This window comes from Stigmatopora argus, chromosome 17, assembly GCF_051989625.1.
Source record: "Stigmatopora argus isolate UIUO_Sarg chromosome 17, RoL_Sarg_1.0, whole genome shotgun sequence".
NCBI lineage: Eukaryota > Metazoa > Chordata > Actinopteri > Syngnathiformes > Syngnathidae > Stigmatopora > Stigmatopora argus.
This window is the reverse complement of record NC_135403.1, coordinates 7,968,095-8,040,183: the sequence shown is the minus strand read 5'-3', so window position 1 is coordinate 8,040,183 and position 72,089 is coordinate 7,968,095. Positions and strand designations below refer to the sequence as shown.

The following is a 72,089-nucleotide window of genomic DNA, read 5'->3' as shown; positions in this document are numbered from 1 at the left end:
AGATCTACACCTGACGCAGAACAGCTGAAAACCTCTACATCCTCCATTCGGCTCAGTGCTAAATCCGCTGAAGAAGTTTTCCTGGTAGGGTCATCAACAGGATGGCAGCACCAGAGGGCTTTGTTTGACAGGAACAGCAAAATAGGAGATGTATGAACGGATTTTGTCACCTGCGCTATGCCGAATAGTAGTGTATAGTTGAATCGTCTCGGTAAATTATTTTAGTCTGTTCTCATGATTTTTTTACACACTAATTGAATCATTGAGTCTTGTTAAACATTTTTTTTTAAAATTCCGCTCCATAACCATTGAAATTGTGCAGAAAAATGTTTAAAGGGAGACTTCTGCATTATTGAAACCAATGACATATCAAAAACCAATAATTGCGACAGAGGGCATATAATTGAACGGAAAACAGTAGTCAAGACTCATTGAATTGACGAGTTGGAATACGAAATTGAAAGTGGGTCAGAGGAGGAAGTACGTCTCGGAATATCCTGAGGAGATTTTACCATTAAAGTTAAAACAGGAGGCAGAATGACCATAACATGGTGTGAGTGATTGAAAGAGTGACAGTGCCTAGCAAGGAAAATATCTAAAATAAAATAATAGTAATAATAATAATAATAATAATAATTAAATGCTGGCTGGCCAAGCATGGGAAAAAACACACCTTTAATTACATCACTTCCATTACCGACCGACTCTGTCTTCCTGTCAAAAATCCAAACAGGATTAAAACAGTGTTTTTCACAATTTCGGTTGATGTTTACAAACAAAAGGACTATGAGTTGTGGTTCAGTGAAGTCCAATCGATGGAATTCAGTATAATCCCCCCTGAGGTGACAGTAGGACTTTAATTCCCACAAAAATGCTACTTAAAATTCATTTCATGTGTCATATACTCTTTATCAGTATACGCCAGTGCTTTGCTGACTATCCCTGTAACGAAACTGCTCCACTTCATTATTTGCCATTGTCCCTGAATTGATCCACCAATCCATGCCAAGAAAAGAGGCCCAATCACCAATTAGTTCCCAGGAACGCCACCAGCTGCACACGTTATCACCATTTTCCAAAAGGACTCTTTTGCCTTACAGTGGGTTGGCAGGGATTTCATGAGAGCAATCAGTCCTGATAATGCTTTTGCATATTGTACTTCTGTCTTTGTATTGAACAGTGGACTAGATAACAATACTCTAATTGCCTTTGTCTAGCACTAGCAGGCAGCTGGTAGTCGTAGGAGCATTTAGTCTTGAGTGAGGTATATTGTTGGCCTGTGGCATTTCTGGGTCACTTATGTATTCAATTTATTTGCAAACTGTCTCACTGCCAGACTTGATCTGTAGTCCTTTCATGATATGTTGTACGTAGACACTATTACTGTGTTGGATGGTAGAACAGTGTTCGGTGGTTTTCTATATCACAGCTGCCTCTTAATACAAGTGCTATTTCAATATAAGTGGATTTCCCAGATTTACCAGTTAAGGTTGCAGGTTGGCTTACCAAAACTGTCTTTGGATTGCAGGATGAACGGTAGTTTGTTAAATCCAGTGTCTTCTGTTACCAACTTGTCCTACCAGACCTACTAACTATTTGATTCCCCATTGAAGGGAAACCCTTCCCTTTGTATTTTTAGTTTCAACTTTGGTCTTGGCTACAGTAGAGTTTCAATTGTGGGCATCCGTGTGTGTGTACTCTGTGTAAATACGCAAGAAACCAATGATCCTTGATCTATAACTGATTGCTTGGGCTTTATTGCAGTGACAAAGGGTGACAGTAGCTGTCGTGGTTGTCAGATGGCTCAGGCTGCAGCATATCAAACTGCAGTTTACAGCACGACTTATGACATGCTCAATCGGCCATTAAAGAAAAATCACTGTCAATGCTACATTGTGTTTGACAATCAGTCATCAGAGGGTGGTGCATCATTTATCCTGTTGAACCACAGTTTAGGAAAACCAAATGAAACAAAGATGCTCGGATGTTTTCACCTACATATTGTATTGCACACACAGATGTTCTTCAATTTTCAGATCCATATTGCATTATATACGTACATGTTCGCCCATCTTATTGTCATCCCTGCATTACATTTGGGTGTGGCTTCTTTTTGTCCTTTCACAAATCCACCTGCAATTGAACCTGCCTGGCCCACTTGGTTTTACATATGTATTTTTCTGGTCAAATATTTGTTGTTATACTCTAGCATTACAGTAATTAACAGCTGGATAGATTCACAAATAAAGACATGTTTTGTTGAGACATTATTATCAGGAGAGGATGATACAAAACTAAAGTAGAGCATAGAGAATTCAAATTAAATTATGTCATCAACCTTTGTGCCTGGACAATAGCAGGATAACATCTTCCTTGGGAAGATTTTTTTAATTGGGTGCTGCCAGTGTGAAACACTGTCCCATCCTTACCAATGGGAAAGGATATTTCCAATAATTTGGAGATCGCCTAACAGCTATACAAGTGAGATGGAAGTTTCAGGTCTCAACTTTGAGAGCTGAAAGACTAGGCACTGCCTGATATTCTTGAGATGAACAAAGAATGATTAAGTTTAAAATAATTATTTTTGTTGTTGTGTATCTGTGACAATATCACACACCAACAAAAAATATGATTACATGTCAAATTTATATTATATTCAAGGGCTCCTGTTTGGGAGAGTTTGCATGCAGGGCATAAAAAATAATAAAACACTAGTAGCAATAATAGAATGAAGGTCATGCAAAATTCCAAACCATGAATAAAGCTGATGTAAGAGGCTGAAACAACCCTGAAAGGAATACATTCAAATGTCAGTATCTAGGTTGGGAGATTGAGTTGTGCTCTGTCTACACTGGAAGATTAAAGTTATCATGTAGCATTGCACACAGGGCCTTGCTCCTCATAAAACATCTATTGGAGTTTTCCAAATGACCCTGGCTTTCAGAGCGGGTCAAGTATATGTATATATCAGCAGAAGTAGGCCTTTGAAATTTGTGTGTATACTGTTACAATCCAGGAAACATACTACAGACAATAAGGGGTAATGAAGACTCATTTAATCTTGTATAGTTACAAAATGAAAGAGGGTCAATTATGGGGATAAAACTAAAAGTCTTCCCTGTCACTCATATTGTAAACCTCATAAAAGCTAATTACAGGGTCAACAACTATCTGGTGGAGGAAGTACAATGAGCTAAGGTGAATGACAAGGGCTGCTGGAACACAGTGGAAAAGAGACTACTCTTAATCCCTAAAATTTCCCCATGAAGCCAGCGTTTTTTTTTTAATTCTGGATTTATCCTTTTCCTGGGGAGAGGGATGTTATCAGCTGATGCTTTCTTCTCCTTCAACCCCCTTTTCCTCTCCCCTCTCTGCGATACATCTGCCAGGTGTGATAAGGCAGACAAACTTTACCTTTTACAAGGCTATTAAAACCATTTTCCCCTGCAGTTTTGAAATGATTATCGCCTTAGGACCACAGTTCCAGGTTAGCTGATAGCTCACCTCCATCTGGCAATATCTTTGTGACTCTTTGAGGTTGTAGTCTGGCTGGGTGGTTGAAGATTATACACGTTTACTAAACAGCTTGAATATTGGGGGAAAACAGCAAGAGATGGGATGTGGAGAAGAAAAGGGAGGAATAACTGAAAAGTGCTGGACATCCACAATGCTGTGGTGGATGATAAGGATACAGTGATAGCTCATCCGGTTGTTGTCTGAGGCTTGAAATGACTTAATATGGGCACATTGATAGCTAAAGGCCAATTGCATTTCCTCTTATAGCTTTTATCCTTCCTTTTTATGTGTTATGCACGACAATAGCATTTCCATCTTGAATCCAAAACCTGTTATTCCTTCGGAAGAAAAAACTAAGCGTTATATTATTTCCTGATCTAATCTAATAAACGAGTTTATATTCTTTAGTACACAAACCAAATTAATTGTTACACATTTGAAGTAGTTATCTTGCTGAAAGCTTAAAATTTTGATTATTGTCCCAAATCTCAACCAAAGTACAATCATTTCCGGTATTAAAGCATTCATTCATCTACGATACCGCATATCTTTGTAAGGGTTGCGAGGGCTGCTGGAGCCCATCCCAGTTGACTTCAGGCGAAATGCAGAATACATCCTAGACTGGTCGCCATGCTTCCGGTATTAAATCTTTGTACTATTGTTGCCTTCCACGGAAAGTTTGAGTGTTCGGGCATATTTTGCGATGTCACTATGCCCTTCACACAAAAGCTGCTTTTAATTTGGCATTCAGTCATATGACCCAAAGTCTTAATTCTGCATCATTTTATCGTGCTAATAGTCTCATACAAATGATACTTCAATTGATGACTAGTATTATTATGCTCCACACTCCCATTCTTTTAACATTACTGGCAATAACAAAAAAATGTTGGATCATACTTGTCAAGATTAACCAAAGCTTAAGTTTTTACATCTCATTTTCCTCTTGAGTCAGTTAAAATCATTGTTGTTTTACCTCTTCCAAATATACTTCCTGCATGGTATGGATTGACTGCAATGGCTTCAGCGCTTTTAGTGATAGAACCAACTGTTGCTTTGACAGCACTAGCCTTTGGATTATCTGAGGGGGCTGAAAAAAGAGCCACACTGACAAAATGCTTAGTACTTCAGGGCTCAGGGGCGCATGAATTCAGTAAAAGAGCAAAGAGACAACTTTCGCTTCTACTAGAAATATGACAGCTCTAGCCGTTATTTCAATATACATATATAGAAATATCAACATTCCCTTAATTGCTCTTAGGGAATCGCGTCTTGATCTGACCTCTGCTTCCTTACAGCATAATTACAGACTATGTCAGATAGACACATGCTGTAAGGTCAGTGACCTTGCAATCTCCATAAAGAATTGAACAGATGATAAAGCAGGGTTTACTACATCCTAATGATGAATTATCAGTCCAATGGAACCTGCAAATTAATTTTTAATGTAAACCTTTACAACAAGTCCATGTGGGAAGAAATGAATATGCGGTTAATAAGACCAATTGGGAGGCATAAAGGTTACTACAGAGAGAGGAAAAAAAACATCTGTTGCAAATTCGTAGAGTTGAAGCTGCAATGAATTACAATGTTATATGAGATACACCATGAGAGACAATAATTTTAAGTCATGGATTGATACATTTATGATCAATATTTGTAAAAGAAAAGAGCATCCTAAAAATCCTTTAAACTAACTTGATTAACATATTCTGTAAAAAATGATTTCATACTCAGGATGTTCAAGGCTGTTTCATCCTGACCTTGTAGCAGCACATCTTTGTTATTCTAGACGACAACATCGCAAAACACCTTTGACTCTTGCAGCTTCTTTAACGAAAGCATGTTGACAGAAGTGATTGCAACTACTTGGGCGTGTTGTCAAGTGCCTGCACAATGTTGTTTATTAAGATATATTTAGGTCTGTTCTAAACTCAACCTTGGCTCTTTTTTGTAGGTTCCATACACCCTCGAGTCATTTAGGATTTCTATTCCCATATACACACTGGTTGTGATTATGAAAAAGAATAGGAATGAACATTGTTGATTATTTATTTTTAGTTCACCACTAAGATTTTGGTTAATTAATGTGATGTTTTTTTAACTGTTTTAAGAAGCACTTAAGTCAAACAATCTGACATATTTTAAACAAATTAGGATTTCTTCGCTTTCTTGATTAATTAAAAAAAATGTCAATCCTTAAATAATACAGAACAAATCTTGGCATCCAATCTATAAAAATGAGGGGTTTATTTTTGCTATAAAGTCTAGATGTTTTTTTTACCACATACCATTTGTTGTATTAAGACAAAAGCTCCCCAGGGAGATGAAAGGTTTTCTTTTTTTTATGAGCAAAACCTTTCAATAATGGAGTTCACTATTAATCATCCGCCTGTCCCGGCTTCACAGTTATTTCCTATTTCATTTAGTTTCCATTCAATATTGCCTGAGAATCTTCCATACACGCACACACCACCACATCTCAAATAGCTCTCCTCCTTCCTTTCTTGTAATACAACATTATTGGCAAATGTTTCTCAACCCGGACTTTGAATGCCTCAAATGCATGAAGTCCATCAACAATTAAACACCAATGTGACACAAAACTGCTTCGTTGGCAAGCGCTGATGGTTGCGTTGATACAATTATTTAATTTTGAGAACCAGATGCAATTGGATTTGTAGCACAGCCCTCATGAAAATTGCAGAAATGAATGGAACGGCCTTTGTTGGCCGAGTTTTCCAATGACTCATTTACTCTCTATTACCAAAGGCAGGACATAAAACATTGTAAATTTGATGTAATATAGATTTTTTATTAGCACATATATAAAGTTTAGATGTCCACAGACAAAAAAACTGTCTAAATGTTAGAACAAATATAGTGAATTCAATTATTTAAAATCTCTTCCTACCGTTAATGTAACATGTATAATGTAATGAGAAATATTTTTTCAATGAGGTACAATAACCTAAAACCCTAAATATGCACCGTCTAGAGTGTTTTGAAGCATCTTTGTCTGTCTTCGCTTTTGTTTTGTCATTGCCACCTGTTCTCATCAGCCCTTCTTTTGTGTTAAACAATGAACTTGCTTTAGGCACTAGTCCAGGTTTTCTTCGTCACATGACTTGTTTTGTATTAGTTCCCTACTTTTTATTTTATTTTCTTGAGATTTATTGTTTCCCCATTTGGGTCCATCCTCCATCACACAATCTACACAATATTTTTTCAGTTTGTTTTTTCTTAAACTATGAACCCTCCATGTAATGCTGCACAATATTTTCTGCAGTACTAAATGAAACTGATTTTCTACCTTTAGTTTAGTAATTTGGGATGTTGACAGGACCAATGGAACAAAGTAGGCTGAACAAAAAAATGGATGAAAATGAGACATACAGTTAAATGGCAAATTTGCAATACTAAATATAATGAAACTCAACATCATTCCAACACTATAATGCACCTTATGCTCACAATAAAAGTAGGAATACATAAATTTACTTTGTTTATGATTTTGCCAATGATTTTAACCAATGATGTTTCTACTAAAACTAGCAGTAACTGACTGCAATACCCTGGCAAAACACCACATTGGTTCAAAGTTGTCATCTTGTATGGTTGGAATAAAATCCTGTACCCACTGCGGGCATTTGTCGGATAGTTTAGAGACCCCTAATTTAGAGAAATTGGTCGCTGGAGGTTTATTTCATTTTAAGTATTCTACTACCCTCAGTTGAATTTGAATCAATTCTGGGGAAGACTACAAAATAAATAAACTGTTGAGGAGTGGCTATTTTTATGAGTTAGTCCCTACAGTATAACTCAGTTTGGAGGATTTGAGGCAAAGTCAACAAAATAACCATGATCGAGATGACCAGTGCTAAAATCCCACAATTACAGTACATGGTGGCAGTCGTCGTAACTTGGCTGCGCTTTAGCTGAATGTGTGTCAACAAGTCTTGGTCATGACTTATTTATGGTGTTTACTCTAGCTCGTCCCCAAACAAGGCAAACCAAGGGATCCACAAGAAAAAAAATGAAGGGGAGGGTTGACTCAGAGACCCAAACCTCAACGGAGCCCCTTGAACAAACCATTATTTTATATATTTATGGAGCCAGAGGTGTTGCTGCAATGTTGTCGCCCTAGAACATGAGTCATGCTGTGGTCATTTTTCAATTGCATCTGCTGTTAGATCATTTACATTGTGTTGCTGTCAACATTTTCTTTTTCAGTCACCCTAACTTAATTAAAATTTAAAGATGCCGTTTTGATCGAACGGTACTGTGCTCTCAAATTTAGGCTACCACCCCAGACTCATCAATTACACTTTTTTCCTGACGTACATTGTTAATAATTCCCTGTGATTTTGCTGTTTGATGCTCAGAATGCAGAAATAAAGCTTAGAATGACAGATGAATATAAATATATATATATAGTTTGTTTTTGAGTGCTTATAATGCAACAGATTTATGATTAAAAATCCATTTTTCCAATTATCCTGATGTCCACACCCTATTTTGGACACTGCTACTGAGTCTTTTAAAATGTACATGCATGCTGGTTAATGTTCAGCTACAAGCTATTTTCGCTCTTGTTGCCGTGGTGAGTCAACTCCCGTTGAGAGAAAAAAAGCACAATACATTATCAGTTCATCTGGCTTTAAAAGCCTTCAGCACCATACCGATCTCAATGGGTTTCCATTTAGAAAACTGCTGCCTTTGGTAGGACCTTGGTGGGGGGGGTTTCACTTTATGAAATTATACCCAAACGAGGTGGGGCCGCCTTTCCATCTGTGGAAGATGGCACATGTCTTTCATGCCAATTAAAAGGCAAGTAAAAATAACATAGACGGTAAGACCCCAGGCTGGTTTTGCATTTTTATGGAGAGAAACCATCACTTTTGACAGTTTTTTTTTTACTTGCGTAACCTCTGTTTTGCTTCATTTGTCAGTGTTCTTGCATTGGAGCAAAACAATTTGGACTGCATTGCATTGGACTATACGTATATGTATGCTGCGTGCATCTACATTATGCATATTCTATTACCTATGATAATATTGATTCTGGTAAAATGATGTGCAAGTAAACATACTAGGTATTCAAATTGTCTGCATTATTTTAATGTAGTCTATGTATGTACATTATGCATTAGAATTCAAATGTTTTAGGACCGTAGGCACCATTAGCATTTTGATTGCATTCAGAGTTGTAATGAGAGCAGTGCATCTCTCATTGTCTTGAGCTCTTGGATCAACAGAATAGTCTATAATAACAAACTGGTTTGGAAACATCTGCTAGGTTAGTACTGGAATTGTTGCTATTCCAAGTTGTGTGCAGTGCTTGTGCAAATTGACGAAAAATAGGCCTTAATAATGCATTCATTCATTTGTGGAACTGCTTAACTTCGCAAAGGTTGCGGGGTGGGTGCTGGAGCCTATACCAGCTAACTGTGGGCACTAGTTGGGGGGGCACCCTGATTCGGTGGTCAGCCAATCACAGGGCACAAGGAGACGGACAATCATTCACACAATTTAGAGTGTCCAACCAGTCTATCTGGCATGTTTTGGGGATGTGGAGAAAACCCATGCAAGGCTAGGGAGAACATGCAAACTCAACAGAGTGAGGACCTTCCTGGGATCGAGCCCTTGACCATTGTGAGGCAGACGCGCTAACCATTCGTCCACCTAAATTGTGCTTTTATTTATTAACCACGATTACTGCTCTCGTTTTTTGAAATTATGGATATCTAACTAATAAAATATGAAGCAAATGAAAGAGAATGTACACTTAAAAAAGAATCCCATGATGATGACGAAAGCCAACTGAATTTCTATGCAATTGCCAGCCGTGTTTAAGTGTGTCTTGTAGAGATAACCAACATATGGTAGACATATGGAAGAACAGCGCAAAAGCTCTCCTGGCTTGTTTTACAAACCTTTTGAGAGATGAGCAAATACTTTTTAATTTGGGTAGGATCAAACCAGTCTGATCTGCTACATTGCCAGACCTTTGGAATTCTTGGTTTGGCGGCAATTTAGTTGCAGCTCAGTGGTTGTTGCAAGCGTATTACCACGCACATAACATAAAAGTGACATCATTGCACATCCTGCTGCAAGCTGCGTGGCTGATTACAGGGACTCACCTAATTATGAGCACCCATCTTATGGTTTCATGAACAAACATGAGGAACCATCTTTTACTCCAGGGGAATCAAGTTGACAGCCGTCTTGGTGACTCCTAGAAATGAAATGCTCGTTTCGAGACCCCCTCTTTTCTTTTTTTAAATCACAACAGAGGCTCAAGTTAAGCTCTTTATTCCAGAAGAGGCAGCATTGGAAATAGCTGGCGGTTCTCATCACCACATTTCCAGTTCGGCAATCAGTTTATTTTATCCTCTATAATGCCTTCCTTTGTTTGGTTTACGTTTGAGTTTTCTACAGTAAATTGAAAGTCCTACGGTTAATTCATTTACTGCCTAAGACGTCCATTGATGTCTTTTCAAAAAGTAAAAGGTTGACTCTTAGGCAGCGGACCAGTGGACACATGTTTAGCATGTGTGCCTCACAGTTCTGGGATCGAGGGTTCGATCCCAGTTCGGTCTCTGTGTGATGTTCGTATGCTCTCCCCAGGCTTGTGTGGGTTTTCTCCATGTACTCCGGATTCCTTCCACAGCCCCAAAACACACATTGTAGGCTGGTTGAACACTCTAAATTGCCCCTAGGTGTGAGTATGAGCGTGTATGGTTGTTTGTCTCCTGGCTGTTCAATTCAGCGGGTTCAAAGTTGATGTAGTCGTAAAATGTAACAATAATAGATCTTATTTTGACATCAATAATAATTCAGTATTGGTTGTAATAGTATCTAATATTAGCATCAAAGTGCAAATTCTCCTCACAATGTATCTTTTCAAACAAAGCTAATTTTCAGTTTTTTACCCTAAGATTGTAATTTTCGTGAAGTGTTCTAGCTGATCACTAAAGAACAGAAAAAAAGCATGAGAAATTGAATGAGAAATAATATGACTGTGAAATCATACCGCCTTTACTAATGTTTAAATTCAAGACACCATTTACTTAATGTTCAATTCAGCACAACACGATTAGCTACATTACATGTTCCCCTACAAAACAATTATACTATTAACAATTAGTTTTGGGTATCAATCGGATGCATATCACTTGGGTGAAACTTCATTATGAGAATGACCTATCCGCTGGCCTGCTGGGAGCAATTCAATTGGCTGTTTTTTTATCCTCTTTTTTTCTTCTTTTGTTTTGCTCGGGGGAATAATGTGAGTAGATAAAAGTGCAAACACACAGCAAAATCGCAAGAGACCGCACTGTGATGTTAAAAAGTCAATAAAAGCAGCAGCATGGAAGGAAAAAGTGATTAGCAGTAAAACTAATAGATTGTGGAATATTGTTCTAAAATGCAGTTGCAATTGTTTCCTTTTCGGTTGGAGATAAGAAGTTTTAAGACTAGTTCTATTGTTAATGTATTTTGGCATAAAACCCAAATTCATCAAGGATGTTTTTTAAGGCCCCCTGCGTTGTTGACTGCTGTTATACGTTCCATTTTTACAGATTGTGCTGTATTGTTCTTTTCCAAGGCGCTCCAGTGAGGGAATATTTTCTTTCTGAGTTATAACCAACACAAATATGAAAATGGATTCAGGATTTCTCTTCCAGAAGGTTATCTATTTTCAATGAACTGCTGATTTTATCAGAGTCCACACTTCAAACGCAGATCTCATTGAGTCACCCTGTGATTGCCTTCTTTCTCCTTATCTCACAGCTCTTTTCTCTTTGGGAAGATGCACAAGAAACGGTGATAACAGAAAAAGTAATGGAAAGAGACGAGTTTACCTTCAATTTATTATGCCTGCATGAGGGCAGTGCAATTGATGTATTGGCTGATACTGGAAATGGTGGGCATATGGGACACCCTTCTCTGCAATGCAATATTCAAAGGGAGCTTACATAATTCATTTATTATCCGCAGTTTTTTGGGAGAATCAGCCTCAAAGTGACAGTGGCAGGCCCTTTTTAATTTGACAAGTCTGTGAAGATGGCAGACAAAATCTTGATGGCTTGACTTCTCAACTTTCTCACGGGACGGGTTGATATTGGGATGATAATGAGCCACTAGTTTCAAAAGAATAGATGAATTAATAACCAGTCATCTGTCTGGAAGGAATAGTTCAAAGGGCATCATAATGCCCTGCCTCATGTGGTCTCCATCTAAACGAGAGTTACCATGATTCATTCACGGCATACCTAGCGGTTAATAAATAAACATGCTTTTGATGTTTGAATACAAATAGTCAACACTCTTTTTGAAATGCTTAGAAGTTCAAATGGAAGTCAACAGTAGAAGCGCATAACAAGGTCAATTGCTACTGTCAGCGAGGCTGTTCCATAGACAATGACACTACAAAGTTTAAACTAATCCCCTCCTCCCCAAAGACGGAACTTTTGTCCCTAGAGTTGAAAATAATGTTGATAAAAAAGGTTTCTCCTGAACTATTTTTTGTCCCAGTAAACTTTAAATTGGCTGTGGGTTTCCTGTACAGATTAAAATCCAGAAATGTCCTTAAATTATTGTCCTAACCCAGGGGTGTCAGACTCGGGTTGGTTCGCGGGCCGCTTTAACGTCAACTTGATTTCACGTAGGCCGGACCATTTTAGATATAATATTTAGATTTTTTTTATAAATGGATTAAAAGAACTGGATTAAAAACCCTGAATATTCAGTTTTTTATAGATCTAAAACAATGTTTATTTTAGCTTTTTTTAAATATATTTTTAGATTTTACAAAATGATTTTTGAACTAAAAACACAGAAAAAATGATTTAAAAAATACAATTATTGATTTAAAAAGGGGAAAATCAGGAAATTTAATATACATCTATGCTCTTCATTTTAATTTGATCCTAAAACAGAAAGTCGGCACTCATGATTTACCTTCCCGGGCCACACAAAATGATGCGGCGGGCCAGATTTGGCCCCCGGGCCACCACTTAGACACGTGTCCTAACCCAAATATAGTCATTGTTTACATTTTCCATTTAGATTGGAAGTATGTAGACGCCTTTTGCGCAATTCAAAACCTAAACAATAGCCAATATAATCTATAAATGCACATTGCTGCGTAGACTCAAAAATGCACAGTTTTATTTCTGGGGCAGCTCTCTGCTTTATGGTGAATTTCATCCTGGTGTACGCAGCATACCGTTTGTTCTTCAGTTGTTTGCCAGTGAGCCCCATTGTCCTACTCGAGTCAATCCACGCCGCGTAGCGTAAGAATTGTGTTGGCCATGATACTTATAATGATGTTTTGCTGATTTTCTATTCCTTTTGATTATCTTTTTACTAGCTCGTGCGTGCCGTTCCAGTTATCATTTTCATTCCAAACTACCCACCCCCCAACTCCCAAAACACACACACACACGTCCATGTTTTCTAGGTCACATTGCAATAAATCACTTGCAACTGGAGCACATGCAATTCACCAGACTTTTCAATCATTCATCTCTCTTTAGACCCTCAAAAAATAAATAAATAAAATTAAACCCTGTTTGTTAAACAACAACCAGCTGGAAGCCGTTGACTTCTCCCGTGGTCCAAAATGAACTGGTGAGGGCCAAAGAGAGTATACTGTATGAAAAGAATATGTGGTTGAAATTCCAGCCAGGGATTTTGCTCACCCTGTATTTACTTTAGCACCCCAAGACAGCTGGGTTTCTTGCAGCTGGACATGAGATGCCATTAGGGAATGATCAACAACTTCTCTCCCTTTTGATATACGGTATATTTATGAGGCCAACTTTCCACCAGTTAATTTTCATGTTGGCTCAATTCTCCTAAAATGGTCTGGAACAGTAGACTGGTTTGGTTTGTGGCACGACAAAGGCTGTTTCAACCACCGAGAGGATATGCAAGCCAAAAAAATTCAATCAATAGAAAAATGTATTTTGAATCTTTTAAGTAGACTTAAAATGTTGTGTACAGTCGATTGGTCGCCGGTCTTTTGGTCGCCGGTCTTTTGGTCGCCGGTCTTTTGGTCGCCCCGACCGCGACAACGGGCGACCAAAAGACCGACGACCAAAAGACCGGCGACAAAACAAGGTAATCGACCGTAAAGAATGAATGACATGTTTACCTGAGTGAAAGTTTCTGTCACAGAAGCTAAATTAGCAGTACAGGAAAGGAGCTAGACTAGACTTGTCTTGAGTTATGGTAACATAATATGAGGGATTGAAATCTTTTCATTTTTTTGTTACAGAAATTACATACACACTAATCAGGGAGTGAAATACAATCCAGACATATGCCACTTTTGTCGCTCTGCTCTTGTGCCAGCAACCGCTCATGTGAGGACAGATTTTTTTTTTTTATTGTTGCGTGTTCCCCTTCTCTTCTCTCCGCAAGAGAAGAGTGGCTTAGAACATGAATAATTAGTGACTGTGATAAATTGCAGTGAGCCCGATCCCAAGAGGCCAGTGTAGAAGTCTTACTCAAAGACGACAGCCTACTCTACTGTCTCTAAATGAGATATTTTTAATATCTCAGTCAACAGGCAATTGGGGATTTCACTGAAGTCTGCTTCGACTTTGGATTTTTTTTTCTCATAATTACTCTGTGCTACATTTCTGGACAAATTAAAATATGTCCAATTTACGCACACAAAAAGTCAGATGCCATATAGTGGGTAATGGAGTCTGCTAAATGAAAGGATGAATATTATTTTTAGAATGTCAGGGATTCTTCTTGGTTTTTATGTATTAAAAAATGTATAGTAATAATAAGTAATATAAAGCCAAATAGTAAATACCTAGGTTTAATTAGGTTATGGTCGCTGGCAGTTTAGAAATGAGGCGGAGCAAAAGGTAAATTTAGTCCTCCTTTAAAATCAATTAAATATAATGAAATAAATAAATAGATAACTATATCTATGTCAAAGTTATGAAGGTTAAAAGGTAACAAGTTAATAAGTTGTTGTGTAGCTTTTTCCTCTCTTACAAAAACATTAGATTCAGATGTTGGAGATAACTGTTTGGTCTTAGGTTAACATTTAGTGAGAGTGAACAAATGGCATGTTTCTAAAATAACTGAAAAATGGCTTTGAAAACTAATGCCACGACTGTGTATGATATCCCGCTAATTTGACATGACAACATGCTGATATTTCTGCACAAGTATTGGGATTAGGAAATGTGTATGCATTAGGAAATGAATAGGACCACACTCTGATGGTCTGATGATCATGATGGAAAATGGCATGGACCCCCATTTGGATGAATACCAATGTTAGGCTGAACTCAAACAACTCAAGCAGATGTTTGGCCACATGCAAAATGTTTGCCTGATTCGAACAGATTCTATTTTGTTTTACCTATAAACAAAAAGTATAACAGCTATTTTTTTGAATTATTGGAAGAAATTTCCTTTTTTTTTTTTAAAGCTAAGCTAACTTTTTTGAAAACTTTTTTTTTTCCTATTCAGAAAACCATAGACTTGAATACAGAGAATTTCTCAGATAAATATGGAGTTGGCAAAAGCAATGAAAGCATTTTTCTCGTCACTATGCCTACATGTAATAATTAGTATAATCCACTGGAACATAGTGTGACTACAGACAACTTCCCAGTACTATTATTTTTTACCTTTTCGATCACAGCAATTGAGGAGTTGATACTGCTCAATCCATTTTTTTCCATTAAAAGAAGGAAGATTGGCTAAAATTACGTGCATTCAATATTCAAGACAGGGTTATAAATCAATCAGGGTATTCCTGGAGAAACATTAATGTGTTAATGAACCATAACAGTACATTGTAGCTGTCCGGTGCTGATCATTTGTAGTACAAACCTGGGTGTTTCTTTTTTTTCTGCATGACAACTTTAACATAAAAAGAGAAAACTAATCTGGCAATGTGTATTTATGTAAATGTCAAAGAAAGTAAAATGTCAGGTTACTGCAGCAGTGGCTCTGGGCTTTGTTTTGATTAACACAATTAATTCTAGCCTTTTTTTAGTTGTTTTTTAATGTTCCTGTCTTGTTTTTCCTCTTGGCTTTCAATCAACCCTGAATCAGCCAGGATTTTCTGAATGACTCATTAATCACATAAGGACTTAGAGTTTATGTGCATTACAGCATGTCCAGGTTGTATTACACCACATAATTGCATGCAAAAACATGTTTTACCATGCATTTATTGTAAGAATGCCCAACAAGTCATTTGTTTATCAACACAATTCACAGAGGAGCAGCACAAAAGAGATAAATCAGTTCAATCCTATTCACACCTGGGCAACGGAAGAAAAAAAAGACAGAGTGCAGCATGGTGCCACCTGACTGATGAATACACTCATGCATGTGGACACTTTGCTGGCGTACAGAGAATAACAGGGAGGGAATCTGGCACTTCATCAAGTAGACCCAGTAGTGGGAAATCGTTGTGCAGGAGCGATCAGGATGATGCGTTTATCCAGCTTCCTCTTTGATACATAAATGGCTCAGGTTGCCTCTTCCTCTATTGAATTTCTAATCAAACACTATTCTGTTCATGCCACCTGTTGCGTTGTGACTATTGGAGTGATGGTTAAAAAAAAAACTTTGGAAATACAGTATTTAGTTAAGCCTGTTACTAGCTGGTAAAAAGTACAAGGTGTCCCCATTGCCAAAGTCAGGGAATCCAGTGATTGATGGATGCAAATACCCAATGTTCATGTTGTGTATTTTTTACACTGATATTGTAAATTAACAGATTAGAATTTGTACACTAAATGTTAGGCTTTGCAAAAAAAAATTGGCCTGGCTTAAATGTTTACTATAAAATTTAAATTAATATTAGTACATCATTGCTTTTGTCCTTTAAAGTATGAGTGTTTTTTTATGTAGTATTTGTCCCAAACTAATATGTTAACGCAACCTGATTGTGTAGCTGTTCGCTCGCCTGACTTATGTGTGGGAAAGTGCGGGATCGATTCCCGCTCGATAGCTGTATGATTGTGAATGTGAAGGGTTCTCTTTCTCTGTTTGTGGCTTATGGCTGACTGGCGACCAGTTTGAGGTGTAGTCTGCCTTTTGACCGAAGTCAGCTGGGATAGGCTCCAGCAACCCCTGCGAGGAGGAAAATGTGTTTTTGCAAAACATGTTGAAACTAATTTGAAGACACACATCAATGAGGCTTGTATGCGCTGATCTGTAATGAGATTACAGCTGAAGGCAAATGGAAAGACATTTGTGCAAGTGAGTTAATTGGCAGCTGAAGGACCTAAAGATGCGATGCTGTGCAAGGCCCAGTAACACAACAGCAAGTCAGATCCAAGGCATGACTAATTATTCCAGGCTGTTTGCCAAATTCACAATATTGCAGCTTCACAAAAGCGTTTGATGCATGACTTGCTCTGTGTTACATTATATGGCAGATAAGGTTTATTCATCTTTCACAATAAACACCCAAGAAGGCCATCAGTACATCATATGAACGGCTCCAAAAAATACTTTTTTTTACCTGTATACGTTTCTTTTGGAGCACAATCTTTAGAGTAGTAATATTTAAAAATATATATATATTTATATATTCCAAGCAATGATTGGTAGAAGACTACTTGCATACATCACATTGTTTTTCAAGCACAGATACATCAATTTCTCTTTGACAGTCACTGAATTTGGAACATTTATTTTGGTAGAAATATTAGATCTATTATTTAGAAATACACAACTGGGTAAACAGAAAATAGGAGTGAGAAAAGAAATCATGGAAACGGTATTGTGGGAAAAAAAGGGGGTGGATAGGAATTTGCTATGAAAAAATGCCGCAAGGTAAATAAGATTTTCTTCCATTTCTGCTGGTATCTGTCAAAACACTGGCAGTCGCGGCTTAAGATAAGATGGAAAGTCAGCATGTGTTTGTGTTGAGGTGATTATCTATAGGGTGGGGTTGTGGAGGATTCATTTTTGGAGGATGAGTGAGAAGGGAAAAGAGGGTCTAACCATGGCTACACCACCCATTCTCACCCCACCTTATTCTCCACCCCAATTTACGATACTGTATAAAATAATAGTGATGTGATGTGTTTGGACAGCCTTTGATCAGCGGTCTCCTGTGACATCAATCAGCCATTAATGTTGAGCCAAAAAAGATGAAGCAAAGGCACTAATTGTGATCATGCGTAATAGTGATTTAAGCTTGTTTAGCTGCATACTATTTTTGTAAATGTTATGAACTCGTTCTCAAGGTTTTGCAGGATTATATTAAAAAAAACTACTATAGAAAAGAGACAACTTGAAAATTTGTAGCACAATACATAGGTGGCAGGATAGTTTCTCATGGCGGAAAGATTGAGTAACGATAGCCTGAATTAAACAATTTTAAAAGCGTATTTTATGCAGTTTGGACTCTTTCATGTAGTCCAAAATACTTTATCTTTATTGAATTTTACTTAGAAATTCTATTTGAAAATGATGCAATGAAAATTACATTATATTCTATATATTTTATATTTATTTTTTATTGTATTTTCTTTTTTTCTTTTTCACTGCAACCTCTGAAAATGATTCAATGAAAATTACATTATATTCTATATATTTTATTTTTTATTTTATTTTATTTTTTCTTTTTCACTGCAACCTCTGACTTTCCTTACTCATTTAGGCATTGTCATGAGACATCTGGCACTGGCCAGATATTCCTTAGCCAATGACCAATGTCTTCAATAACAAGGACGTATGGCTCCATTAGCCACCTTGTGATTATTTAATCATTTCTTAGATGGCTTTAATTGAAATGGTATGATGGATCATCAAGAGGTTGGCTCACTACAGAGAGGTTTAATTGGGGTCCCTTCCTTAGTGTCCCACCATGCTGTCACCCAACGCTAATATTAGTCATGGACCAAGGTAGGAATGGATGTGAATTAGATGAAAGGTAGAGGTAGACAAAGTTGCCTGATTCTTATTTCTGCTTTATTGATACATAATCCCAGTAAACATGACATAATTAAGGCTGACACAAATCTGAACTTGGATATGAATAGACAAGCGAAACAATTTTATTTTACATTTGCACTAGTTAATTATTCAATTCGCAAAAACAACTCATGCTCTATCCATCCATTTAAGATAGATACTGCTCATTAAAATTCCGGAAGAGGTAGGAAAGGGTCAAATTCCACTGAAAAAGAATTTTGCGTGCACCAATCTCATTGAATCATTGTCCTTAGATTGTTGCCTGACATAAAGAAAAGAAAAACATGGCATTCAAAACAAAGTTCAAAATGGAAAAACGCAAAACAGAACACGTGTCACTTTACAATTATTCAAATTTATTTAAATCAGGACAAAGCGAAATCTGGTAAAACATGAGAATGTCATCTTATGAACACCGTTTTATTCAGTATTGTTAAATGCCCGCAGAACAGTAAAGTTGGAAAGCTTCAGTTACTGACGTGCAAATTTCTGTTGATTGCAATCACTAATATGCTTGCCTGCTTGGAAAGGTAAAACGTAAATTTACCATCATAGATCATAGATTGATCATGTACATGCATTAATTTTCTTAAACACTTATCCACATTACACTTACCGGTAACCTGGTGCCAATTAGAGGTGTCTTTTGCTTTGACCCATTAATCGCACAACCCACTCATAACAACCATTTAAATTTATATCACATGCTAACCACGACACCACTCTGTCATAGTTCTCAGGTGCCTTAGATTAGAAGGCTTTCCTCCACGGCCCTTGTGAGATGTCATGCATGTCACCAGATAATCTCTGAACTCTTTTTGGAACTATTTTGCAATCCTTAAGGATTGAAAGTTAAATACAGTTTCCGCTCAGAATAAAGTCATGTCACCAATGACTTTGCCTTGCATGTATTTCTACCCGCAAAGATTATTTAGGGCCCTGATGTATTGAACCCATGGGAATGTTCTCTCTAAGTCTCTCAACTGGCTTTGACTTAAAGCATCATCAAAGGCAGAGGCAATGTGCCTGCTGAGCTGTTTACGTCAATACATGTACTTCACGCTTACCCTCTTCAGTTGTCACAAATTGAATAATTATATTACAAAACACCAACAAAGAATGGAAACGATATTTTAAAATCACTAAATGATTTTGAGGCTTTCCAAAACTCTATTTTTCTCAATTTCATTCCACCACGAATGACACATAGCATCCCTACCTAAAGTATGTTGTCTTTGATTTTAATGTTATTCATAACCCATCAAGACAATTCACCAATATATGTTTTGAGTTAATCACTAAACAATGCCATGACACTTATCCTACACTTGTTTCTTTGCTCCCTCTGTTTGACTCTTATCTGGTATTATTGCAGCGATGTTATGCTAATAAGAGAATTAAGTTGCTTGATGATGTACTCTGCTGATAGGTTGACTGACTGTAATCTTGACCAATTTCACAACCTTGAAAAGTACGTAGCTCATCCCCATCCTCCTCAACCATCGTATTATAAAGTTAAATGAGCTCATTCCGAATTGAACAAATGATGACATTAAAAACTTTAAAATTACAGTGGCGGTCCGTGCATTTTCTCGTAGCGCCTTCAACGAATCAATCCAACCCCCAAAAACTATTTTATGGCTATAAAACCTCGACTGCAGCTCCAGCTGCGACACATAAAAAATAATCAATACATCAATGCACAAAAATGGGGTAAAATCCACTTCGTAGCAGCATTTATTGATTAAAACACAAATACTGGAGCTTTTCAGACATTACAACCGGGCCAGGGGGGGGTGATTTTCCCAGGAAAAGACAGCGATGAATGTCAATGGCGTACCGGCAAAAATTGCACTAAAATCGGGTAAAATCCACTTCCTAGCAGCATTTAGTGATTAAGTACAAACACTGGAGCATTTCAGATATCAGAACCGGGACCACAATTGAATATTATTTAGGAATATAGCCATATTTTACTCCCCAAAAATCATTTTTAACTGTACACAATATCCATCCTCCTTTCTTTCTTTCTTCTTTTCTATCGCCATCAAAGCTAATGCTGAAAGTCGAGCCTGTCCTGCCACTGTAAAATTATATCATGTCGCTAAGCCATACTTTAAATATATATACATTAGATGTACGCATTATGCCTTGACTGTCAACACTCATCACCCTGTATCACTTGGAGATTTGATCTAATTTTACATATACATTAACTGTATGTATTATAGAGCAATTGCAGAGATGAATCATTTCACATTACTTGGAGAAGCTGCATGGTCGAATCTCATCTTGAATCTCACACTTGTCCTGCTTAAACTGTATTCGAGGTCAAACAAAATACCTTCAATGTCGAGCCGGAATTAAACAATGATCATCAGTTGAGATACATTGTCCCTTCTAACACACTAATCTCAAAGCAAACCTTGTGTTGTTTGCACGCAACTTTGTGGACAGATCACTCCATATTGTTATTTTAGTGGATTAGACTTTATAAGTCATTTGTAAGCATGATTGACGGCGCTTAACTCATATGAAGTAAATCAGTTTGAAGGAAGTACTGAGTGTGTTATTACTGCAAGTTAGGTAGAAGGAAAAAAGATAGGGATCGGGTTATGGATAGATTTTCTAACTGATATTTTAATATGATTGTGGTCTTTTGTGTGATTATGCCCGTGTGCGGTCGATTGGTCGCCGGTCTTTTGGTCGCGGTCTTTTGGTCGCCCCGACCGCGACAACGGGCGACCAAATGACCAGCGACCAAAAGACCGGCGACCAAAAGACCGGCGACAAAACAAGGTAAAACAACACGGTCTACTCATCAATAAAAGCCAACAATGGCCATGAGCAGTTTCACTGAGCCGACGTGTGAGTGTAGAAGAGTTTGTATGTACATGAGTTGTCCGGTGAGGAAGGGACGTCAGTCAGGGTCTTAACAAGTTCTCCAACAAAAAACAATAAAAGTCCGGGAAATTTGGAGCTTTTCTTTAGCCTAATAATTACTAGGACATTAAGTATGACTAAATAGTAATTTGCAGTTTGTATTTAGCGAATTTGAGCAACAATTTAAATGGTAATTGTCACTTACCTTCCGGGCGACCAAAAGACCGGCAACCAAAAGACCGGCGACCAATCGACCGTGTACCGATTATGCCAACCATAATTGTTTGGGGATATTAACGTATGGGTATAAAAACTGTTGTCAGAAATGGGTGGTATGTTAAAGTTTGTTTGGTGATTGTAACAGGAATATTTTTGGATGCTGACACACGTTAAGGTAAGAGACTCATAGATTGTGACAGTAATTTTCCCAAAACATAGGCAAACAGAGAAGAATCTCATTTGGATTCAAACTAGTCTCAAAGATATAACATAAAGGCATTTCTGTGATACAAGTTGTTTCAAAGCTGTTACTATGGTGACACTTCATTATGGTTGCTTTGCATAAAAGAGTCAGGGTAAATTAGAAATCCAATTTGTATTGTTTGCTATGCTCGGAATAGATTACCAATGTATCAGGCCGGTGATGCTAATTCGGTTGGCAGTCAGCGTTGTTGTGATGAGAAAAGAGAGAAGTGAGGGGGCGGCATTTGTAAAATGTGTTGTGTTGTTTGTCATCATTTTTATTTATCTTGCAGCCACTCCACAGGCATCAGGCATATGGTTTATGATAATTATAGTCCGTATCAGGTCTCTCTCACCCTGAGTCATTCTCACATCATTCGTGATTTACCGTGCCCCTTTATATACTTTCAGCTTGCACTTTCAAATTCAATACAAGTTTGAACACTCACATTAGCATACCGCCCAAAGGTGGGGAGGGGGAGAGATCCAGTCTTTTCTTTAGTTTCGCTTGTTTTGCCCGCAACTCCACCAAGATGAGTTGCTGCGAGAGGTGTTGTTGATGCACTGTAATGTTAATTTTATCCCCCAGTGGAATCTGATACAGCAGTTTCAGGCCTCGCTACTTCAAGGACTCGTACAACTTAACTGAGAAAGAGAGCGATAATTATACGGTTACCAATGTTGACTATCAATTTACCTCTGGCGACAGGAGATGTGAACAGGCAATAAATTTAAATGTCTTTGCTTGTTTTCTTATTTCTACTGTTGTTCAAAACAAGAAAGACCGGAACAGAAATTGATAATGTCACTTTGATGTGCTAATTTTTATAGTTATTGGATAATGTACATATTTTAACTGACCATTCATTTCTTGGACATTGTGTTTCTTCATTAACCAAGTCGTAAAATCTATTTTAATCAGTGGAGTAGCTCAGGTTCCAAAATCAACATTGGGGCCAAACTGGAAACAGTTGTTAAATTCAGAAAAATCCATTAAGTGTTGGCATACGGCATCCTTAATGGAAAACAGCACTACTTCTGCTGTTGACTGTGTCCTGCTAAAATATTGAGATTTATAATTTTCCTCCAGTGAACTTTCTTTTGCCTCGCACAGTGGAAACACATTACAACATTACAGTAAAATTCTCCTACTTGTTGGGCATAAGTAGTTCGTTATTTATTTTTTTACTAAGTGTTGTGATCGTTGTCATGTTTAACTTTAAATATCCAACATTAAAAAGGTTCAGATCATACTAAATTAAGCATGTATTTAATATGTCAAATTATAACCAAAGTACAATTTAAATTTTTTTACACTATATATACTAAATTAAATATTTTATCATTCAGTGCTTTCGATGCAAGAGTTTTAAAAACATCTCAACCAATCCAAAGGGTTAAAAAAAAGTACAACCAGATGACATTGATACCTTGTATTCAAAATCCACTGAAGCATGCCAGCGGCTGTCACTTTTGAAGGGTGCAGGTGGTTTAAAGTGTTAGAGGGCTAACAATGTACTTGTTTGTCACCTCATGCAGGTGCCCAGGCAGATTTAGCAACACATTGGCTAGGATATGTATGTCATGTACCAACTTGCTAACCTCAGCAAGGTGAAACATTGAATGTGTGAACTCAAGCCATCAATCCAAAAAGCTTCCTGCATTTGCAAAATTGTGAAGAGTAACAATGTGGTGTGTGCTTGACACTATTAAATCCCATTTGAGATAAAACATTCTGGGGCATATGTGGCGCTTGTATTAATTCTTCAGTTCTGAAAACAGTTGACTTGTTACACTCGTCTCTGTCCTCTGTCAATTCCCTGTTTCCTCAAAGGGATTTCTAGAGGAGTTGACACATAAAATGAAAAGGGAATATCAGTGAAACAGCTCACTAATAAAGACAGAAGACGAGGGATAGCAAAAAACAATGTTCCAGTATTAAATGTTCCTGTATACATTTAAAAGTGGACTTCAGATTTACCAGCTAAATAGAGCTTTAGATGTCTCTTTATATGAATTTTCAAATTCCATACTTTACTCCAAAATTCAAATTCTTGTAGAAGAGCTCTATACGGCATGGCATAATTACCTCAAACTTACACAGGTCAGTGGAAGTGTCGATATGATTTTTTTTTGTTCCACACCAATCAATATATAGCAAGGCAAGTATTTTGGTTGTTTGTTGGCATTGTTTCAGCATTAGAATCAGGAGGCCAGAGAGAATGACCTAAATTATTAAGTTGTTTACTTATTAGGTCATGTAACAATTATTATGTTCATATAATTATTGCTTCGTTTTGATAGTGGTCATGAAACACACATCCAACACTGTGCTGTTTGCATGTGTGCATTGTGTGAGTGTTTTTCTTAACATTACATACTGTACTTAATGTTAAATACATGCTTAAAAGTGCTTACACTCTTGAATGCCCAGCTTTGTTATGACAGTGCGATAGCCTGCTGTGTAGATTCAATATGAGGTCCTTGTGAAGTGAAATATATGAAACATCCAGATGGGACTTCGAACATAAAAAGCCTGCAAATCTAGACCACCAGTGTGTGACCAATTTCTGGTTATCCCCTGTGCTTGATCAAATACAAAGCTCACATTCATATTGAAATCAGACTTCATCTTGAGCGTTACGAGGCTGAATGGGGTCAAGAGCTTGTCACCATGTGTTTTAGCAAAAAACCCAATTGCATTAGTTTGATTGAAGAGGTGTTACAAATTTTGAAGGCTTTACCATTCAGCTGTTCTGGTCAAAAATATTCAACATTTACTAAAATCTATTTGACTGAGAATGTTCTTCATCTTGGCCTTGGTTGGTCCACAGGTTAATTGTCTTCAAGGACATTGATGTGTTGTAAAATGACTCCATTTCTTTTGGCAACAGTAAAGAAAATGAATACAAAATAATTATAATAAAAATGATGCACCAACTTTTTGTTATTACAAAGATATACCTTTTATGCTTTAGGCATTATAATTGTGAAACCTATGAAGCGCTGAACAGCTGTTTCTTATTTTCCATGAATCTCTACTCCCTACCTGGTACTTTACTTACAGTCTTATACTTTAAAATGGAATCAAGCACCTGACCTTCACTCCCATTAATAAACCCAGTTCGACCTCTTGCAAGCATTCTCTTCCGCTCAGTGCGTCTCTTTCTCTCTCTCTCGCTCTCTGCCAAATGGTTTTGTGTAACACTCAACTGTCTATAACTGGGTAAGGTATAGTATGTTCCAACTTAGAATAACAAGATGGAGCATGTTGAATTGAAGTGAATGCTTTTATTGTCATTATACAAGTCTAATGAAATTTTAAAGCCTCACCATGAAGTACACAATAACAACAACTATGGCTACCTAGTTTTGTCATCTTACCTTAACACCAGAACACTCTAGATATCTCATGAGATCAAACTCATGGCACAGATGTTTGGAACGGAACAAAATATAGCTTATGTTCATGGAGTGGGGGAATAAAAAAGGCTATCTCCATGCCATAAATGGATAGTGACCCTTGCTTTTTATGACGTGCACCTCTAAAATGCACGTTCATATATGTTTTCCAAAAAAATGCTGTCACTGTTTCTTACTATTTTAAATTTTGCTTCAGTTTTCCCATATAAATCACATTCCCAGCAAAATATAAAGTAAAATTCCACTTTTTATAACATGATTAATGAATGTTTAAGTTTAAGGTTTTTCCCTCCTGGAAACTACAGACTTAAAGTAAAATAATTGCTAAGTACTGACAGTTTACCCTTGATCTTGCAGTTCCTTTATCGATACAATGTTTCATTTCATCATCTTTATAGCCACCTTGTATTTGATTCCTTATCTTTAACGGAGACAATTCACCACTAAACCTGTCCTGGAGAAATTTATAGGGCTGGGGACAATATAGTAGAGGAATGGATGAACTAAATGTGTTCTAAAATAAACAGGTTGCGATACTTTAGCACAAAATGTCTGTAAATAATGTGTTAGGTGCCTTCTAAGGCAAACCTTAAAGTGTATGAAAAACAGAGATGCAATGTTGCTTCCCCCTCCTTTTTTCAGCTTCACTCAAATGCTAATTATAAATCTTGGGTACTCAAATAACTTTTTCTAATTCCACCTAACATCCAAACCCTTTGATATTATCAGCTTGGTTAAAGTCTCACAACCATAATCAGTCATTAACATTTCCCAATCTGAGAGCCTGTCAAGGCCTATTAGACATATGTGGGAGGACCTGAGAGTAGTGGAGAGGGGGGAAGGTACCTGGTGTCTGGTGTCAGACCTGTCAACTCAAACCAACCCCCGATTTGCTTGGATGCCTAATAAAAGTAGACATTCTGTGCGGCAAGTAGCCAAATCAATGTAGCACGGCAAGGTCAACATCAAGAAACCTACAGTTGCAAATTGGAAGGAGCAATTTCTAAGTGACTGTGTGAGGGACTGGAGGATATGAGGTGTTAATATCTACCACTTGACCTACGTATACTTATAGCCACTCTTATGTGCAGGGTCACACACAGTGCAGTTGGTAACAATATCTATAGCTGGCTAACTCAAGTTATTTTCTGACGCTTGACTTTGATTCAAGAGCCAACCAGCAGAAAAGGAGCCATAAAGTGTCCTACATTACAATAGAAGTTGTAGTAAAAGTCATTCACTGGATATATTTCACTTTTCGTTTGCGTATAGTACGTATATATAAATTAATATTAGCTCATCCACGAAAATAACCCCATACTATAAAAACATCCCAATCTGGGTGGCATTACTGTTGTGTATACGCTTGTCATACAGTACATTTCACTGTTTTCTGACTCAGTCTGCATGAATTGCATAGTCCCAAACTGTCAGCTACTTGGAGACCACATGCTTGAAGGGGGTGAAATGCGGTTCAGCACTACATTCATTCTTGCTGCTGAACAGTCAGGGATACTCTGTGTGAAATTGCAGAGCATGCTGCCTGAAGGCAAGGACATTATTCATTCTTGCATCACCCTCCATTGTCCGAATATGTACACACTCCGGGAAAACACTCTCCTAAAATGGAGCCCTGTGCCACTGTTTACTACCTCCATATTGAAAAATTGAGATAACTATAGTACAATGGAATGAAAATATTATTCCTGTTTCTTCTCGTGCATAAAATCCCTCAATGCAAGCAGTATGATGTGCCCTGACAAATAGATGAAAGCCATTTCAAATGTGTCACATAAGACTTGTTTATCAATGGAGCTTTAAAATATGCTTCCTCGCTGTTTTGACACCTTTAGTCGCTCATGCAAATTAGCATTCACCAAAGTTAATACATTCTCTGTTGGGATGGGTGAAAGTGTTTACCAGTGTGGGTCTATTTGTCAAACAATGATCTTTTCTCTTTTGAGAGGCACGTTAAGCGTGGATTGGGATGCAGGATGTTTTGGAAAACCTTTGGATGCATGATGAGTTGAAAAGAAATCCATGGATTGAAACTACCAGCGCTTTGATGTCTGACAGTTTGTCCCATACAGAATTGTATATAGGTTAACAGACAGCTTTTTATTCCTGTACACTGTTTTGTCAGCAACAAGGGAAATGTAAATCACCCATCCTGGAATCCGTGGGCGTGATACAATGGCTATCTTGTTGCATGTAGACGGATTCTTTCATCAGAAGATATGTGACAGGGACTTTATTCATAAATTAAAAGTTGAATTTCAAAGGTTCAATGACAAATGACTAGAAGAGGCATATGGCAAAACTAGGACTACAATGTCCCATGACTCTGGTAACTAGTGTAACATTTCAAAATGCATGGCGTCTCATGAACTTTTCCACTTCCCAACTGAAGATGTTTTGTACTTTTGTTTGTTTGAAGTCAGGCAATCTTTGAAAATAGGACAAAGCAAAAAGTAAAGAGGGAGGTGTAGGGTGAAACAATAAATAAATGACAAGGGAAACTGAGAGAAGACAGAGAGGTTATAATCCCTATGTGACTGTGTGGTGAGCGTGAGATGACGGTAGCTGTCTCAACTGAATAAATTTGAATGCTGATCTTGATTAATAAATACCTCTGAGAACTCAAGCACCTGGTCCACTTTCTGGGCTATACATTGTCACAGCCACTGGAAGGAAATATGGCTATTGAAAATGTAGACTTGTATAGAGAAGCATTGACATTTACAGAGTATTGATTTGTTGTCTAGTTCATTTTGTGAAATGTAAACAATTCAATGATTGGGGTTAGAGACAGATACCTCCAGGATTTAATTCACTGATTTAACTATATGATTAATTATTGATTTGTTCTTTGCACTCCTGAATCAAAAATGGTCGTATCATCTCTAAGTTCTTTAGCAGCAATCCGTATAACAGTCGATGGTTGTTTTCTATCCTTTTTAAGACACTATTTCTCAGCCTAAGTCTGCAAATGCAATATTCTATTTTTCACTGGAACATTAGCATCCATAAAAACATATACAAGTATATATTCAAATTGAGTTTGATTGACCCTTGAATCCAATGGACCCCAGATGGTGTCAAACCCTTTAGCAATGTAGCCATACATAATGTGCTTTCCAAATCTAGGTTACACATTATAAATGTAAATATCCCAACAGCACTCCAATTATAACATGCCACTACTTAATCCAGTGCACCACCTCCTAATTTTCTTTGACTCCCCCCCCTCTTCCACAGCTCATTTATATTCACAGTATGCTCTGTCACTTTCTCCCGGCCTTAACTCTTGCTCTCAGGGCAAATTGTGCCCTGCTGGGAAATGATGAAGACCAGAGCCCCCCCTATCATTTAACTAATTTCCGAAAACATCAGGGTGTACTAATGAGAATTTTTAATTAATATTCTAATTATTTTATTATATAATCGCCTATCCTTACTAAGTGATTACCCTGTAATCCAGGTTGGTTGGTATGTAATTCTCCACCATGGTGGGTCAGATTGGTAAAGGGAGTTGACATTTTCTTACATTGTTCTTCCCATTTTACTCAACATCCTCAACTATCAAGAGTAATTACTACAAAGTCTTTGGTCGCTAACTGTGCCGTGCAACCCATTTAGCTTAAGTCTCTTTGATATTCTACCTTATTGTTCACTTCCTGGCTTCATTGAGAAGTTGTTAAAATGATACGTTAACAATTAGGGCTGTTTATGGAGCTGTTGACTGTACATTATATATTAAAGACTGATGAGTACATTCCAAAGGAATTGAAATTGCATACTTACTTGCTTAAAATGTATAAATCCTATATTTATTTTGGATTTTATTTTTTTAGAGAAAACGATTATTCAACCTTAAAAGTGTGGCTAGACATACCTTTAATTCATGTAAAACCTGTTTACTACGATATACTGCACAGTATATTTTAAGTGTTGCTTTGGATGTATGTTCACTTATTTTGAAATGATGCTGGTGATTTTATATAAAACAACAAATTGTAAACATTTAGGTAAGAAATGTCAACACCTCAGTCTATACTGTGTGGATGATTTATTTTTTACCATTATAGCATTTAAACTTATGTTTTTATGTGCATGCATGTGTGCCTCATAAATGTAGCTTCCATGTGACTTCTGATATGTCTTGCACAACCAGAAAAGACCCTGAGGGAACATTGTTGAGAATAGTAGATCATAATACAAGAAAAATAACACATGGCCACTCCTTAGATGGAATGAGCTATATGGTCCAAAGTCTGAATTTGTACTGGCCCAAAGTTAGCTTGAATAGGCTCCATCATCTCCCATGAACCTAGTGAGGATAAAGTGGTTCAGAAAATGAATTAATGAAAATAAAATAATTGGGAGGACTGCCATTGATGGGATTTACCTATTTTGTTCATGGTTACATAGCCCTGTGAACCACAGTGTTATACAAACATGGAAAAGCCATCTTGGCCCAGTCTGGGAGACATCCCAAGTAGAAGAACAATTTATTTGAACATGAAGACTGCAGAGACGAGCCAAAGATATTGTCTTTTGGGAGACACTCACAACTATTCAGAAAAGAAAATGATGAGTCTCCAATGGGGTTAGGTAGATTAAGATGGTCTTCATGGAATAATAAATCTTAGTTGTCCAACATTTAAAATTAGATTCCAACATTTTTTATATTTTCTTTATTGGAAACTCGGTCATCAAAATCTTATGTTTTTTTTTCTGTAATTTTATTATGGCTAAATATAATAAATTCACTTCCACAGATTGCAGTTTGACTCAGCGCGGACAAGTTGGTATTTTTCTTCATCAAAATCTGAAGATAAATGTAACTCATTAAGTTCACATTCTGTGATGGCTCCTCAAAGACTTATCATGTGCTGCAAACATTTCCCAAAGAATTACTAAGGTACGTCTTTCAAAAATATTTCCTATGTGCATCTAATTTATGCATTTTAACTGCCCTATGTATTTTCTTTTCTCGAATCACTAACTGTTTATCATCCGTGAACATGCACCGACTATAAATATTGGATTAGCTAAACAAATTCACAGGCTCCTTTCTAAAACGTATTGCGGGGTTGGCCTTTACGGCATGCAGTGATGCCAGCATCACAGTCTTTGCCCGAGACTCAACATTGAAAGAGAGAATAAAAAGCGACCCAGTATGAAAGGACGGAGAGGGTTTTAAATGATAGTATTATACCAAAGGCGTTGCAAACTTGGAAACATGGTAAACAAGATCAGGCTTTAGTTGCATCATAAACCTACTACATGTTTGTCAATAATAAATAGTAAATATCCATAAAAAACAGATAGTTCAAAGAGCAGGAAGTTAACACTTCTTCTAAGTAAGGTTTCTGATGTCTGGCCTATGTCGATGCCATGTGTTCTATATAACACAGATTTATTGTCATTTTATTCCTACTCAAATTTCTCATTGCAGAAATTCAAGGTCATTTGGCTTTCCACAGTATCTACACTTGTCAAACAAGCTCCTCTATAACGCTCCTTTGTTAGTTTAAAGAACATACATTACTAATGTTAATCTCGACATTTATATGGTCCCTTTTGAAGTGAAAATACAAACGCCCTTCTTGAGTATCTTTTTTTCCCTCAAACAGATTGTCACATTACACGACAAATGCTAATGAAAGCTGCAAATAGTCTTCTAACATCATTTAAATTGATGCCTTTTTATCTGAGAGAAGCTCACAGCAGCATCCCAGACGACCCATGCCCGTATAACGTTACATTCGTAGGGATCCTTCGCACATGTCCCTGACTTCATTAGAATTGAACCTTGTACATTAATGCCCTCCCTAGAAATTAGCCTGATTGTAAAAGCCAAGATGAGAAGAGATCTGCAGCCCCCTGTGGGCATCCAGTATCGGGTGTCGCGAGTTTTAATGGCCCTTTACATCAACGCGCTAGTGCAGCAATGGATGGGCTGGCAACATTTGGTGCTGTTTTATTGGTTTCGTCAACATCAAGTTGTCCCTCGTGCCCATGTAATACAACAGCTAGGACCAGTTCAGAGGAAGAGCTCCCTTGCTGATTAAGCTGGAGTGTATGTTTCTCAATGTAAGCTTAGTGCTTGGATTCCATATTCTCTAATGGTTATGGGCACAGTCGTTCAGAGGGGTGCTGAGGGAGTCATCATTCAGGATTCTGCGTGGCTGATGTGGACCCGGCTAAGAGTTTTATCGAGCCGAGTGTGTTACTTTGAGAACACATCAGGTATAAAGGGGTAGGAATGAGTCCATTTCCATGGTTCTCCATCTTTAAACATTGTCATTTTCTGAAATACTTGGAAATGTTATTTTTAAAACACCATTACTCACTGTGTTCAAAAGCGGTCTCCAGGAAAACTATTATATCGTTATGACAGCAGCGAGCAATATACAGTACACTATAACGTCTGAGTCGCGAGGACCATAGGAGTCCCTGTGGCCTAGTGTTATGAGAAAGACATGGAGGGCGCTAAATATTAGAGGCCATATAGAAGATTTTTTTTCCTGCTGTAAAAATTACTGAATCCAGAAATTGCACTGTCAGAACATAATACTTAAATGCAATGTGACATTCCACAATAGCTCTCTTTCCGGTCCTATCGCTGTGAAGAGGTTTTTTTTTGCCTGGTGGGTTTGGGAATACATTTTATCAGAGAACCTAAATTGGACAGTGAGAGAAATTGGGAGAGAAAACTTTTATAGCCGGTGTTAAATATGATAATGATGCAGTCCAGTTTTACATAATTGTGCACAAATTCACAGAGTAATAAGAATTGTTCCTTGCACAGTTAATTAAAGCTGAGAATAATAAATTCTTGTGTATACAGATCTGCAGATCATCTTATTGGATGGTTATTGCTAATTTCTCTAAAAATCTAAACTTTATGTCTGTTATACAAGCTATTGTCTTGTTTTTATTTTATTAATTTGTTTCCATTGGCCTATGCAACACCACTATATGATGATGATGATACTTGATGATCCAATAGAGTCTAAAATTGTGTTGGTTCAACATTTTTCACAATCTCCTCCTTTTTACTTAAAATATAAATGAATAAACAAACCAAAAGTGCTGCTGCCGAATTTATTGTTTGAATCTTTAACAAGATTTGCCAGACCATTGAATTGGAATTCCTTAATAAACAGGGTTAACCATACAAAAAATGTTCAAGTAACAGGTGATGCCTTTGTATCATGATAAGCTAGAACAAAGATGGCTTTCACTTGATGTTTTGAATGGCATTATTATGCTTCTCTTACTTAATGTAAAGTAATAAAATGAAATGTAATGGTGGATTTCAATAGCAAAGATAAAAATATGGTAACAGTAACATTTTGATGATCACAATACATTGAAACATTTTGGAAAAACAAAACAGATAAACCTAACAGACAGCAATTTTAATTTTCGAATAATACAATTTGCTTCACATTTTAATAGCTAACATTTGGCAGATAGACCAGTCCAGCATTTGTTGTCGAGGCAATCCGAAAAGTAGTTTTGTGCAATGAAGCATAAACACCCAGCATTATACACAGGGATGAAAACATAATCTAATTGTTCAAGGTAATGTAAATGAATGTGAAAAAAATGTGGTGCATTTTTCCTCATCATTCTTCACTATGGCCTTATTTTCTCATCGTCCACCTAACCCTCCACACCTCATGGTGATTGCTTTAGCTGCTATCTCTGGGCAGCAGTTCTGTTTGTGCAGTACCTATATATGTCAAACAGGAGCATGCAGTTAATTTTATGATCTGTCACACATTTTGCCTTTCTACGACTGGGGCTCCCTTATCACTTCGTTCATTCCTGTCCACCCTTGCCAGACTAAAGTATCATCACATATGTGGGGATCAGGGCTGAATTGGTTTCCATGTGCTATCAATAATAGGCCCACTCTCAGTAAAGATTATGTTGATACTATGACTGAGTCAATATGTAGGGAGAGTCAATTTGTTGTATTAATGGTAGCTAAAACATTTATAGTACTTAGAATATACAATTTAGTGAATTTAGTAAGGAACAATTGCTTACAAAGGAGGGCAGTACATGTGTTCTTTGTCTTTGTCTAACAGATATGTTAAGATATTGCTGAATATTTTCACATATGCGCAAGGATGTGTTTCTTGATCTAGGCCTGGAACTAGATGAGGCTAGGTTGTGTTTGTGCAACAGGCTGATAATCTGTTGGAAATAATAAGAGAATAATGACTGCTTGGTCAGTCTACGTAATGTTTTTGTGCTGAACCCTGAGCCGCCCTTCCAAGTACGAGCAGTCCTTTGCCAGAAAGTATTTCACTTTCCTGCAGAAGAAAAATAGTAAAAATGTAACAGAACAAAAAGAGAGATAGGGTGAAAAAAAAGATGAGGACCCTCCCCTCCATTTTCGAAAAGTTCCCACATGCTGGGCTTTCAGTGGGAGGACAGGGTTATTACTGTAGTTTGTCAAGTGTTTTGTTTGGAACCATTGCCGCATCTTGGTTTTTCCCGAGCTGGTTAATTGTTAGAGAGCAATCAGATATGATTGCAGTGAGTTCAACCTAAGCAATTTCAGCTCAGCTCTCAATAGGTACTCTAAAAGCTTTATTGTGTTTCACATCAATGATAGACAGGGTGCACACTAACAATCGTTATACCGATTGACCTAACCACAAAATACGTTTTGGGCTGTTGCTTCAGTTAGCTGAACCTGGCAGTAGTTGACAATACATTTTTGTTGTTCAGTTTTACAGTATATGGACCATTCATTTTCTATCCTGGTTCTTATCATTAGGTTTCAGGTCAGCTAAAGTCTGTTTCAGAATACTTTGGGTGGGAAGCTTAGAAGACCCTGGAGTAGTTACCATTGTATTTATATTGCACTTTAAATTACTACCTAGGGATAATTTAGTCATTAATTAACACAGGAGTTGCCAACTCCAGTCCTCTAGGTCACCTATGCAGTCTTTTTACCATGGCTTCTTCCTCTAACAAACCTGAATCAAGATAATCACGATCATTATCAGGCTTCTGCAAAGCTTAATGATGAGTTGATCATTTGATTTGGGTATTTAAAGGAGAGAGACTTGCAAAACAGACTAGATTGGTACCTTTAAGGGCTGGAGTTGGTGACCCTAAATCAACCTAATCTGCAGTTTGCTGGAATGTGTGAGTAAGCCAGTAATACCTGGTTTAAAAAACAAACAGGCAAAGATTGAACTTGTGAACTTTGCACAGGAAACTGAGTTTTGGACCTAGAATTGCTCAACTGTCAGGCAGATATTAACTAACACAATGATAAAGAATGCGTTGAATACCAGGGAAGGATGCCATATGGGTTTGTATGTTTGTATGAGTAGTGAATTTAGACTTCTGTCAGGGGGCACACTGAAGAGACCAGATGGAAAAATATGGCAAACAAATAGAGCAGAAATTGTGATGTTGTGAAATTGTTTTCATCATCATGCAGAGAATACAAAAGGTAGCAACCTTGCCCTTGCATTTCATTTCTTCAGACTATTTTTTATTTTAGGAAAACACAACTCCATGCAGCACTTTGTGGTTAGCATTAAATTGTAAAACCAAAATACTCATAATAAAAATTCAACTTGAAAGAAAAATGCATCAATTTTTAATTCATGTACTGGCAACACGTATAGCCATCAGTGTATAAAAGCAGATCCCTGTCTGTTGGGGGTTGCATTAGTGTTTCTTATTATCCTATTACACCAGTGCTAGACTCTTACTGGGTCGAAGTAAACAATTAGCCTCAGCGTGGTGCTGGCTCATAATATTTTCACAGCAACCTAATTTGGGCTAAAGTCACAGCGGCGTACCGATATCGGATTGTGATCCCATAACACTTGACTATAATGCGGACTTAAATAACATGAGGCTATGTTTAAAACCGTGCTTACTGTTCCAATACTGTAAATCACACCCTTAAAGGGAAAGACAAAACATTCATCATGTCCATCCAAGGAGAGAAAAAAACCTTGCATAATGTTCAAATAATGGTTGAAAAGAAATGAAATAAAAGCCGGTATTGCCAGGAAGTGGTCACTTGACAATGGAGCAGAGATTTTATCATTGCCAGTACTATTTTAGCTAATCAAATGAGACTATCTTAAAATTCCTGAACATTCTTTTTTTGTGTTTAAACATTCGTTTCTCCATTTTTAGAGGTCTAAGAAATTTGCCTTTCATGTGCAGCTCATTCATCGACCTTCAAACTAAATAGCAGAGCCAATTAGTTTATACAAGAGAGGTGGAATACAAGTTTGTATTTTGAGTACATTTGAGTATTTAAAAAGAAAGATTTAAAATTTAAAATATTACTAGTACGGTGGTCTAACTTGAAGGACTAGTTACGAAATACCAGAAAAAATGAGAACAATTTCGAAAGTGTATATACTTTATGAACATTAATTTTACAAATGCTGTATTTTTACAGGCCTAAAAACCCAAATAGGCAATAAAGAATACTGTATATAACAGTATAATGACATGAGAATGATAAAAGCTCTTTTGAGTGTTTGTTTTGGCTCAGAATCACTGAAAAATAAGGGAAGTAATTGTAAATAAAAGTATAACACAATTGTTAGATAATCTGCAACCCAATAACCACGACTTTCTTCCCTACAGTAAAAGCAAAGAACCAAAGGCAAAGAAATAAGCAAAAAAACATTACATGAATTCCTATTGATTCAGAAGGAATAGGTTCTGCATTAATGGAGTCATTTTGACTCGTCTCATACCTCAAAAGATCAGAAAACAAAGACTGTGGAATGGACCCACAAGTGGTGTCTTTACTCTGGCAACATTGGACTGCATACTGTTGTTTGTATGCTCTGGTATTTGTTAAAATTGCAGTTCCACTGAGTGACTGATTTCATTCAGATGCTTAAATAATCTTAATTCATCCCACATAATTGTCGATGTTGGTAATTGCTCGGTATTGTGATTGAGCATCCATTCCAGTCTTATAATTTGAGCATTTATTTTATACAAGCAAAAAGATGAGCTCTGATCACAATCAAGCCAACATTAGTCTAGTGAGCTGCAGGTGCCGAGTACTAGAATCTGGGCCCTGCAATAATTCTAATGTTGATTAGCCATGGCCACCTTTTGGCCCACAATCATATACAACTGACAAGACATGTGCACCTGTTCCTATGTTTTGCATTTGTCAAATCCTCGGCAAGAAAAACTCAAAGGGGACTCCTTGGACCTTAATTAATCTTTGATATTGTTTCCTTTAAATTATTTATATTTTTTTGTGCAATTGAGTCATGTTGAGCTTTGTTTCAAACAAATGGAGATACGATGGAAGGATTTTCGTGAAATGACTATCATGAAGACCACCTAAAATATAGAAACAAGGGAATCTTTTGTGAGTTTAGGAGAGCAAAAACTAAGTGAAATCGGACTACAGTCGTGACATTTGAGGAGCTTCAGCAGAGGATGAAACCAGTGAAAGAATTGAGAATATGTTAGCCAAGGAAAAGCAGATCCTCTCTTTGTCTGACTTGCTTGTTTCTTTCCTTGTGTTTGCAGATGCTCAAATCCTCTCTTAAAAGATTCAAAACAGCAAAACATCACGGACTTCTTAACTTGGAGTTGAGGGGGGGATTGACACAGCATCATGTTGTACAAAGAAATATTTGAGAAATAGGATATTATGCGACCTGCCCAGAGTACCAACAAAACATTGCAGGTAGGTAATGTTTCGAAGTCCCTAGCTTTTTATCTTTATCGTTGCCATAGAGCTATTTTCATGTCATCCTCCTGTTGTGTGGCCCCGATGTTGGGAGGGAAAACAGTCCACCACATGAATACGAGAATAAAATGAGAGGTAAAATTTTAAATGCATTAAATGCCACATTTATATCTTCATTCTTAGCCCAAATTAGATGTAATCCAGAATGAGATTTATCTACTTAAATTTACTGGAAAAAAAATTCTCTTTGATCTGTGTAGTTTGATTCTAACTCTGATTCATTTTTATTTTATTTCCAAATTGCAATGACAATAGCTGACCTAAGGGCATCAATATAACACAATCACATTGCGCTACCAAAACAAATGCACACAGTGATTAGAAACTACATCAAAGTTTAATGTCAAACACCAAGAAAATTACTCAAAAGTGTTTTTTTTTTTTAAATTTCAAGTTCAAGATTCCTGACTTTCGAGGTGATGGAGCAAGTATTAACTTCTAACTGATTGGACGAGGAATGTGTTCTTCAGAAAAAAATTGAACCTTTCTGACCACTTTTTCCGATATTATTTTTTCTAAATACTAGCGCTAAACTGTAATCTCTAAATCTAGCAACATTTAAACAAATGAATACATGTCAACATAAATGCAGGCTTCCTTAACTACCTGATCATATACTAATAATAATACAAAAGCCCAAACAATTGCAGCTTATCTCAGTTTGTGGCTGGCATATTTTCTTACTTTGTACCTTTTGAAACACTGCGATTGTCAAAGCCTTTACAACATACATTGAAAGTCTTTGATGGTCCCATTTTAGGTCACATTTATAAGACTCAATATGTAAATCTTCACTGTTTACCCAGATGAAGTATATTTGGTCTTGTCTATAAGAATATTCACAGAGGAGTAACCCCATTAGCAAAGTACAGGATAAGCACACAGGGACCCAGGGGAGATCATTATGAATAAGATATTTTCTACCCTCCACCAGTATATGTAATTAACAATGCAGAGTGAAGAATTAGTTTAACATTAGTTATTATTGTCTTGGTTTAATGCATTTCTCTATTCATTCAGGCAGAGTTGTGTGATTTTCAATAATTTGTCCGTAGTGAATATAGTTTGACATTTTGAGATCGAGAACAAGCAAGTCATGAAAACAGAATTTTCTTTACATTGAACTGAGACTGAAATGCATCTGTATAGTATCTCATATTCCCACATGAGCTGTTAGTTTGCACATGACATCTTCATATTTACATGCGAAAAAAGCATGAATATTCCATCAGAGGGGAGCAACTCTGATTTTATTTCCTCTTTATTCAAGCTAGAGAACTACAATAAAAATGGAAAGCAAACAAGGGAGATTTTGTGATGAAACAGGCACCAACATTTCTTTTGAATAACATAAGGAATCAAATGGCAATCTGCTGTTTGTGATGAAAATGATGAAGTCACTTTGATTCACATTTGTTTGTAAATGACATGAAATCACTGGAAGAAAAAAAAAACAGGTGAGGAACTGCTTCTGTCCTTTATGGACTGTCTAGAGACAGTTCCCAGGGGCAATGGGCGAACATTCAAACAAATAGCAGCTCCATTTATTGAACCCAGCCTCATCTCTCCATCTATCCATCTCTTGCCAAGTGGTTCACAGGCTGCTGGTTGCGAAAGTCGCAATTTCATGGGCTGTTGGCCAAACTTTCTGAATAGGCAGGCTCAAGTTTGTTCAGTCATATAATTTAGGGATGTTATTTAATGCAGTGATGAGCATGATCAGATGTGGTTATGTAGCAGAAATGCTACTATCTAGTAGTGGACTATTTTGATATATTTTACCAACAGCAATAACAACAATTCCCTTTTTTAGCCTGTTCCCCAATTATTTTCCATAATATACAACACAAAAGCTAAAAACCTGCTCTACCACAGAATGAGAACTGTATTCAGTTGAGTTTTTTGACATCACAGTTACCCATTTCATATGGCTTAGCCTAGAGCGTGCATTGTTTTTAGTTTATAGTGTGATATTATGCGTAATTCATGTTAAACTACTTCTCTTTACTAAAAAAAAACATTTAAAGATTGTGTGAAAGATTCATTCAATGATTACAATAAAATTAAATTATTCATATGGAACCTAATAACATTTTCCAAAGGAAGATGCAAGGGAATTTGAGTTTTAATTCAGGCAGGGAAATTAAAATTCAGCCCCATCTAGAAGGGGGCAAAAGTTTAATTGACAAACCTTTTAGCATTGTATACATTAGCAATCGCTGGGTATGAGCAATAACACAAAGGGAAGGCTATTCAAAGATGTCCATTCAAGCAAATGCTGCCATTGCATCTTGATTCCAGGACCACCCATGTGGGTTTAACTACTCAGTTATTATTCTGAGGGCCTTTATGTGGTTTTCATTGACAAGCTGTTCATTTGTCAAAGGGCTGTGGTGAAGGCACAGCATGCAAAACCTTTTCCAAAAGAACATATTTATAGTATTTTAAAAATTATTAGAACGTAAAAAAAAATAATTACTGTCTTCTTTTGCTCAGAAAATCATGAAAATTAAATGTTTATAAATTAAACAGCTATCGCAAATGTTCAGCAGTTCTACCCATGTCTTTTAATAATATAGTATTTTTAAAAATAACAACAGTATTATAACCACTACCAAAACATAAAACATTCTGTACACAATCACGTCAAGTACAACATTTTTTTTCCTACACCCTTCACTAAATTCTGTGTTTGATATACAACGTAACACCTAAATGTGATTGTACAATCAATGGTCTGTTAATATCAGAAAGTAAAGTGCGCACTGAAGCAAATTTTGTCTTTCTGTTGTTGATTGGTTATATGCAACTGCACAACTCTTGCCAAGATTTCCTGCTGCTCACTGTGTAACAAGCCAAGGTCTTGACAAGCATAAGGTAGCAGCTGGTCTGATGCAGTTTTCATTTGGAAATGGAAATGATTTCATACAGTCAGATGGAAATGCAGGCGTATGCGCACACGGCACATATAAGAGAGCCTCAGGTTGTTTCAAAAGTTCCAGATGAGTAAAAGTTTTGAAGTTGTTCCATTCAAATTCTCTCCAGGGGTAGTCTTGCAATGACTGGTTTAACCTGGACTCCAGATTCTGCTTTTGATGATTCAATACCTGATCCAAAGGATTATGGTGTTCATACAGGCCCTATAGGATGAAAGGTAGCATGAAAATGTGTTAGGCAAGGTAAAATAGCAGCGTATAAATGTCACTTCTCGGTTAACTTTTAACTTGGTTCTTTCGTTGCTCCGTGTCTAATTTGCTGTTGGGAAACTTTCTGTGTTGGCAAGATGTGCTTGTGTTATGGACTGTTTCTGCAGGTGCAAGTTGCATATTAACAAGAGAGACAAATAGGATGCAAACAGAGCTTTAGGGCATAACCGTCTTTCAATGGAATGCTGATCCAGTCAAATTAACATGGAAAACACAAACTTCGAGAGGAGGAGCATGCTTGCCTAGTCAGGATTTTGCATTCACCCAACCAAGAGGGCAGTTCCGACTATCTTTTTTCCTTCTCTTTCTGGCTTCTATTGTTCTGCTTTGTCACTTCATCAGCGTTTTCGCCCCATTGGAAAGAGTAGGATTATGCAAGACAGGCGCCATCAAATGATAGGTAACTTACCCCTTCTCTTGTCTTTAAGTCTGCTAAGAATGTATAACTGTGAATCCTGGAACAGCATAACAGTTAAGTTAATCAAGCATTGTCAGCACATACATACAGTATGTTCTTTTGGACATGCTTGCACACATTTACTACATTGTCACATACATATGCCCCTGCAGCCATTCACAGATCTGTTGATGCTTGTAGCTATCAAGGTCAAACTGTAAATGAAAACATGCAGCTGATATGCAGTAGAATGGCGGTGGTGGGCATATATAATAAAAGGCATTACATTGGATGACCTTCAACCATTGTTGGATGTATGGTTAGTTTCTCTAATAAGTAGTAAGAGTGATTTCATTGTGTTGAAATGTTTCTCAGCATGAAAGCTGGACAAATTAGTTGAATTCTTGTTAAATCAGTCCCTTCTTTCCTGGTGTGCGGTCGATTGGTCGCCGGTCTTTTGGTCTCTGTCTTTTGGTCGCGGTCTTTTGGTCGCGGTCTTTTGGTCGCCCCGACCGCGACAACGGGCGACCAAAAGACTGGCGACAAAACAAGGTAAAACAACACGGTCTACGCATCAATAAAAGCCAACAATGGCCATGAGCAGTTTCACTGAGCCGACATTTGAGTGTATAAGAGTTTGTATGTACATGTGTTGTCCCTTTAAGAAGCTACGTCCGTCAGGGTCTTAACAAGTTCCCCAACAAAAAACAATAAAAGTCCGGTAAATTTGGAGCTTTTCTTTAGCCTAATAATTAATAGGGCATTAAGTATGACTAAATAGTATTTCGCAGTTTGTATTTAAGGAATTTGAGCAACAATTTAAATGGTAATTATCACTTACCTTCCGGGCGACCAAAAGACCAGCGACCAAAAGACCAGCGACCAAAAGACCGACGACCAAAAGATTGGCAACCAAAAGACCGGCGACCAATCGACCGTGAACCTCTTTCCTAGTGACAGTGGCAACATCTTGCAGAGTTTGAACATTTTTGTATTGCAAACTACCAACACAATGTATTTTGAGCCAACTGTAGCCAACAAATAATCCAAACTGCAGTTGAGATACTACAGCACTACACTTTTTGGTCTTATTGTTGAAGAAAAATTTTTCTTGCTGATAGCATAGGCCTTCAGTGATGTGTCCCAGAAACCCATCTGATGCTTTTAAACTCAAAGCAAATTGATTATTGGGTGTCAGTGAGTGAACTGTCTCTGAGGCATTGTGTCTTATCTGCGGTATTGGGTCACATTTTGAGTCATCATGCTGCTTCTATTTCTACAGAAACTCACACTGTCCTTTTAGTTGATGAAATCTCTATTCCTGCCCTTTTCAAAGGGCCAGCTCGATACTTCTTCCATGTACTCAAAGTTTCTGATGCTTTGATTAAAGTTGATGCAATTGTAGCTCAGAGATCAAATTAGACGTTTTTGCTTCGTCCCTGAAACGATTAATTCTTCATTTTAATGTTAACAGCAATTTTTATTTCATATGATGAGAGAAACTATGCCGACATTGCAATTATATTGCTCTTGTTTGACTCAAATACGTTTCCATCTGGTAAGCAAATATGCACATTGCCTACTTTGCCAATTCAAATGGATTCATGCACTATTACATCCAGTAAATAATTTGTTCCATTTATTAACACTATTAAACTTTATTGTGCAATGAAAAGACTACCCAGAGTCCTTCATAGTGATGCAAAAAAGTCTACTGCAATTCACACAACATTATTGCCACTGTTCTATTTTACTGTTAATGTAATGACCCATTGTGGTAAACCTTTTAAAAATGTGGGTGTAGGTACGACACTTTTATTTCAGCCATCCGTGTTAAAATTATATTTACAGTTTGTGAATTACTAATGCATATTTCACATGCTATGCTCTGTGAAATACGTTAACAGTGCGATGAAACGTTGCATTCCCTTTCCATGCACAAGCGTCATCCCGAATTACACTTTGGTGGCTGCACAGTAAACCAAGCAGGCTCAAATAAAGCCTCGCAGGCAGCCAGTCATTCTGCCTGGCAACACCTTATCCCAGGCATGACAGATAAGTGAAGGGGGTGCAGTTCAGTGTCCGCATGTATGTGTTGTGTGTGTGTGCCTGTGGGGTTGGGGGTGTAAGGAATGGATGGCTAAGTTGGATGTTTGTAAAGAGAAGAGTAGCGGTTGCTGACTTTAGGCTGCCTAAAGTTTCTCAACAGTTTAGCGTGCTACATTTTGGCCACCATTATATTTAAATCATAAGCACTTATTCAAGCTTATTGGTCATGTTGCACAGTATGTTCTATTTAATATTTTTAATCTGTTTTAATACCAATTATAATTTACCTGACCGGTTTGGTTTTGGTGTTTTGTTAATACTATTGCAACAATATAAGAAAATGTGATAAAGTTAAAGCGTCAAAGGTAATTGAATTAAATTGAATGCTTTTATTGTATAATTTTAACACTACAACAAAACATTCGAATTTTAAGATCATCAACAAATGTGGCGCTAAATTTGGTAGCGTTGGACAGAACAACAAAGCTTTTTGTGGATGATGCTGAGACCTCTTTAATTGTTTTTTTGCGTTGCTAAGGGAAAAAACATGCAAAAGCTTTGCAGCAATTGTGTGGATGTGAGAATCATCATTTGATCGTCATCTTTGTTAGAATAACATTAAAGAAAGGTTTATATTAGGGGTGTCAAACTCAGTTTGGCTGGCTGTTTGTCTTTTACCTGGTTTTAAAGGGTTTGGGATCTCATCGCTAAATATGCAAATCAAACATACTGTGGAGTAAATCCTCTGATGCAAAGATGAATTTAATTCAGAATACTGGAATCAAGACTATCTGTGATATGCAACTGAATACTGATTTGTCATTTGCAATAGCAGGCTGGCTGGTGGATTGCTATTATTTAAGGATAAGGGGCTAGAGATAGACTAGGGTGGCTATTGAGATGGTGGGGGGAGAGGAACTTTCATTGGAGCAGAGGCCATGACAGGTAAGGCATACAAGGCCAAGCAGGTGTTTCAGAAGTGATAAGGAATGAAAGAGGAAGAGAGACACACACAGACCTGTGATGGCTTATTCTTAAAAGAAATGGACATGAGAAACCTATGACTGATTCCAGTCAGGTGTTGAAACAGATTCATGGATGAAGGGAGAGACGTGGTCTTTCAGTGATGGTGAATGCTCAAGTCAGGGTTTTGGAAGGATAAACAGGAAACTATCCTCGTGTACACATTTCTTTTCGTCTTGATACACCCTTAAAATTATTTTGAATTCAACAAATGGATTCAAATGTGTTTCTTATTTATTTTTAATACTGTTGGTTTCACTTAAATGTAACGGCAACATTTCTTAGAACTGCAACCATCAATGTTCAGGGGCTCCTTTGATTGATCAGTGTTTAATTTCTGACCTTTATTGGATTGTAGCCAAATACATTGAAAGAAGCATGCTAGAGGATTGACGGCAAGTGCATTGTTTTTATTTTTTTGCATGTACTTGTGACAAAACACAGAACATTTGAAGTATTGGGGTGAGATCGGCAGCACTTTTGCATTAAACCTCATCAAGGCTACATTGCAACAGATTTCTTAATATGAGATGGTGTTTTTTTCAAATCCTGTTAAATTCATTTTATGTAGCTCTGTGTTCAAGTGTGCGTGTGTGTGTGTGTGTGTTTGTGTTTGTGTCTACGTCAAACAGGGACAGGAGATCATCAGATTAATAACCGACTCTTTTATTAAGAAAACACTGCTACTTTGTTTGTTCATCTAAGCATGACCAAGTGAGCTAATACACTCTTAGCTGCAGAGCTGATTATTGTCCATTATGTTTGTTTGGAGGACTTTGGTCAGACCCAAACGGATTAGGGCTGATTTAAAAATGAAAATGGGAGGATTTGGTGGACTGTGCACTTGTGTACAGAAGTGGTTCTTTAAAGTCGAAGGCAAACACTTTTAAATATGACTAGTAGGCTACTGTATAGCCTTGTTGCCTGGTGACTCTGTTGCTAGCTCTACTGACAAAGCAAGAGGATAATGAAATCTCTTGCTGTTCCTAGTCTCCAGGCTATGGCACAAACAGAAGAGAGGAATAAATATACTTCAAGTCTTTGTAGCTTGTGGATTACAATTTCCTTAATAACCCCGTTTGTTCGGAAGAAATAACTCGGGGAAATAATATAGGATGGCTAGAGAAAATGAATAATAACCCTCTATAAAAGAAACCTGTATGTATGTCTTTAGTTTTTAGTCATACAACATTATAAATCTAACATATACAAGGACAGAGAGTGGAATAATGATATTAAATGAATTGCCACAACAGCAAATATTTTTTCTAGAGGTATAAGAAAATTTATTCTGATACTGCTTATCTTTTATTAGTAAAGTAGATGTAATTTATTCCTAATATTTGAGTAAAATTATCGTCTATCTCAATTGAACTAAATTGTGATGACAAACCGCTTCAATCATATATGCATTCATAAATGTTCAAGATACAAATGTATCACTTTAAATATCATTAATCCTTTAAAAAGTTTTTCTTTTTCCCATCCATCTATTTTATTTTATTTTGCCAATCGTAATTCTCACTTTGGTCCCAGGTGACCTGCCTCCTGGTTTCAGTCATTCATATGAGTTTGTTTCCCTTTTCCCAATCTAGAAAATATTATTCATCACTGTAACCATTCAGTTTTACCAGCTATGCACCTTTTAATAACCAAAGAAAGAAAAGTACTTGACTCTTTCAAGCACTAAGGGATTAGTCGTATGTGAGTGGGCTACTGCCGACCGACATTCTCCTCACATCTTTTTCTTGACTAACATTTTCTTTGGACGATTGTTCCACAATGACAATTTCAACTGCTTTGGTACTCTTATCTGTTCATACCTGTCATTAGCGAAGAAGCCTCCCTTTGCCCCTGTGGGCAGGTCACCTCGTCGAAGGTGTGAGGAGAATCTATTACAGCCACCTTTGAGTTTCTGCTTGGGGACAATGAGAGACTGTGAGGATCTCATCTCTTGCTTACCACATGGAGCTGAATCTATCTATCCCTTGCACCTTTGACTTTATTTTAGTCATTCTCTCTACTGGCACTGACTAATGCCTGCTTACCCCTCCATCTTATGTACAATCTTCTATACAGACTATCTGGTAGTTTTACAATTAGTAGGAGAAACAAAAACAACACTCATTGAAAGAAGAAAAGAACAAGTGTCAATTATTGTCTGCAAGATAAACATGGATCAAGTGTAGCTGTGTTATTTTCTCAATGAGAAAGCACACAACTAATGCTTCTGTTTTCATTAACTCTGTCAAGAAAGAAAATGTTCAACCAATCAGGATGACAAGCTCGAATTAAACTTTTCCTCCTATCTATTGCTCTGGATAACTATTCAGAGAGGAACAATATTGGACATTTCATGGCTGCAGTGTTTCTCAATTCTTAACATTTTGAAAAAAGTCAAACCTATAAAAGTACCAATAACTTTTTCAATGTCACTTTGGGTCTGTTCCTTTCATTTCCTTTAAAGTCTGCGGTGCATTGTTTCCATCCGACACACCATTTTTAACCTTGAAGAACAGGGTTGCAGTGCAAAATTTCTACCGCTTGAATTCTAAAGAATAATGTTTCAATGGTTTCCGGAAACCAGAGTGTGTGTGCGTGTTTGTGTGTTTGTGAGGTGGGTAGGGGGGATTGGCCCATGTGTATCCATGGTTACGTTCATTTTATTGATGTTTGTTTTGGGCAGTAGATGCAATAAAAGTGTTGTAAGAGAAATGAATGAGGACCAAGTGCTGTTCCAAAAGAAAGCTCATAGAATTCCCCTGAAAACAAATCTCTTCTTTTTAAAGCCATCTGGTTTCCAAGGGTCTCATGATTGGATTGCCCCTGAATGCATGCGTTCATCATGTTTTAGTTTTCCAATTAAGATTCAGAGTGCAAGGACTCGCATGTCTGCTATTTAAAAGAAAAAAAAGCCAAATGGAAAATTAAGGTTCTCTAGTAGCAGGCTCGATCAAGCTTGGCCTCATTTTGGTGTTAATGAAATATTGCAGTGACGACTCATGCATGCACAGTGGGGGACGGGGGGCTACGTGCTGTAGGAATATAGGGAGTGTCAAGACACAAAATACAAGTGAAGCGTTCATTTATTAGATAGTGAACATGGTGCACAGTCTTGGTTAGCAATGAGTTTATATTTTTATCCTCTATTTTCAGATGTTTTCTACGGGTATTTAATATTGTTATGGGAGAAATGCTAGGCACGTTCACTTCTAGACTGATAACCAATAGGGCATTGGAACACACACACAAACTGACAAGTACAAAAGTCCACAGACAGGTTGGACAATGTTCATTGTTGTGCAGTGTTGAATGTTGCTTGTCACTGGAATGACAGTTTCTAGGAGACGCAAAGAAAACTCAAGGATGCATGGAGGAACAAAGTCTGGCCTTAGCTTTTCTGTTCAGTTATAGTCACTATTCACAGTATTTGCTGGGAAATATGTATTAAGTTGGTTTATTTGGTAAATATTGTAGTATTTGTTCTTCGTTTTTATTAAAAATAATTTCAACAGCACATGTAAAATGATCCAAATTATAAATTAAAGGTGTAATCAGTTATATCTTAGAAAAATGGTCAACCTTATTTTATTTTACAAAGTTTGTCATTTCTTTTAGTCAGTTGTTTTATTTCTATTGCTGTCATAGTGTACATCATATCACGCACTACTTTCCCTCACCCCATATTTATTAGATTTTTTTGTATTTGTTTTGTCAAATACAAGTAAATAAGTTTTATCCCTCTATTTTCCAGCATACAGGGTCACATTTAAGAGTTGGGCTCCTTTTTTTTAACTTAAAATCTCCAGTTGCAGATACTGACAGCAAATAAACTTCACCAAATTAACATAGTTGACTCATCTAAAAGACTGCAACTCATCTAAAAGGACCCCCGTGAGAGCTTGAGGAAAAAGCCTTGCTTAGTATGCTGTGCTCATTTACGTATTCTCCCTTTGGGGCCTTAATTCCCAGATGTCTACTGCTGAAAAGACATATACTAATGACAAACTTTGTCTTGTACTTCAGTAGTTTGATTTTGAAGGCCGCCAAATCCTTTGGTGAAATTATGGTAAATATTATATTGTTGGTCTACAAGTTCCCTCCTTCATCAAGCCGTAATGGGAACACACTATCAATGAATAATTCAAAAATAATTTCCCAATCAACTGTATGTAGAGTACTTTCTAACCATTGAAATTATTTGAGGTTGAAATAAACTGTGCGCCCCCCAAAATAATTTATGCCATTAAAGTTTGCAATGAATAATACAGACAATTGCAGCTGTTTTAACAGAAACACTAAGTAAATAGTAATTGCGGACGAAAAAGTTATTTAACGTAATGAATTCATTCTTTTTTTGTTTGTTCCGTTTATCCTCAAAAGGGTCGCGGGGGGTTCTAGAGCCGATCCCAGACAAATATGGGCTGAAATAATCCTTCAAAATAAAATTGGAAAAGGTAAATGTTATAAAATGGAAGGATTCTTAAGAAAAACCCGTTTTGCTTTTCCGACACACGTTAAAATAAATTAAGAAAAAGCAGTCTTACAAACGACAGTAGTAAAGATCATTAACGGTGACAGCCAAACACTTATCTCGGCAAATATTCATCATTGGCCTTTCTGAAGGCGTGTTCAACAAATTGGAAGGGAGAGATGTCTCTCCAGTTATTATTTAGCAGGCTGTGAGGAGGTGCCATAAAAGCGAAATGCATCCTCTGCGTGAGTTGTGCAGCAAACAAGAAATTAGACACACGTCGGTATCCTAGGGCATACACATGGCATGATAAAACGCAGTCAAGCATCATAATCTGAACATTTGCTATTGATTGTTCACACAGGAAATTTTATTTGGAAATGGATTTTCGGATGCAGTATAAGCGTTGACACCAGATGCTTTAAAAACCTCTTTTGATTCATTAAAAAGTCACTGTCACCAGAGACGAGACAGGGGCAGAGGGTTAATCATTGCTCACTCTGTGTATGTGTGTGTGCGAGACGCAGCTGAGTGATCCCCCTCATGTCTCTGAGGTGTAATTAGCTTTGGCGTGGCCTGCCGTTGTTCTGCAGGCCTCCCGAGTCCCAAGACTCAGCTGGCTGTGTCATGGCAGAGGCAGTTCTGTTTGGGGGAGCAAGCAGTGGACCCGCTATGGTGAAGAAGGGACTAGGGGGTCACATTAGAATAATATGCTCGAAAGACTTTGTCCAACAAATACAATATCTTTGTTATTTTTCTCTTCTCTGCTGTTGTTCTTTCATTGCATTTCATGCCTTACATTTTTTTAGTCATTTTCTCGTCATGTGTCGTTAATATTTTATTATCTCTTCTAAAATTCCTAGTTTTCCTAGCCATTTTCTTATAATTCAGTCTGTCATCCGTCACTTGTTCGTGTAAAGCTGGTGGATATCAGTCGGTTTGAAAACTTTGTTTTAGGCCATACATAGAGTTTTATTACTTAAAATGACAACAACTATGACTATAATTTACAATGATGTATAGGTCCAATAGATCTGACAGTCATCCTAAAGTGGATTTAGTCTTTGTAGTCAGATATTTCCCATTAGCAGTCTCATAAGATTGTACAAATGTACCTATGGTATTTTAGCACATGGATTTCTTTGCATGAAATCATTTTATTTCAATTCCCTCCCCCATATTTCAATTCTTTGTCTTTTCCCGCATCCTTGTATTGATTTCTTTTCACCTAGTGCACCATGAAGCCTATCAATATTCCACTCGGTGATTGTCAACAAACATCCACCAGCCTACACCAGCAGTTAAAATCCTTAACGCACTCATTTTAATGGTAAAGAAAATGGAGCTTGTATTTATTCACACGCCTCCTCAAATTCTAGAGGTGTTTTCGTCAACTAGGTGGCCTATGACCTATCTAATGTGCCTTCAATTTACAGTGTAATGATTAGTATTCCGTGTTTAAACATAACAATCCACTATAGATTAATTGTTGCAACCTTAAATAAAGCCATCACCCGTAGATGTTTTCTATCTTGTGTGAATAAAGGCTCTATAGTTCGCTTGGGTTTATTGCGGAAGACAACGTTAGGAAAAATAAAATCAGCTTATGCAAAGGTTCTTTATTGTTAAAGTTTGGATACAATATGGTTAACCTTTGTTTACACCATACTATGGTAGAGAAGAATGTTGAAAAAAACTATTACACAAAATACTGTGTCCGAATGAATGTTTTATGATAGCAGCACTTAGACCTTGAAACTGCTTGATTCAAAGTCATAAATCTTAAATTATTTCCAAAATGAAAAAGAATTGATTCTTCCATCCAAGAAACTAGTAGATTCTGAGCTCTTAAGCGGTTGCTACACACATGTATATGTATATGTACTATATGTATGTGTACTATATGTATGTGTACTATATCTATATGTACTATATGTATATGTACTATATCTATATGTACTATATGTATATGTACTATATGTATATTTACAATATATATATGTATATGTACTATATGTATATGTACTATATGTATATGTAATATATGTATATGTACTATATGTATATGTAATATATGTATATGTAATATATGTATATGTACTATATGTATATGTATATGTAATATATGTATATGTACTATATGTATATGTGTATGTACTATATGTATATGTACTATAGGTCCATGTATATGTACTATATGTCTATGTATATGTACTATACGTCTATGTATATGTACTATATGTACTGTCTATGTATATGTACATGTACTATGTTATATATATATATATATATATATATATATATATATATATATATATATATATATATATATATATATACAGTGGTACCTCGTCATACGACCGTTCGTCATACGGAATGCTCGTCTTACGGGGGAAATTTCGATCGAATAATTCGCCCGTGATGCGGTCAAAATTTCGTTATGCGACCAAGCCAGGTGGCCATGGCATTTTTTTTTGCATATCTTTCGTGTACGTATAACAATATTTACGAGCACCGGATGAGCTATTCAGACCAGGAAACGCACAACGCCCATGCGCGGGGAAAAGAGGGCTTTCTGGGTAATGAAGTATACTCGTGCTCGCAACAGCATCCCCGGTAGCAACTCTATCATAGGCGCCGTTCGAGGGGATGCGAACACAGATGCTACAAGCTAAAAGGAGCCGCTAGCCAGCGCCCCTGAAGCTCCCATGAGCAGCGGGGCGATCGCTGATAAAAGACTCTGCTCGTTGGCTGCTCATAAGAACATCGGGGGCACTGGCTCGCAACAGCATCCCCGGTAGCAACTCTATCATAGTCGCCGTTCGAGGGGATGCGAACACAGATGCTACAAGCTAAAATGAGCCGCTAGCCAGCGCCCTCGAAGCTCCCATGAGCAGCGGTGCGATCGCTGATAAAACTGCTGCTCGTTGGCAAGTGGTCGTGCGTTCTCCGATTGTGAGGACATTTGTGTGCATCATTTTCGGAATATTTTGAAGGGAATAGTACGACAGCAAACAGCCCATCGATAGCGAACGTGAGGGTGGAGTGTTTGTTCTGTTTACGAGTGCGTTATGTGGAAGAAAAAAAAAACGAAGCCCCTCTCCCCTCGGCGAAATCCGGCCAATTTTAGTTAGATTAAACACTTTATTTCTATTAAACCACTCGTTATTTATTACTTTGTCAATATATGGCGAATTATAAGAAATAAAACATTTTTTTCAATCCAATATCCTGTTTTTGGTGTTTTTTTCAGAGAGTTGGAACTAATTAATTTGTTTCCCATTCATTTCAATGGGAAACTTTACCTCGAGTTACGAGAATCTTGTCATACGAGCTCAGTCCCGGAACGGATTAAGCTCGTATGTCGAGGTACCACTGTATATATATTGCTTTTTTTACATGCCTGCAAATAGATTGGAATAGGTCTTACATAGATGGATTGTGAAGCTAGTATTTAGTGTTGACATGTTTAACAAACTGGTCAGTGCAGGCTATTAGATAAAAAATTAAGGAGGTAGAGCTATTTTGATGAAGGCAAAGGCCATTGAATGTTCTTGGGGAAAAAAGTGAAACTTTAATGACAAGTATTGAGTTTGTAGAATGTAATTAATGAAGTGAAGGAGGGGTCGCCAAGCCTCATTAAAAATGGTGACTCTAATTCTATGTCCCTAAACAGACAGCTTGGGTGAACATCACAATGCCATTTCACTAATGATCGGGTCAGTGCCTTCATCCATAACCTGAGCATGCCAATCAGGATGCCACACATACCTAGGCGCATACTCAATTGTATTCTTTGTGTGCTCTTCGACAAGGGAAAAGGCCAAATCTGTAGCATGGAGTCATGAGGACACCACAGGAAGCACCTTAAGCTAAGGCATTCAAGGGATGTAAGAAGGTATCTGCCATCTGGTTGACCTTTTATTTAGTCTTATCAATACTCAGGAGACTAACTAATATTGAACCCGGAATTTACTGTTCGCTAGAGCAGAACTAATCTAACATCTGCACTGCCAAATTGCCATTTGGGTCTCAGAAAACAATCGCACATACAGTTTACGCTTAAAGCTATCCAGAAATCCTATAGATTAAGGTGATTAGTGAACACCAGTATGAAAGATGTGCATTATCAATTTCTTTCTTAATGTTGTGTGCAACTTAGCTGTCACATTCCGAACAAATAAACCCCCTAACCCTCAGAAAAGGTAACACACAGCATGGCGTTTGCATGTTTTGTCAATGGATGAATGGGTTTACTTATTGTTTAGGATAATTGAGGAGTTTCTTTCCATAGATGTTAATGAATCTTTTGATGGTTGTGGGTGTGATGTCTTGTTTTATCGTAGTACACAGCATTTTGAAGCAATGCACAAATTTGTTTATTTCAGCATGGCTGTAGGCCCACACCCAGACGTTTTCGAACCCCTCCCCCAGCGTACGTAGACCTTGAGGCAGCAGAGAGAAGCGCTGTCCCACATAATAACATCTCTTAATGAACGTGACATTTTGCTGATATTTGCATGTCATGCATGATGTTAAATTTGCATGCTGAAACACTAATCTTCATCTTAAATAAAGCTTAACAAATGCACACAATCCATCATGCAAATATTTACTACAGGTGACCCATGTAGCTTAGCCAAGTCACCCATTTAACACTTCTTCCTCTGTAACTTTCATTAAAATCTTGCACACACGGCTTGTTTACAAAGCATTGGAGCAAAACGGAGAATTTGTGCAGAGAGAAACTTTCAATCCCATCTGTCACCAGATGAAATTGCGCTGGTGACAAGTGGCAAAATATCAATCAGTAGTAATTTCTTCTCACCGCCTTGGCTGTCAAAGCTGCAGTAGAAAGTTGACCCCCTGTCGTTATACATTTGTTTAGTCTTTACATCATCCACCGCACCGAATACAAAACACTCAAAGACGTTGCAACAACAACCTGAGAATGTCAAGCTGCAGGGTCATTTTTATGGCGTGTTCCTCTCAGTCTTGCTAAAAAATATGACTTTACTAAAAGCCACTGGCAGGTAGACAAGCGAGACAATATTGATTACTTCTCATATTAATCATATAAAAGCAATAGTAAAGTTTACCTTTAACACCCCTAATGGCGATGTTACCGGAGTGGTAGACAGCTTTCACCAATAATAGTGCCTATGTCAGCAGCTTGGGGCCTAGACAGCCTTCGGAGGCTCACCGGAGTGCCTGTCAAGGATGCAACTGATTGCTATTACTGGCTCCAATAGAATGAATGTCATTCCAGTCAACACTGTCTGTGTATGTGTCTCTCATGTCAAACTGAATCCAACTCCAGTGTCGCCTACAGACAAAAACACTGAAGTGCGCCTGAAATGATTCCCCCAGCCATTCTCGCAAAACACTGCCGCTGTGAGTATGGTTGAATAGAAATTTCAGCACATTCCTTTTGTATATACTATACCCGAGGAAAAGAAAAAATATGTTGTTGCTACTGGTTCATTGGTGAAAGTGAAGCTGAAGGCTGGAATATGGGTTAAGGTGATAAGAATTACACTTTAAATGAAAAGTCGATTTTTTTTCAACTAGAATAACTATTTAGGGAGGTAGCAAACATGTGCGACTGTTGAAGAATTGCAGATGTAGACTTTTTGGAAGCATCCTTTCTATGAAATGAGCCAATTCAATTGTCTCTTTCAGTGGAAGTACACACATTATGAGAATCTGGGTATTCTTGTGCCAATTCCATTCCTTTCATGTCAAGCAACAGGAAATATGACATCTTTACATGATTTTGCTGATTCTAGTATTGGTTTGTCTTTATAATTTAGTATATCTGAGGTCTGTTATGAGTGGATTTTCCTGATAGTATGATCCAAAGTGGATAAGAACTGGCTGACAATTTTGAGTAAGGGACATCTTTTTTGGGGGGTCAAATGTCTGTTAAAACAAGAAAAAAAAAAAACTAAAACATGCACACATTAAATGTAACCAATAAAAGAAGTGCCTGACAAATTTGAAATAAAAATACTACATCATATATAGTATCGTGTAATGCAGCCACAAAACGCAATAATAATATGGAATTTTCAACATTCACAATCCATCTTTTTTCTCTACCCGCATCCTTGAAATTGCAAAATTCGGGACAATAATATATAGGCATCATCAAATGAATGACCTACATTTTACCCAAGTGACTCTTCTATTATCTTGTTCCAATAACATACTGAAGCGGAATAATAAAACTGCATAACTTATCTTTAACGATTTTTTTCTGTATAGCTTCCATAACTTTGTTTTTCAAAATGAGATTCAAAATCAAAACAACTCGGTGGTCAGCCAGCGTACTTTGAGTGATTGGAATCAGCAATTTAAATGTGTTGCATAGAGTGCAACAAAACAGCTCTATTGCAAGACTCAAAAACAAAAAAAAGAAAAGAAAAAGGAATTAGATTGTTAGTGCCCCTTCTCATTTACACTTGTGACCACTCTAGTATATGCTTTTATAGTGACACTCTTCAGGTGTATATCTGTTCATCACCCCTTCCAAGATGCATGGAGCGCATCTGTGGGCTTCCTCTGGAGCCTCTTGAGAGGGCCACAAAGGCTTCTAATTATCCCTGACCTTCTGGCTCTCCCTCAGCTTGCCTCCCTCTCAGGGCCCCTGTGGCTCACTCGGGACTGCCTTCTCCTCATGGGTTTCACATCTTTACCCAGTTTGCCCCATCTCACCTCCAAAATAACCTCTAAGCTTGGCCTCAGCCGTTAATTGCTGCCATTTCTGAGACAAAGGCAATGTTTTGTGCAGGACAATCCTGAAGGTCATTCAACGAGAAAAGCTTAGCCATTGTTGTCTGTTCATGCTCATGGGTTTGTTTTCTAATCATATTGGTCTTATCATTTTTATCATTATTGGTATAGAATTTTTTGATAACATTTTAAGCTATTTTATTAAAGTTTATAAGAAAACATCCCATCTTTCAACCTTTTTGAATTGGTCCTTTTTGCCAATCTCTGCAAACATATCATTAAGATGTGGCTGACTGAATCAAATAAGAATTTTTGATGTTTAATTTTCAATTCAGCTTCACACTCTTCAGAATAGTTAGTTGCCTTGCTGCATAATCTGAACCACGACGAAAAAAAGGAACCGAAAGAAAACGGAGGTTAGTTTTTTAGTTGCTGTCCGAATTTTTATGCTCTTAGAGGCCCATAAACTTTAAAATGATAGCATTTCCACCTGCCACGAACCGCAAACCATCAGGGACTTTTCTCCCTTTTTCATTACACATCATTGCCATAGATCAGAATGTCCGATGAGTAATCTGATCCAAAACATTGCCATGGAGACTGTAATTATGTATCTTCTAATGTGCAGGATAGAAATAGACATAGAGCAAAAGGGGTTGACACATAAAGCATGTCAGTTAATATCAGAGTTTCAGAGCCATGCTGTAAATAATGACTCCACTGCTACTCTCTGTCTCTGGTTGAAAGCTGGTGGTCGACAGAAAGAGTTGCCAAGGAAACCGTGAATTAAATAAATCTTAGTTTATTTAGGCGAGGCTGGGCGAAGCTTGATCTTGCAACTCTTTAGATGACCTTCTTTAAGACTCCACACTAATAATTAATTGAAAACTTCAACAAGTGACTGTTGTGACTTACTCTACACAGTATTTTAACACTCAAAACCTCATTAAATACACATTCATAAGATAGATTTAGAGATCACTGTTATACTTGAGAGAACTCAATTTTCCCTTTAAATGCAAGCTAACATTGCAGGAATGACCTTGAATGCTAACAGCAAAACCGAAAAAAACCAACTACAAATTACAGAGCATAACCTCTCAAATTGTAAAACCGACCCATCACTACGATTAACCCATGGCTTCCTACCAGAGTAATCGAGCAATTACGCATCATATTCCAGGCTAATTATAATAATCAAAATTGTATGCAAGCCTTTAGAAACGTAAAATACAAAAAAACCCACTACATTTTAGCATTCTTTTTATTTAGTATCCAATCAAAGAGTTTGAGATTGATGGAATTTAAATGTAGAATCTATGGGTAGCATTGTTTGAATCTGGGTTGCAATTCTTAATACATTTTCTAGAGTGATTGCATCAAATAGATTTAGCAAATTTTCCTGTTATGCATTGGAGGGAAAAATCATTTAAAAAAATATGTACAAGTCTGTCAAGTAATCAAAAATCAAATCACTCAACTATGGAATCATTTTGTAGTTTGTTTGCACCAATGAAAGTGGATATTGAAAACACTTGCAGACACAATGTTCTTTGTAAAATCTACAAGCTGCATTTGTTCATTTGTGTTTTTCCACTTCCTCTTGAATATGAGATACCTAGCTACAGACATTGTGACATCCTGTTTTGTTATTTATGTGTGGTTCAAGGGTGTGAAAGCATGCTGATGTGTTTTGTCCTTGTTATGCATGTTGATTCTTTGTGCACCAATGTTATGTACTCAGTTTCTGCAATTACAAATCAAAAATGCGAACAACACGGCACTGAATTCCCCAGTTCATCCATAATTGATCAATAGATGTCCTTGCTGCTCGTACTGGATGAACCCCGGAAGCGGGCCTTAAACAGATCGCCATGTCCTGGCGTTCATCCCAGCGAGCAAAAGAAGGACCCATATGACAAGGATTGGGGAGCTGAGGCTGAACAAAGCTGCTCAAATATTGATCACTGGAGGTGTCTTTGAGGTGTTTAGTCTCAGCCAAACAGCCGCCTGTGGGACTTGGTGGTGGGTTTTAAAGGCTACACAGCCAAGAGTGTAAGCACAGACAGGCTTTGTTGGCTTCATTCACCTTCCACTGTTTATTCAAGCAGAACAGAAGTCCTCGGAGGGAGTAGAACATTAGCAGAACCGTATTGCATTAATCAATGAGGATTTATCGAATACACACGCACACTGAATCTTTTCCTTAAAAGAAATTTGAACTTAAATCGCTCGAGATTATATGAATATATGGAGAATACAGGTTTCTACCGATCCATTTTTGCTTTTTTATGCATGCGCACAAAAAAGAATTTCTTTGTCAGATAAAAGTCTGGTATTTGCACCTATAGGTGACACGGTACTCGGACGTTTGGTCGCCGGACGTTTGGTCGCCTGACGTTTGGTCGTTGGACGTTTGGTCGCCCGACGTTTGGTCGCCCGACGTTTGGTCGCCCGGACGTTTGGTCGCCGGACGTTTGACAACATGACAGAGAGTTTACTGTTGAAACCAGCTCTCAAAATTATATTCATGAGAGAGAGTTTAATATCTAAATATCTACTGTTGAAACCAGCTCTCAAAATTATATTCACCCGGGCGACCAAACGTCCGGCGACCAAACATCTGGGCGACCAAACGTCCGGGCTACCAAACGTCCGGTCACGAGGTGACACGAATGTGACCCAATGCACAAAATACTACTACATCACTAGAATGTAGTTATTGATATAGATGATGTGATAACCAATAAGTCCATATGGAAAACATTTGAAATGATCAGTGGATTCTTAGTTTCTTTCTTTGACTGTGGGCAAACACTCCATATTAAGGAGTGGAAAATAAAAACACTTGCTTGCAACTGGCTGTTCTCGAATGAATTAAAGTCAACTTTTTTGGAGCCCCAAACTTCAACTCCTCCTAGGTAGACTGCCAACACTTGCTACCCTCATAGCTGATTTGGATGACTTCCACTATTCCCCTGCATGTCAACACAGCATCAGGTGCATTTCATCTCATTCCATGCCATATTCAAATGTCTATCCACGCTACTGCAGGCTGCTCAGGGGTGACGACTGGCCAAACATTGCCACTTTGCCAGCATCCCAACACAAGCTGCAGATTCACACAGTGACAAAGGGTCTGTTCACCCTGCTGGCACAAGCCCCCGCCTGCCCATCTGGTCCTTTAAAAACAGGTGCCAGTCACTCATCACGCCTGCCCTCCTATCTTCCTGAAAGACACAGCCTTCCAACACTGAGGTCCTTGGCTAGCTTCTCAGTTCCTCACCTCATTACTGCCAACACACTTATCTCCTGCTGGGGACATAGCCCACATAACACCAGAGCGTTAGAGTGTTAGAGTTGTTCAGAATCTGTTCACAAGCACAAGCAGTAGCCCAATTTTAAACTGGGATATGGCGGCAAGTGACTAGATACTGTCAACTTGGCTTGCCACTTTATTTCTGAAAAAACACATGTCCAATGAAGGGACGGTCACTCGCTTTGTCTTGTCCATTCATGGAATGATTGAAGTGGAATAATTGTCTCGCCAGGGAAGACAAGCGCTTGTCGAAAGCCACATCAATCCACCGTGTGTCACTCAAACTTGTCAGGAAAGAAAACTCAACTGGGAGCAGAGAATGTAGACACTGATTTGGCTGACAAAAATCCCCTTGATATTAGCACTTAAGCTGTCTTTTGATGAAGCTCATCAATGAGGCTGGCTACTACCCTCAGACTGATATTTTTTATAGTGTATGTTGTTTTATAATGTATATAAACAAATTTTAAAGGTGTGAAAAATATTTGTAGCCAGTCATAGTTTTTTTAAATTTATTTTTTCAATTCTAACCTTAACGTTGTTTAATGAAAGTAATGTTCCTTTTCCGTTGTATCACAATTTGGTGCAAACACAATAATAATTATTGATACAGAACCATTTCTGATGGTAAGAGAAGACCTGGTTTGAAAAATGCCTTCAAGGTTTTTGCTTCCTGGGAGATTGCTAGACTCACACTGCATGTCTAGATGGCAATTGAGTGTCTTGTTGGGTGTTTTGCTTTAATTTTGAGTGGATACAATGCATTGACATAGTCAAATCTAGATAAAGAACAAAAAGGCAATACGCATTGATTTTGTTCAGCCCAACTCTGATTGTACACTGGGTCTTTGGTTATCTGTTCCGTGTGAACAGGCTGATCACGGGGTTGAACTGCAGATGTTGCTGATTGATTAAGTCACTTCACACGGCTGTCTACTTCATGTTTTCTGATCAGTCAGTCACGTACGTGCTTCAAAAGGTGGAAATGTGCTGGAGAGCACGTTTTGCAAACCACTGTTGGTCTTATCTCTGAATCCCTAACTACTTCCAGAACTGGATTCTGCTTTGCTGTCATGGTTTAATCTTCAACTTGTGAATATACTTATTGGAGAGTGTGAACTCAAAGGCAGCTGGATTTTCACGCTATTTCATTCAGTTTTAGAACATTTTAGTTTGTGTTCTTTATATAGAACTAGCACCTGGACCAAACACCAGGAAAGCACGTGTTATATCCTTGGCGTTTAACACACTTTCTTTGTACAAGCATGCATTAGCATTTCTGCTTTTCAAATCCCATCTTTCCTCATGTGTAGATTTTTCTTAGAAGTTACGGCCTTCCTTGTATTCCAGTAATGTGATAAATGCCACCACATCCTCTTTCTTCCTTTTCCCTTTGATAGAGACAAACGCGGATAAAAGCCGCAATGAAAAAAAAAAAAACAGGGGCACGCATGTGTTGCTTTTGATAGCGTCGGCATTGAAAGGACAATCAACGTGCTCAATGAAGGCGGAATAGAAATGTCCAAGCCGAATGTTTTCAACAGAAATACACCACTTTATTCATCTGCACTGTGACAACTTTTGAGCTAAAGCAGGAAGTCAGCATAGCAATAGTTGGAGAATGTTTCCCCTACTGACAGTAGATTTGTCATCCCTAACATTAGATAGGATGAAACTGGATTAGTCAATGACAGGTTTTTAAAGGTTACGACTCACAAGACTTCAGCAAATGCCCTATTTTTTGGCCAGGATGCATTAAAACGTCTATTGTTTGATTTATAGAGTTGATTTATTGCATTCTAAATGAAATTTTTGTTAGCTCAGGATATTAAATTTGGGACCCAAGTGTTCTACCATGAACTGCATATTCATTTAAACAGTTTGATCTTTTAGATTTTGACTTAGACCTGACCTTTTGATCATTTTTTTTGTGAATGTGGACATGCGGTTACATGAATACTCATGTCAATCACCAGTTTTTATGTGTGTATGGTACTGATGCGGATCGCCCGGTTAAAGTTGACATGAACATTTAGGTGTACTGATGTTCCGTAGTATCAAAGCTGGAGCCGTGACTGAGCGTAAAGATTTAAATCTGAAATTCACTGTAAAAGGCCCTTTGACAGAAATTCTCTCTGTTGAGTTGAGATCTTAAAGGATCTAATTATGAGAGTGGTGGGTGGTCTGAAACAGACAGGTAGGGAGAGAAAAAAAATCACAGCTCTGCTGATAATGAAGTGTGAAAGCGGCTAAAGATAGGATGACATCTCTTACGCATGACTTTCAAATAATTCTCTTACAAATGACATTCTCATCAAAACAGCTAGTTTGCCTAATATGCAAGGCTAAAAGTCGGATTCAGTCATAAATCTGAGCTTTTAGAGAAATTTCACAGCATGATTCTGCTTCACACTAAAAGGATTCCTTCAAATTATAAACACAAGGTCATTTTAAACATTTGAATAATGATGTTTTTCTGGAGGAAGAAGGATCCCAACCCTAATTTGAATGCGCTAGAGAAGGTAAAAGATGTATGATAAATAATGGTTTCGCTGTGGATACTTTGTGTCCTTGGGCAATGATTGCAACCGTAACAACTATTAGAGTTTGAGAAGTGTTGTATTCCTCAAGATTACCTACGCTATCACTTTGGCTCTTTATTATACTTTATGCATGAGAAACGTGCAGAAAAACCCACTCAGCAATCAGCTCTTGATCTGTGCAAAAGCCAATTTGCTCTTTGTTTTGCTTCTGCTGCATATCAACTGAGACGAGAGTCACTTTGGTTTTTCATTTTGATCATCAGCACCAGTCAAGAACTCTTGATTGTGCCCAGCGAGTGAGTCATTTCCAATCATGATCTGAGACTCATACAGTATCTGTCATGAATAAACATGGCCAATAAACCCAGTCTTTTCTCCCCTCATATTATTCTAATTCTCACCTGCTGTATTAAAATGTGTAATATCCTCACAATTGCAGCCTGAGTGATGTCTATTGTATCAACAATATCATATCAAGCAACAAAGACCTAATTAATACCTGCCTGGATATGATGAGGAATAATTAGTGGCATCCTGGAGAGTCAGTGACAGCAATCGTACAAGCAACACACGAGAGGCCATGAATGGAATGAAACAGAAAAGGAGTCTCATTCACCAATTGTTCTTGGGATTTATTCTTATGAAATCTCCCTTAATGAATTTTTAAAATTGCAATATGATATTCACTGGAAACCAGTTTAGGATGTACTGTGCCTGAGTTCAGGGACCCTCATCACGCTCATGAAGATAAAATAATGGGAGAATTGTTCTTGAATTTGCCAGTCTTAGTGGTCTTTGTTGGAATAAGAACCCCTGTATTATTGATGATTATATGTACTGTATTTTCTGGACTATAATTCACTTTTTTCTCATAGTTTGGTTGGCCTGCGATTAATACTTACCACCAAGAGCCCATTTGTTTAGGCTATAGTTATCCAAAAAACTGTAAATGTTACATTAACAGGTGCCGGTTTACCTTGTTGTTGTTCTTCATTTAACTATTTTCACTTTAACATGTGTTTGTTCTGGGTTTCTGATTTAAATGCTCCACCATTAAACTATGACAAAAGAAAAATTAGTTTACTACTCTTAAAATTCACATGTAAGTAACTTAACTTATTTTTCCGCCTAAGCGAACATGAACTCAAATCAAAGACTTCAGTTTCAACCTTACAGAAAGACAAGTGCAATCACATTGGAAAAGGGCTGCGCACATGCGGATAAATTATGTTAATAACCTGTCAACGAACTAGTACAACCTCTAGATAATAGCACAACATTGTAATCTGGCCCTCTGGAAGGATTGCAAAATGAAAGTCTATATCACTAAAACTCCCCACCAAAGAGAGGAAGAGTGAAAGTGACAAGCAGCAGGAAAGACAAAGATGCTACACAGACACCTCACCCATTCAACAATATCCCTTCTACGGAGGAGAGGGAATATTGTAAAAAGAGTCATTCCCTTCCAGGAAAAGAATAAAGCACACATCAAAGGAGAAAAATATTGTAAAAAAAAATCTGGGTTGCCCATAAATATGAGAAATGACTTATGCCAGAGAAGGGATGGATGGAATATCATCACATCTTGATAACTCGATTTGACTTTCAGTTTTGCACTGTGATCCACACACAGATGATATTCTGTTTGAAAACTATCAACCAGAACCTCAAAGGAGTATTGCTTTCCTCGCAGGTTTCTAGAGTGCGGAACCATCCCATCATTGGGTGCAGTTGGGCTTCCAAAGGCTGATGACTCCTCAAAACGGTGCAGGGCGAGGTTAGTATGCCATCTTTCCCACATGGTTTAAATAGAAGAAGTGTTTCATAGCAAGACTTGCTATCTCACAGCCAGTGTTGGTTAGAATAACACATTTGCTTTTAATGCCATTCCAGCAAACTAAATGGCCTCATTAAATGAGCATCTAGTGATGCCATTAGAGGAGATAAAGTGAATTAGACGATAGGCCTTCGCTGTTATTTAATGAAATGTCTTCCAACAGGACATGACATCCAAGTGGCAAACTGTTTAGTAAATTTTTTATTGCCAACTAGTCATTTGAAAATGGTCTGTTATTTCTTGTCGGATTCATTCACGGTAGCAAAATGCGTCACACAAAATGAGGACAATGTGTCTACTAAATTTAGTCACTAAAAAATAATAATGAGGTCAAAAGTGTTAACCGGGTCCATTTTTTTTTAGATACAGTATCTGGCAGAAATGTTAAAACAATAAGTAACGTTCAGTTTTCTGGTATTTTAGCGATGTCATTGGACAAAAGATGTAGTGTAAATGGAAGACCGCATTTCATTATGTCGTAAAGTCCTGATCTTCCAGTGGCCTGCAGGGTACACGGTCGATTGGTCGCCGGTCTTTTGGTCGCCGATCTTTTGGTTGCCGGTCTTTTGGTTACCCGGAAGGTTATTGATAATTACCATTTAAATTGTTGCTCAAATTCCCTAAATACAAACTGTGAATTACTATTTAGTCATACTTAATGCCTAGTAATTATTAGGCTAAAGAAAAGTTCCAAATTTCCTGGACTTTTATTGTTTTTTGTTGGAGAACTTGTTAAGACCCTGACTGACGTACCTTCTTAAAGGGGCAACTCATGTAAATACAAACTCTTATACACTCACACTTCGGCTCAGTGAAACTGCTCATGGCCATTGTTGGCTTTTATTGATACGTAGACCGTGTTGTTTTACCTTATTTTGTCGCCGGTCTTTTGGTCGCCCGTTGTCGCGGTCGGGGCGACCAAAAGACCGTGACCAAAAGACCGCGACCAAAAGACCGGCGACCAAAAGACAGCGACCAAAAGACTGGCGACCAATCGACCGCACACGGGCCTGCAGTTGGACAGAACTAAATTTGTTTTGCCAGTGGCTGTGTAAGGAGGAATAGCAATGAGTAACAAATCTAATTGTGGCTAAAAATACCATAAAAAGGGGAAAGTGACATACCTGTGCCATTAAACAAGCATTAGGGGGATGTTTGTAGTTTTACTACCCTTTGACATTAAATATCTTGAAGAATTTGGCCAACAAACACTAAAATCTTTTTTTTTTTCCAATCCATGTCACCACAGTAAGTATCCTTTATCTATTTTTACATCTTAAGCAGATATTTTCCAAAACTTTGTAGACAAATGTTTGTTTGTATTTAATATAGTGACATTTGTAACTAACTACATGGCAACCTGAGGTGTTTTAATTCAATGGCTTTGAAAATATTCCGTTTTGTTGGTGTGAAGGAAGTTTATTTTAGCACTTTTTCCCCTTGGCTATTAACATGCTTACTCATTTGCACATTTTGATGAATTTAGCCCGCAGCTGTCTTGAGGCCCGTTGTGAATGTATATGTTTAACTTCAAACGTGTCAATTTTGCTCATGTGCAAATATTATGTGAAAGGATTTACACAGATTTTAAAAGGCTGCTATCCAGTTTTATTCTGAAAGCTGTGATAATGGCGTGTTAACCCTTAACACACGTGCACACAAATACCTATAAAAGAAAAAGGAGGTGTTCAGAGTGATTGCACACATTGAAGATTGCTATCAATGTGTGAATGCATTCTGGTTTGTTCCCACTTGATGGATAAGGGAAGTCAAGGCCAAATGAATGTGTGCGCTCATGCTTGTTTGTGGAGGGAATTGGAGATAGCAACAACAAAAAGGTAAAATGCCCAATGCAACAAAAAAAGGCCTTGATAACAGCATGTGTAGTAAATGTTTAAAAAGCTCTCTGTTGACAACATTTCTTTCATAGATAATTCTGTCCTTATTTAATTAAAGATATTGCATCAGTGAAAGAAAATGTGAATTTTCAGCAATGCCTTTTCCCTGATATAATTTCATGCAAATGATCTGCTACAGAGGCTTTTAGTCGGGAGGAAAAAGGGGGAGCTTCATCACAAATCCTGGTTGGCTAATCAAAAGATTTAACCGAGCACTGAAGTTGAGGACTCACCATGAGTCTCCATGAATTGGAATAGCCAAATTTAAATTAAGTCCTGCAGGGTGTGCATGAAAGGATTTCTACTCATGCACATTTAACCTAAAATGACTGCAGATACAAAAAAAAAAGACAACAAAAATTGATTCTTATCATTGGCTTATTTACTGCAGAATAACGTGATTTTAAATGATGTCAAACCATCCAAATTTCAATCAAATCAGGAGTTTTTATGTGACATTGTTGACTAACAAACTAAATAAATCAGAGTAAAAAGTGCACAGGTCTCAACAATTGCATAAAAATAATACATTGTGAACGTCACAACATATTTAAAGAATATTATTATATTATTATTTTTATATTAAATATTTAAAGAAAGAAAAATAAATGGTAGTCATGGTCTCCATTCACATGTTCCTCCCACTGCCAGTGTGGCGTTTCAGTCATCACCACATTTTTTAATGTTTTCTTCAATGCCCTCTAGCCATGAAGGTTTCATGTGGATGTGGTTTGCATTATGTATCAATTCATTTACTAGTGTTTGTAATGCTGCTCACACGTCATGAAAAGATAACATACTTCACAAAGGATATGATTTCGCACACCCGTAAGATTAGCTCTGGTTGTAGATTGTTTACCAAGTCCGGACAGCTTTGCACTTACCTCCTTACACAGAAGCCTATTTGGTCACTGAGGCCAGGTGACAGATAAAGCTTGCGGTCACTCCAGATCCAGAGCTGTAACGTCACAGACCTTAGTAAACACAGATAATCAGTGACTCATTGAACCCACAAGCACAGGACTGACCGGTTGTTCAGCAAGGTTATCTTCAACAAAAAGTGGAGTCTGGAACCTGCAGGCATGTGACAGTGTGGAATGCTTGTGTGACCTTGTTAGGATATGACTCCACAGAAACCCCAACACTGCCCCTGGTTAAAGGTTAACACCCACAGATGATAAAAGTGGTTTAGTTTTTGTTGACCATGTCGCCAGTGTGGAATACATTTGAAGGTTTACATTCTTAACAGCAGAGCAGGCTGAGCTTAGATGTGCTAAACTAAAACTAATTGATACTTGATAGGATGTCTGATTTTACGTTTGTGTATATTCAATAGAATTTTTCATTAAATACTAAACCTACAATGATAAATCACTTTACTACGTTGTTTACAAGTTTCAGTTATGATGGATTAACACAAGTCATGGTTCCAGTTTGTACCGCATCTTAAAGGAATGTATTTCTACTGAGGATCAAAGCTCTGTTATCCTGATTACTATAACTGGAATTATATAGGTAAAGTATGTCTTGTGCAAAGTATAAACTATAGAAAGGCCAAATAGGCTGCATTTTTATGTCTGTGACCACAAGGCATTTCATTATGACTGAAATCCATGACTTGGTGAAGTTCAATATTTACTCAGCACAATGGACAGTCCAACTCTCTTTCATAGCTCTGCAAACCGAGCACTACAGATACTATCTATATGATTTTTCACAGCCCTAATCTAACCTCTTCCATGTAAGGCTTTTTATTACCGCTCAGGGAGACGAGCTTTATTTGCAAGCTGTTTGCTGTAGCAAATTGTTATTGCTCTGTGGCATTTCAATTGAGTGAGATATCAATGGATTGTGTCATTCACTGGACAGACGTGACTCCAATAGTAAGATGTAATATTGGAAGAAGGATCGTATTAAAGTGAGCTGGTGATAGAACTCAACCTTAAGAGTCTAAGAAATACTCAACAATGGGCTGACGACAAAAGACCAATTGCCAAATTGGTGTATGCTGGAAATCTTAGATAGACTTATGAGACACAATCTATTGGTTTAGATCAGGGGGGTAAGTTAGTTTAAGTTTTGCTAGTTCAGTTGTTGTTAGTTGATGTTAAAGGTGAGTGCAATTTTATACTTAAGTATAAACGAGCATGACCTTTAAAGGCAAAGTTTTTACTGCTTGCATCTGTCCAAAATGAACATACAGTATAGAGAGATAAACATCACATTAAACCAAGGCCAGAGTATTCGATCGCCCCAACAAATAAAATTCCAAAGGCTCCTCAAAAGATTGTAAAAAATGTTCTGCACTGTTGCGCCCACCCTTCCCAGTCCGGCCCCTAGTGATCTCTGGCTTCTGCGTCTTTGTTTCTCTCCTCTTTGTTTCCCGCCTGTCTTCATTAGACGTGTCAAGTTCTTGCTAAAGCTTTGCCAGCCTTCTTCTTATGCTTTGCTGCTCTCATCAGCGTGCCCTTCAGTTGCCTGGAAACTGAGTGTGACGAAGACCTGAGGAAAGCAGCAAAGTACACCTTCTGACGCTAGCCAAACATCAAACGGAGTTATACAAAATGAATAAAACTTTTCAGAAGCTAGGGGAGTGCTTGTAGTATGACTGTGATATGGACTGTTATAATTGCACATATACACACAATAGGTAACACTGACCCTACCACAGAGTCCAAAACAGTATGGCCTCATCATCTTTTTTCCTTCAAAAACTAAGAGAAAGAAAATTAATCATTTAGCTCCGTCCACTCTTGCTCGTTTTGTGTTTTTGCTGCTTTTCTGTCTTAATGATTTGATTTGGTGATTCTCAATGATCCCATTTACTTTGATTTGCTTTGTACTTTGTGCTTTTGCTTTGTTGTTCTGTCTAATCACCCTCTTGCTACTGCCACAATGAAATTTCCCAAAAACGGGATGGATAAAGTTATCCAATCCAATCTAATACTCGAAACAGATAGGTATACGTATTTGAAAACAAAGTCATTACCCAAATAGTTACATTTTCAACTGCTGTAGTGGTTTTCTGTATTATCTTTCCAATTGAAGACAGAATATAAAACAGCTTGTATTTAAATTTAAATGTGTTTGTAAACCTAACAACCTAATGATAATGATCCAGGTGCTATGGTGATGAGAAAACTTCGGACTAAATATTTTTTTAATTAGTTTACAAACAGTGTGCTGCATCTGATCAGGCTGCAGATAACAAGTACTGGCCCACAACAACTAACTTTTTGTTCTACAGCGGTTGATTAACTCTTGTGTATTACAATTGCTGTAATTTTATATTTAGACATACATGTATTCACAACCGGCTATAAGAGAGGGATACGTTAACATATCATATAGTCCGGTATTATTTTTATTACAATACCTTTAAGTAGTCAATGCTAGTAAGAGCGGTTAAAGAATGTAGTACAAAGCAATCATTTTTATTCTGGAATTTTGTTATGAAGTACCCTGTTTCTGTTTAAAACATGGACATGGTACTTCGTAGAAGATATGCCCCTTATAATTTTTGTGTATTCCAGCTCCCTACTGGGAGCGATCTTTACCATGACTGCCCACTTCTTCCAATAGTGAAGGAATCATCTATCACATGCCATGTGTCTTTTTTTGTCACCGACTGCCCACTTGTCACTGTGAAACAAACATTAAAATGAGGCTATCCTCCCATCACTTAGTAAAACTCAAGCAAAGCAAAACTGATTTGTACATCACCCCCAGCCACCATGTGATGTAAAATCAATATAAGGGGCATGTATTTTTATGTCGCTCTGTGGTTGCGGAGCTAATGGCCAAACAAAACAGATTGAGTGTCTGTTAAGAAGGATGATGGGACAGCAAAGTGGGGAAATCAGGAAACAATGAGGCACCTATCTGAGAATAGCACTCCATCTTATCACACGCATTTAGAGGATTGCTTCGCATATTGTGATATTACGGTGATGGCAGCTACCGTGTAGAGGCCGGATAATGTCTGAATGTACTGTATAGTGTGTATCGTGGGCATTGAAAGCCTATTTTCATGCTTTGAAAGGTTGAAGAGACACTGACAGGGCAGACAAATCAGTCAAGCATATCTCAAAATTGAATACATGCAAGTGAATCTAATTGACGGAGAAGCTCAACAATCTTGGCATGTCCATCTCATTCTGTCGTTCTATTGCTTGTTTACTTGTAAAAAGCAGAAAACTCATAGATAGCAAAATATTGCTTAAAATATTTCTTAATAATGCTTGACCAATCATGAATTTTGCTTGGGCTCCCTAATGAAATTTCAATATGGAATTCATGATCCTCAAATATAATCCTTTAAAATTTTGATTTTAGAAAAGAGAGTAAAATGAAAAGAAACACATGAAAGATATTAAAAGCAACAAAAAAGAGACATAATTCATTAAATGGATAGAAAAGGAAAGCAAGAAGCAAAAGTAATAGAGAAAAGAAAGGGAAAATATGCATGGTAGAAGCTTGCTAGATTCTACACAATTATAAAATCATTATAAATTTGACATGTGTATAAACAACATATTTTGGAGCCGATACAACGTAGCCAACTCATAATCTGGCATCAGAGCCATATCACTCAAATAAGGCTCAGGGAAGGCCGGGGGTGTATTTCACAATTCAGCACATCCTGCATCCAATGGCAAGTTAACATAATGCTTAACAAGAATTCAGTGTATTAGGCCCACTGTGTGGTTTGTGTTTTTGTGTTCTCGCCCATTTTTAAACATTTACACAAACCTTGTGTGAAATACAACCAGCCATATTCCTAGTTTGTAGATCCTCAGCCAATCTAATCAATTTATTCTTTTGAAGGGGGCAACCACTATCTTCAAACGCTTTAAAATTAACCATAAAATATGACTGGGGGAATTGTGGGTTACTGACGTTTTCCTGACACTCAGAAACAGATTCCGCCTTGTTATGGGCTGTGTATATGCTACTATGACTTTCTACCGTGCCCTTCTTTTTATCTTGCAGTAACGTTTTGTAAAATTTAAAGCTGATTGTCTTTTCAAGCATTTCTTCCGTTGCTAAAGTGGGAGAACTCCTTTAACTGGGTCTTGAACTGCAGTTTTTAGTAAAAGGGAAGTTGAACAGTTGAAAAAACAGGTCAGTTAACTGGTCAACTGTTAGAGGAAATGCCTAAAATACAAATTTCAAGCTCCATTGATTCGGTGAATAGCAGATTTCTGTTTCAAAAGCTATAAACTCACTTTGAGTCAGACTGGGAGTGTCTGCATTCCAAAGTTTCTCACTGTCTAACCATTTACTTCTCTAACTCTCTTTATGTGTCCCTGTGTAGTATTCAACTTGTGTTTGGCCGTTCATGCGTTTATACTTTCTAGTGTCATTGTGTATGGGCAACATGTAGAAATATATGATAATGACCATAAATAGAAATGAGTTCAGTGCCTTTTATAGGCGCCCATCAGCAAAAGCGAGCGTGTGCCAATGCAGAATTGGATCTCAGCAACAACTTTCCGGAGTTATCATTTCCTATTATTTTCCCTGTTATTTATCGTTCATTTCTTTTCCCCATCAATGTCTCTCTCATAGCGAACTTCATTTTTTTTTTATATTCAAATGTTTTGTCTCTGTCTTATCGCTGGCTCTCCCTGCCCTAATGCATTTCTGTGTCTTGCTGTCTGTCTCTATTTGTCTCTGTGGACATGTTGCTTTGTCTAAGGGCTGCACTCTGACATGGCGTACAGAAATAAGTTTGCTCGCGCAGTGACAGCAGCACATTCCAGCAAGGATGACAGATCGGGATATTGAAAGAGTTGAGGGAAAGGGTTATAGTTAGGTAGCAGCAAGAAGATGGGAAGCTTGTTTGTCGTTACAATAACATTATAAAAATGATTGAAACGGTAAAGCTAATGTAGCATTTCTTTCGACATTCGGAGACTGAGATGTTTTTTAAATTTAAGACTTGCAATTTTTCTTCTTTCGTTCGCAGAAAGTTTAAAATCAAGACCGAAATATAATGTCAAAATTAACCCCGTTTAATAACTTCCCCAAACCAAAAGCCAGCTCGATCTTTGTGTAATCAAAATACCGTACACATTACACATTAGTTACTCAACTAAACACATTATGTCTGCGTTGTAGTTGCCATAATTAGAAAAAAAAGAGTGACTTCACCATAATAATAACTGATACCAAGAAACTTCTACTTGGTTTAATAATCAATGAGCAGAAACAAAACTAATGAGCTACAGGAAATGAAAAAAGGCCTTGAAAAATATGTTCCTTCGCTAGGTCATCCATTCATCTTTTGTTCATTTGAAGATTGTTCTATTCACTCATAGAAATGATGCGTTTATGATTACAACCGTTTCACATGATAATAACACCAGGTGGTTCAAATAAAATACATTGTACCATAAAAATGTGCATGAAATAATACATAACATCCCATGCCAGGTCTGTTGTTGATTATGACCGAATATCATCAACAATGAAGTTGTTTTTAACTTTTGTAATGGTTAAAAAACAATTTGCAGTTGCATATATTAAGATGATTAAGAGAGTTGGATCAGTTGTTTCTTCTTTTTTTTCATAAACTTTAAAAATTTTGCCTCCTTGATGGCCTTTGTTGTAATTCCTTTATTCAAGGTAAACCTTTTCACAGAATTATTTAGAATTATTTCTTTTAAATTGTGAAACTATCCCAGTATGTGAGAAACACTTCAAAAGAATAAGAAAAAAACAGTTTTGTCTAAAATTTTAAAATGTTGTAACCTTATGACACATTCAGAGGACAACAAATGTTATATCTGACACCGTTTTATCGATGTTCACAGATCTTGTGATGTACCACAACTCGTTGTCACAGACTCTTAGCAGCCTCATCCCGTCTGTGGATAATGTAAGTCCAAGTCTTATTTGTCCAGTAACTTTTGAAGATGTACTTTTGTCTACAGTCGCCCCATGACTGTTGAACCTTGTGACAGATGCAAAAGAAACTGTCTTTTCATAATCTCAAGCATGCAGATAAATGCACTTAATCCAATGAAATTGGACTTAAATTGCCCATTTAATAGCTTACAGACGAAACCAATTGTACTAGACTGTGACAAAAGTACATTTTTGTGCGAGGGAATTTTTTTTCTAAGCATTTTTGCACCAAAATTTCCACACCAGAGAAGTAAGGGCACGTCTTTTCAAATAGTGTACTTTTATTATGCTCTCAAAAACTGTATTTTAAGGTGTATTGCCGCCTGCACAGGTTAAACCGGGCTAAACCATGTTTATTAGTTTTCTGACCCTGGCAACAAATAATGGCTGAAATGTGATTGGTTAAATGCTTCAATATGAAAACACACATCTGGAAGCAGAGCAACCAGAGGGAAAATCAATGGAAGGAAGCTAACAGACAATTTGGAATGATTTAATAAGTAATGATGTACAAAATATAATATATGATTCAGATATTTATTAGGCCAGCAGAGAAAGCCTTGAAGGCCCTGATGGCCCGCCACTGCATGAATCACATTTGAAAAATGATTCCACACCAAACCAGACAATAAAAAATGTGTG

The 72,089-nt window shown here is 37.4% G+C and overlaps 1 long non-coding RNA gene across 1 annotated transcript; it reads left to right on the top strand.

Annotated features, from left to right (window-relative positions):
• The first annotated feature begins 30,060 nt into the window (after positions 1–30,060).
• Positions 30,061–71,401, top strand: LOC144091603 (uncharacterized). The gene is made up of 4 exons (XR_013305771.1): positions 30,061–30,187; positions 36,832–36,991; positions 62,494–62,577; positions 71,354–71,401. It is a non-coding gene; the product is annotated as an uncharacterized LOC144091603 (long non-coding RNA).
• The last annotated feature ends 688 nt before the right edge of the window (positions 71,402–72,089 follow it).